The 69,696-nt window shown below is 57.8% G+C and overlaps 1 protein-coding gene across 1 annotated transcript; it reads left to right on the top strand.

Moving 5' to 3' along the window:
• The first annotated feature begins 14,421 nt into the window (after positions 1-14,421).
• On the top strand, positions 14,422-68,136 carry TMEM132E (transmembrane protein 132E). The gene is made up of 9 exons (XM_057317964.1): positions 14,422-15,324; positions 55,396-56,326; positions 57,781-57,927; positions 58,198-58,390; positions 59,291-59,434; positions 61,739-61,944; positions 63,737-64,025; positions 64,941-65,132; positions 66,010-68,136. The coding sequence occupies exons 1-9, from the start codon at positions 15,258-15,260 to the stop codon at positions 67,063-67,065; spliced, it is 3,225 nt and encodes a 1,074-aa protein (XP_057173947.1). The 5' UTR covers positions 14,422-15,257; the 3' UTR covers positions 67,066-68,136.
• The last annotated feature ends 1,560 nt before the right edge of the window (positions 68,137-69,696 follow it).

The following is a 69,696-nucleotide window of genomic DNA, read 5'->3' as shown; positions in this document are numbered from 1 at the left end:
TGCAGGCGAGGCAGGGGTTGGTCAGGAAAACTTCCCAGAGGAGGCAGTCTGAGGGCTGAGTGTCCTGGGCACAGCTGGGAGGGAGCATTCCAGGCAAAGGGCACAGCGGGTGCAAAACAGCTGAACAGCGTGATGTGTTCAGAGAACACAGTCCTCTGTGGCTAACACACACCATGGGAAACCAGAGGAGAGGAGTGAGTGGGGGAAACGAGGGTGCAAAGCAAGCAGGGAATATGTGTCTGTGTTGCTTGGCAGGGTCCTTCCCTCTGCCACTGGGGGTGATGCTGGTGGGACCCCTGAGAGCTGGAGACTGCCAGCGATCCCCTAGCAGAGCCCAGGTCCAACCAAGCCTCCGGCCTGGAGTGTGTGCTTCCTCCTAGCTTCATGCCCCCTCTCTGCTTGTGCTCGCCAGGATGCCTCCTTTTCCTCGACTCTCTTGTGCTGTAGGTCCCTGCAGCTTTGGGTTGCCTACCCTGGAGTGAGACCCACCCCAGGTCCAGCCAGCTGAAACCCAGAGGGGTCCTGCAGCTGCTCCCACAGTGAGGGATAAGCAGAGAGGAGACTGGCATGGGCAGGGGTGAGGTGGGAGCGGCCCCGCCACCTCCAGGTCTAGCACTGCAGCAGTTCCCAGGGGGCCTTGATGGAAACACTTAGACTCCGTTCTGAGCACAATGGGAAGTCATAGAAAGGTCCTGAAGGGAGGATGTGATAATGCTGGATTTGTGAATTAAACAGATGATGGGAAGATGCGAGCAAAGGCCCCGCCAAGTGCTTGGCCATGTAGGGCCTGCTGGAACGCTCAGCAGGGAGGCAGCCCTGGCCTGTCTTCCCATAAAGCAGGGGCTTTGGGGCATGGAGCACATTGGTGGGAGCTAGTTGCTAAAGAAGAGCATTCCCCACACTGGTGGGAGGTAGCGCTCATCCCTCCCCACCTCTCCAAGTACATAAGGAGCAAGAGTCTTGCTCAGGATCACTGCGTGAGCTGGTGCCCAGGCTGAGCCTGAGTTCAGCGTTGCCGAGGCTCTGTAGCTGTAAGCTGACGTGGGAGCCTCACAAGAGGGACGAAGCCATCCCCAACTCTGTGTAAGAGAGTGGGGAACTCCCTAGGCCCCCCCACCTCCCTTATGTACGCAGCCTACACCTGTAGCCTCACTTCAACCACATCCCATTTTGGGAGACTTCCTGTGACAATGCTGAATTAGCAACCTCACAGCCACGGGGGCCAGGCTACGAGGAGGTAGAAAGCTGTGAGAGGAGTCCCAACATCCTTCCTGGTGTCCGCATGGAAGAATCCCGAAGCCACAGCTCCACACGCAGAGAGGCGCATGCAGACACAGAAGCAGCAGGAGTTGCGGACACAGTCGCAGCCCTTCCGGAGCACCTCGAGCTGCACTGGCCCTTCTTCAGGCAGCTCTGGCTCTCAAATCGGGCAGGGGCCCAGCACAGAGAGCATCACACAGAGCAGTAGCTGCTTCCACGGGCTTTTCCTCCTGGGCTCTGGCTTCCTGAATCTCCTCTGATGGGTTCTCAGTCCCTGCCCTGCTTCCTGTCTCTGTCTCTATTCCCATATCTTCCTGCATCTTAATGAGTCTTCCAGCTACGTCTTCCTAGGTCTCTCTGGCTCTCTGTCTTGGTCTATGTGTGTTTCTGTCTCCATGTCACTGTCCTTTTCTATCTCTTTCTCTTTTTCTATGACTTTTTCTGTGGCACCATCACAGACTAACAGGTAGAGAGAGGGTTTTAGACTTCATTAGATCCCAAATGTACTTGTGGAAATGAGGGAATTGCTGCCCAACAAGGGTAAGGGGGCTGCCCCCTGCCTATACACCTAAGCTTGAACTACTGTGGCTAATGCTCTCTTGTTTTATCAAAGACAGAGTCTTCATCGCCAGTTCTTGCTAACGTGAAGTAGGAGGGGGATGTGCCAGAGAGACAGGGAATGGAGACCCCACAGCAGTGAGGTGGAGTAGGAAGAGTTTTGGGCCAGGGGACAAGAACTCAGTTCTGGTAATAGCTGGTCCATGAGCATGCTGTTTGACCTTGGTCATGTCACTTACAGTCACAGACTCAGTCTCCTCTGCTACCAAATGTAGATAATCAGAGCAACCCTGCCTGCTTCACAAGCCACTGATTAATTTCTCATTAGAGCAAGGATATGGAAGTGACTTGGAATAAATTGTAAGGCATCAGGCAGTCATGGAAGGCAGGACAAGGACAATGGTTGATGATTGGTGATAATGATAACCCTGGGGATGGTGGCGATGGTGGTGGTGATGATGATGATGCTGACGGCAGTGATCATGGTGATGGCGATGACGACAGTGGTCATGGTGGAGGTGGTGATAGTGATGGTGGTAGTGGTGGTAATGATGGTGATGGTGGTGATGGTAATGATGAAGGTGGTGGTGGTGATGGTGATGATAGTGGTGGTGAAGGTGATGATGCTGATGGCAGTGATCATGGTGACGGTGGTGGTAGAATGATGGTGACAATAGTGATGATGGTGATGGTGGTGGTTGTAAATGATGGTGGTGCTGGTGATAATGTTGATGGTGATGATGGTGATGGTGGTGATGGTGATGGTGGTGGTGGTGGCGATAGTGATGGTGGTGATGGTGGTGATGATGTTGATGGTGATGATGGCGATGGTAATGATGGTGATGGTGGTGGTGGTGATGATGTTGATGGTGTTGATGGTGATGATGTTGATGGTGATGATGGTGATGGTGGTGATAGTGGTGGTGGTAATGGTGATGATGTTGATGGTGATGATGGTGATGGTGATGATGGTGATGATGTTGATGGTGATGATGGCGATGGTGATGATGGTGATGGTGGTGGTGGTGATGATGCTGATGGTGGTGGTGGTGATGATGTTGATGGTGATGTTGATGGTGATGATGGCGATGGTGATGATGGTGATGGTGATGGTGGTGGTGGTGATGATGTTGATGGTGATGATGCGATGGTGATGATGGTGATGGTGCTAGTGGTGACAGTGGTGGTGGTAATGGTGATGATGTTGATGGTGATGACGGTGATGGTGATAGTGGTGGTGGTAATGGTGATGATGTTGATGGTGATGACGGTGATGGTGGTGATAGTGGTGGTGGTAATGGTGATGATGGTGATGTTGATGGTGATGACGGTGATGGTGGTGATGGTGATGACAGTGATGGTGGTGATAGTGATGGTGGTGGTGATAGTGGTGATAGTATTGGTAGAATGATGGTGACAGTGGTGATGATGGTGATGAGAGCTGTGATGAAGGTGGCTATCGTGATGGTGACTGTGGTGATCATGTTCACGGTAACACAATATAATGCCCCGGATCCAGCCTTCTGAGGCTGTGATGTAAAACAGCGGGTGTGCTTCGGAGATAGCAGCCCCCCTCCATCTCACACCCAGCGACTTCTCTCCACCCTCTGTGAGCCCAGGCCTCCAATCCCAACTTCCCCTTCAAATTACCCCAAACTGCAGATCCAGGCTCCAGACTTTCGCTTTCCCATTTCCTCCAGCACAACCCCCCCCTCCGCAGATGCCACTCTATGCTGAGCCTGAGTGCCCCCTGTCTCTGTAGCCTCAGGCCCCCTTCCCTGGCCACCTCTGCCGCCGGTTCTTTCCCTGGACTCACGGCTAAACCCAGGCAAGGAGATCGAGCACCCTCACCGTGGCTATTCATACCCAGGAACAACTCACGTTTCCCCTGCCTTGGCCTCCTTCCATCCAGCACTGCCCTGCAGCCGGCTTTCTAAGACGGGAGGCAGGATGACAGGGCTGCCTGCTCCCTACCCAAGGCTCTTCCTCGATTCCTGGGACAGGCCCACCATGGGATGTAAGAGGGCTGCTCATGGGGTGGCCCCAAGCCCAGCCGTCTGCTTCAGTTTCTGCCACATGGGAGTGACTACTTAGTCCCTGGAGATGACGAAAGAGTTTCCTGCCAGGGCAGATGAGGGTCGGTAGCTTCTAAACTCTGTTGCCACTCTGCCGATCCTCGGCAGGCTGGAGCCAGAGCCGTGAGGGGAGGCTATAGGATGGGCTGTGTCCCATCCATGTCCTGGGACAACCACGCCCTCTTCCAGGGTCTCCTCTTAGCACAGGGAGGGGTCAGGACCCATCAGCAACCCAGGAAGGACTGAGAGCAGAAGGGAGACAGAGCTGTCAGCCAGAATTGAAGGCTGAGGTTGGAGCTCCAGCATTCTCATCCAATAACGCTCCCCATTATGTCACCTCTCTCCTGGTGCCTCAGCTTCCCCTTTGCAGGAGGCACGGCCACTGACAGATGCAGAGGTGTGCTGGTTGCCCTCACTGCAGAGTGGACTGGGGCTCACAGGCTCCCACCACCCTGGCCTCCCCAGGGTCACTCGCACACTGCCCACACCTCCTCCCCCCTGCCGCGGCTGTGCCTCTGACATGCCCCGCCAGGGAATCAATCACCTCGGCAGAGCCAGGCCCCGGCCCCTGACATTCCAATTAAACACTTCACTCTGACCTTGGTTGCATCATCTCGGCTTGGAATAACGTCATCTATCTTCCCCAGACGGATGGAGCCTGCAGGCCAGGCAGAGGGGACCCGCAGCCCCCATGCCCAGAGCCGGCCTCATCACCACAGGGACACATTTCAATCAAGAGGACTGCAGCACTCTGAGGAAGAGGAGCCGTCAGCCTTCCCAGGGACGAGCATCCATCTCCCTGGGAGGAGAAAAACAGTCCTGGGCCCCACCAAGGGGAGCCCCAGGTTTATGCCTCTGCCTTCCCCATTCGTTGGGCTGTCACCAGCCAGCCAGGGACTCTGGAATCCCAAGGAAGTGGCAAGCAAGGGGAAAGGGAGAAGGTCTGAAGGGACTTGGTTTGAGGAGCATGGGGCCCCTGGGAGGGAAGCCATTGCCTGGTGGGGCGGCTTCAGCCCTGCCCTGAGGCAGCCCTCAATCTGAGATGTCCCTGCCCTGAGGCCTTTTCCAGGCTGACAAGAGATAGTCTTGTTTGGGGGAAGTGCCAGACTGAGTGGGGAGTCCTGCCCTTGGGAACCCTCTTCCTGGTAAGGGAGAGATAGCCTTACCTTGTAGAAAACCCTGCCTGAGAGACACAGGCCCTGCCTAGGGGATGCCCCAGGCCCAAAGGGGAACACAGCCCCTTCCTGGTCCCAGAGACAAAGCGCCTGACTTGGGAAACTCCATCTGAATGGCAGACATGGTCTCTGCCACATCTTGAACATCCCCCTGCACCCCATTCCATGTGGGCCCTGGAGAAGAAGAGCCCCTCAATTCAGGGCTTCCTAAAAGAATGTTTCTCATTTTTGGCATAGGCAGACCGGCCTGAGTTCAAATTCCAATTCTGCACTTTCCTTCCTGTGTATCCTTGAACCAGTGACTCAGCCTCTCTGAGCCTCTTTTCTTAACCTGGAAAATGGGACCTGCTTTGAGGAGCAAGCAGTGAGGCTATCTGGCTCAGGGAGACTCTCCGTGGTGGGCAGCAGCCTCTGGGTCAGGCCAACTCACAGGATGGGGCAGGGAGGCAGGCCAGCCAGCTCAGGGACCCTGGCCCTTGAGGGATAAGGGAAGCCAGGTCCCACAAGGTAGTAACCAGCCAGCAGTGGGACCAGAAGCAGGGCCCCAACATGCCACAGCCCTCCTTGGGTCACTCGAAGATGGCAGGAGGCCAGAGACCCAGGGGCCCAGACTGTGTAGGGGCAGGGAGACAGGCCCAGCCTCCCAAAGCAATTCCAGATTTAAGAATTCTACTCTATTACCCCAGAAGCAATACAACAGTTCCTTGGACAGCCCCCCACCCCCAAAGAACTGCTTCTGAGCTGGCACTGCTTCCTCCGGGGTTATTTTTAGCTTGTTTTCCTGGTAATGATTCTTTTGGGTGGATTTCAGGGTTGTAGCTGAGTGCTCTCTGGGAGACGGGAGCGGTATCCATAGAAGAAAAAAAAAAAGAGGGTTGTTATTCATAGTAATTCGACTGGATTTGTAAAGTTATTATTAAGCATTTGTCACCACAAAAGTCACTTTGATTTGGCTTTTCCTTGGAGCTGTTCTCCCTGCCTAATTTTGCTTCCTTATCTCACACAGGAGGCCTAGAGAGTTTAGAGGGCCCGTCAAGAACACACAGGGAAGAGTGGAAACCACTGTTCTCCGAAAGAGAAGGGAGAAGGCAAGCCCTTCGGGGCTTGCATCCCAGACGAGGAACAGGGTGTGGACAGTAAGGATAGCAAATACATGCACGATTTACCATGAGTCAGTCACGGCTCCAAAGTGCTTTGTAACCCTGCAAGGTAGGTGCCATCAACATCCTCATTTTAGAGATGGGGAACTGGGCACAGAGAGGTTCAGTAAGTTGCCCAAGGTCACACAGCTAGTAGACAGCAGAGCTGGGATTTGAACTCAGGCAATCAGGATTAGGTTCCGAACCACCCACTAGACAGCCCCCTGGTAGCTGGCCTCTGAAAGACCAGTGGTGAGCAGGAAACAAGGATGTCCTCACTAAGCCCAAGGATGGGGGGGGGCGGTCTCCAAGGGAAGAAGACACTGCAGTCACCCTAGACTCTCTCCGAGTGTCCCCCGCTGATGGATTTTGACATAAACACAAGAAGTCCTGGGGAGATCAGCCTCAGAGGACATTTATATTCCATGTGCTCCAAGCAGGTGAAAAGAGTACAAGTGTTAGAGGCAGATGGGCTTGGAATCGAACCCCAGCTCCTCGCCTTTCTAAGCTGTGCAACTAAGCAAGTTACTTTGCCTCTCTGGGCCTAGGCTTCCTCCTTACCCAACGGAGAGGATATTTACGTGCCACTCAGAATCATAGTGAAGTTTCAAAGAGGCGATGGATAGGAAGTACCTGAGCCATTGCCCCTCTGCCCTTTAATTCATTCATTTGTTCATTTGTAGCCATTCATTTGTAGCCATTCATTCGTTTGTTCACGAAACGTTGACTGAACATTCAGTGCATATATGGAACTGTGCTCGGTGTTGTGGGAAACTTAAAGATGAGTAAGATATCATCTTTGTCCTTAAGGATTTTATAAGTGAATAGGGGAAGCTACGAGATCAGGTGAATCCTAACTACAAGGCAGACAGTGATTGATTCCATTTGGAGTGAGGAATAAGGCTTTGCAGGAAAGGCTCCAGGAGGAGGTGGGGAAGGAGGAAAAAGTATCCCAAGCAGAGAGAAGAGCAGGCAAAGGGCCCCAAGGCAGAGACGCATACAGCTCACATTAGAGGGAGAGTGGCTGGAAGGTGAGGAACAGGTGTGTGTCGAGCGCTAAATGCAGCCCTGGGAAATTTGGGATTAATCCTGCAGGCAGTGGGGCATGGGGAGCTGGGCTTCTAGCAAGAATGAGACATGAGGAAGCTGAGAATCAGATTTGCGGGTGGGGTGGGAAACTAAACCAAGGGTTCGCCTCCCAAGGGAACAGGAAGGAGAACCTCAGTTTGGATCCGAACGCTGAATGAGCTCCCTATACGAAGTCAGGCGCGCTGCCCGCGGCTCCGGGTCTCCTATCCCCACTTGTAACACGCACAGACTTCCCAGGTGACCCGGAATGGCCGCACAGGCCTAAGGGGTCAGGGCTCCCTCGCCAGTCGCCAGCACACTTGGTTCCCCCTCTCAGCTTCCCCAGCAGCGCAGCCTGGCATTCGCCACCCGAAGCAGGAGTCCTGGGCACCGCCAACCCCAGCAGCCTGGCAGAGCTGGCGTGATACCTCTGTGGCACAGCGGATTGGGGGGGTCTGCGGAGAGGCTGGGTCCTCTTCCCCTGCGCCTGGCAGCCAAGTTGGCTAACAAGAGAAGTTGAGTGAGTTGTAGGAAAACCAAGAGTTTGCTTCCATTTAGCTGCTGGGCCGTGGCAAAGAGAGCGTGCTTGCTCACTCTGTATTTCTCTCTCTTTCTCTCTCTCTCTCTGGTTCTGGCTCTCTGTTTCTCTGCTTCACATTTGATCAGAGCTTTCCCCTGGAATTAAGTGAAGCCGTGTGGGGGTTGGGGAGGCAAAGATGGGAGAGCAGAGCCCAGCCCACATGGCCGGAGTCCAAATCCTCCCTTGGCCAGATGCCCAGGGGTGGTCCCAGCTTACTGTCAGTGCGCCAGAGGGGAGGAAGGGAAGGGGGACAGCTAGAGTTAAGGCTGGCTAGAGGGTGGGGGTTGGAGGAGTGTGCTGCCTGACGAGGAACCAGAGGTGGCGTGCTCTAGGGAAATGAAACTAGAAAGACTGTAAACAGATGGTTCAGGGGGCAACTCGTTTTGCAGAGAGTTGGGTGTGACTGCGTGTGCGTGCGCGCGGGGGGCTGTGCACACGCATGCACTGGTAAGATGCTTTAGAAGCGTCTCAGTGTTTTTGCCCGTGTGTGTGCGAAGTTGTGTGTAACTGAGTATAATAACGTGAGAGTGTGTGTCATCACAGGCACATACCTTTGTGTGTCCACTTGCCTCTCCAGTCTCCCTTCCAGCACCACTCTAGCTCTCCATGCCCCAGCCCTGTTGTTCCCAATCACACTCTATCTCTCCCCCACCACACCCCCAGCTCCAGGCCCTTAGGAAAGCTGCACCCTCTTCCTGCAGCAACCTCTCCTGTTTCTCACCTGCCACACACACTTTCTTGGCATAGCTTAGCTTGTCTTCCTTCAGAGCAGCTCAAAACTCACCTCCTCCAGGAAGCCCTCCCTTTTCCTGCAATGCCCAAGACCTAGGCTGAGCCAGATGCCCTTTGTTCCGGCCCCCACAGCACCTGTGCTTCCCTCTTTGGTAGCACTCCCAGCTACCCTGCCTCATAATCCCTATGTCTGCCCACTTACCTCCTCCAACAACGGTGAGCTTTCTGAAGGCAGCTAGCTTAGCTCCAGACACAGAGTAGGTGGTCCAGCAATTCGTTTATTCAGTAGCCACTGAGCACCCCACAGACGCCACTGCGGGGGCACATACTATGGGGACCACAGATATGTGGTGCCCGCCTTCCCGGGTCTCCCCCTTATAGGAGGACAGAAGACACACGGACACAAGGCCATGCATGCTCAGATGCAGGAAACAAGGCTCTCTAAGGGGCTCGGAATCAGGACAGGTATGGGCAGCATCAGGAAGGCTTCAGAGAGGAGCGGGTGCCGAAGGTGAGACGACTGAGTGAATGAATATGTAAATGTAGTTACAAAACGAATCCAAGGGGCGCCTGGGTGGCGCAGTCATTAAGCGTCTGCCTTCGGCTCAGGGCGTGATCCTGGCATTCCGGGATCGAATCCCACATCGGGCCCCTCCGCTGGGAGCCTGCCTCTCTGTCTCCCACTCCCCCTGCTTGTGTTCCCTCTCTCGCTGGCTGTCTCTCTCTGTCAAATAAATAAATAAATTCTTTAAAAAAAAAAGTTAAAAAAAAAACACACAAAACGAATCCAAGGTCTGAGCTGAACCGAATTAGGGCTGAACCCCCAAAATAATAAACTGGGAAGCTTCATTCCCTCCATCAAAGAGACGATTGGTTCCCAAGGCCACAGGGGGACTGAGACAGGTGGTAAAACTTTGGGGATGGCCACACTGTGGGGCAGGGAGCCAGGCCAATCCTTCCATGAGATTATCTTCCTATCTGTCAATAACTGGCTGTGTGACCTTGGGTCAGTCACTAGCCCTCTCTGGACCTTGGGTTTCTTATCTATAAAATAGGAAGGGAGTAGATTCTGATCATAATCCTCATTGAGAATATGACCCCATCCCTGGGGGAGGGGGATTAGCTGCGTAGTCATGACTGGTTGCTCAGGACAGAGACTGAGCAGGGAGTCATGCAGTCACGAATGGACCCTGGCTGGCTCCGTACCCTCTGTGTGCTCCGTTTTCTCCTGAGGCCGTGTAACCATATCACACTGAATCTGGAAAGACTTCGTATTGGAGGCCCCTGGGCGGACAGGTTAAGATGGGCAGGATTTTAACTGGTGAAGAAGAGTGGTAAGGAGGCAGGGGTTTAGCCCGGGCCAAGGTGTGGGGAGAGGAATGAGCCTGCAAGCAGAGGGACGGGCCTGGTGACAGTGCTGGCTGGCCTGGCCTGACTGGGGCAGAGGAGTCACACTGGGGAATCAGTCGTAGCATGGTGCTATAGAGAGAACACCACCCCTGCATTAGAGGCTCCTATGTCCCCAGAGTCCCTGAGCTGGCCTCCACAGCACTGCCCTCCCGGCACTGAAAGGCCTGTTTGTGCCTGGTGTCCCCACTGACCGTGAGCTTCTCCGACCAGAGGCAATAGCTTCATCACATGGAAGCATGGGAACTTACAACTCACAGTAAAAGTGGTTATGCTGGTTACCGATTGGGGCTCAGCTCCTTTCTAGCTGTGTGAGCCTAGGCGAGACATTTACCTTCTCTGAGCCTCACGTTCCTCCTCTGGAAAATAGCAATAAGAACAGTATCTACTGAACAGGGTTGTAGGGGACACCCAGATAGTGCGTGCAAAATGCCCAGCTCGATGCCCCGCCTACAAAAGCACTCATTACATGTTAGCCATGAATGTGACCAGGCACTCAATATGGGTTTGTAGAACTAAGCTCTTTAACTTCCCCATCTGGCTCTTGTCTGTCTTATCTAACCTGTGTTCCCGGACCTAGCACAATGCTTCCCACGGAATTAGAGCTCAACGAAAAAGGTCAAAGTATGTAATAAAGTGACTGAATTAATGAATTAATTTAAGAAAATGAATGAATTGAACGACCTCTGTTTTTGCAGCTGGAAAATGAGAGGCCTCGCTTAGGATCTCACCAAGCCCCTCACTGGCAGGGCCAGACTAGGATTCTAGGGGAGTCCCAGGAACTCCCCACGAATGCGGAGTTCCCCTTAGTGAGGTCCCACATTGGCCTGTCCATTCCTCCCCTGTAGGCGGGCATCCTGAAACACAGGCCCTCCATGGTGGCAAGTCCGGCAGCAGAGGAAGTGGGTGCCAGTTTCAGCCTGGATCCTCCAGAGACACCGTGCAGGGAACAGGGACCTGACACAGAGCCCCACTTGCTCTCTGGCTGCCTGGCCCGAGCTGGGGATCTAGGAAACCGCCGACCATTGCCAGTCCTCTGGCTGGAAAGATGCTTGGCCCCGAACAAAATGGGACTAGCAGAAAGGAGATGCTGCCGCCTGGGTGAACAAGGTTTGGGGCAGAAGAGGACACATATGCCAGGCCCTTCCTCTAGCCTGGGCTCCCCCTGGATTGGCTCCTCTGACCTCCTGCCCAGGTTCCAGTTGGGCTCCCTGAGTAGGCCACACAGGTAAGGTCAGGGCAGTCTGTGGGGGTGGTAGAAAAGGACCGCAGGAAGGTATGAGCCCCCTTTCCAGGTAAATGACACATAGGATTGGAATAGTTGAGGACAGCTGGCTGTGTCTACCTCACTGTCAGCCGCTTTCTCCCTGAGCCCCAGAACTGGCACTGCCAAGAGTAACAGGCCCAGGGGGCACTGGGTTGAAGTAATTTGGGCACTTTACTCCCCAGGTGGGCTGTCAGCAGCCCTTTGCTTCCCTAGGGCAGGGAGGGCACATTGCCATTGGGAGCCACAGAGGGTAATCAGACCTGCTGCCCAAGCAGGAGGCTCGTGGTCCATGAAGGGGAGATCCACGGAGGGGGTACCAGGAGAACCTGGCACTGAAATTACATAGCAGGCTGCCCCCCCCTTCCTGACCCTGGGCCTCAGTCCTCACCATAAGAGGAGCAAAAATGCATGCTGCCCTGTAACTTATCCCAGTGTCATCAATCGTCAGCTTAACGTCTGTCTTCCCCTCTAGAACCTAAGTTCCATGAGGACCCGCTAGGTCTGCCTTGCTCTCCATTTTGAGCAGCGCCTGTGAGACTGTGATGTTGGAGATATCCACCAAAGTGGTTGTGAAAGGAGGGCGCAGAAGGAGTGGGTGAAGAGAGCCTTATTTTCCCTTCACCTAAGAGCTGAGGGGCGGGGCTTGGGGGGGGAGCGGGTTGGTAGAGAGAAGAACCAGAACACTGAGCTCAGTTTCCAGAGAAGGCTGGAAGAATGGGCTGAAACTGGTGACCCACGTCAGCCGCAAACACCTGTGGAAGACAGCTTGGCCCACATCCCTGGGGGCAGTGGGTCCTCAGCTCAGAAAAGCAAACTGTGTCTCTCCCCTAGACTTACTCTTAACCGGCCCTGTGTCTCTTCCAGTTGGGGGGGTGGGAAGGGATGGAAGACCGTCCTGCTTCCTTCCTCCTCTTTCTGGAGCCTCAGAAGGTAGCTTCTTTCCCCCTTTCTCCCACACACCGAGCCTGATTGCTGGCTTGCCTCTCAGTGGGATGGTTAATAAGCCCTTGGGTGACATTAATTGCCATCAGGCATTAGGGGCATAATGAGAATCATCTTCCTTGACCACTCCAGCACCTTCCATCCCGAGGGCCTCCCAGAGTCCGGCCAGCCCTCCCTAGCTGCACCTCAGAGCTCCAGACAGATGTGCGGGGTGGGGGAGGGGCGCGAGCGGCTCTCGCAGGCCCCAGTTCTAAGCTGAGGCAGCAAGAGCCAGCAGCCAGGGAGAAGGGAGGTTTCCAGGAACAGTCCAAGGCTATTTTCTTTAAAAAAAAAAAAAAAAAAAAAAAAAAAAAAGTCACTTTCCTGGATAAAAAAGAAACTCACAGGGTCAAGAAGTCTAAGGTAGAGTCAGGTACATGGGGGGCACAGACTGAGCACCCCAGCTGGCCTTGCTCTGACCTCCCTCACCCCACACTCTCAGACGGATTGAGAGAAGCATGAGGGAGTGACCCTGAGGACCTCTAGCCACCCCCCCCCATAAGAGCTATGTGCACAAGATTGAAGACCCTGTCCGTCCTGAGTTGAGTGGGATTGAGATGCGGCCCCTGGGGGTTGGGACACGATACCCAAGGATGCTATAAAATCATTGCCATTGATCGAACGCCTGGCTGACGGTTGACGGTTGACTTGTCGGGTCTGATCTGGGTTGCGCTCTAATGGAACCGGCCTGACGGTGGGAAAGAACACCACCCCAGCCACCCCTCCCCCTCGTCATCAGGTGCCTGGGTGAGTGTGCAGGAGGGGCAGTTCCCCACCCCCACCCCATGTCCCTTTAAAGGCTTGCAAAACAACCTGTAGGAAGGCACGTCCCCTCCTCTCCGCCCCCCACCCCCAGCAGCGGACGGGTTTTTCCCCAGCTGCGCCCCGGATCCATCCCAAACGGAGCTGAGCCCGCGAGCTCCCGCGCGGCGGAGGGGCTGGGCGCGGCAGCTCGGTCGATTCCCACACAGTGCCCCCGAGAGCCCCGCACAGACTCTGGGGGTGGGAGTAGGGTGCCCCCTACCCGCGCCTCTGGTAGAGCGGCTGTAAAGCACCGCCGCCGCCTGGCGAGTAGAGCCTTTGAAAAGGGACATCGGTGGCTGCGGTGGCGTCTGCCCCGGGGGAAATGCAGCCACCGCAGCCGGCCGGCCCCACTCGGGCCCCAACGCGAGCCTACAATGGGGAGGAAAAATAAAACATAAAAGAGAGGCGAACGGAATCGCGAGGTCTGCCGCGGCTCGAGTCTCATTAAGGAGCCGCGCGCGCCCCCAGGCTGGGAATGCGGAATGGACACGTGGACCGGGGAAGGGGGAGCAGTGGGCTGCGGGGGGGTCTCCGAGGCGCGCGAGTCGTGGGCCGCGCGCTCCGGGCCCACGTGACCACGGGGAATCTGGGAGGGGAGGGGAAGGGAGAGAGCGCGCCAGGCTCGGCGCCCGCTACTGCCGGGGTGGGCGCTGAATCCCGGACGGGGGAGGAGGGCGGGCGGGCGCGAGTGTGTGTGTCTCTCTCGAGTCATTTACGGCGGAGCAGCCGGCGCGAGCGCCGAGGAGGCAACGGCGGCGGCGGTGGCGGCTTCGTGCAACTGTGGCTCCCCCCACCTCCTCTCTCTTTTTGCTCCTTGATTCTTCTTCCCCTACACACGTCCATGGGGAGCCGGCCCCCCTGCGGGCACCTCCTCTCGGCTCGGCCCCCTAGGCGCCAGCTGCCGCCTTCCTGGCCGCGGGCTGCACGGGCGCCCGGTGCCCCGGCCCCTGGCGTGGCGCCCGGTTCTCGCCGCCCGCAGCCCCGGCTGGCGCGGCGCTCCGCTCGCCCAAACTGACTCCGAGAGAGAGGGAGCCGATGCCCAGCTGCACCAAGACAGCGGGCGAGCGGGCGTCCGGGGGCAGGGCGGGGGCGGCGGGGAGACGGAGACGTCGGAGACTCTGAACCCCGGAAAAGTTCAAGGTTTGTGCAGGTCCCCCCGGGGAAGGCGAGGAGCGAGGCGGAGCTGCGCGCCCCTCTGCTGAGACAGCGAGACCTGGGAGGAGAGGGGGACGGCCCAGAGCCGCGGCGGGCTGGGCGAGCCCCTCTCCACCCTACCACGGGTGACGGCCGGAAGGCTGGAGTCGGCGCCTCGGGCAGGGAGGGCGGGTCGGGAGCATTAGTCGGCTGTCCCGCTCCCCCGCTTCTCCAAGCCGGGTCTCCGCGGGGCAGCGCGTTCCGGCCGCACCACCCTCGCCCCAGCCGCGGAGCCGCTGCCCGGGCAGGCGGCGCTGAGCCAGCTTGCGTGGAGCCCGGGCCCTGGTCGAGACTGGAGAGAGCGCGCTGGAGCCGAGCAGCGAGCTCTGCGAGGGGACGAGCCGCTGGCCGCCCGCCTCGGGCATTTTGTCCCGGCGTCGCCTAGGGTGGTGGCGACCCGCGTCGCCGGTCTCAGCACTGCACGGAAACTTTTCCTGCTCCAGATGGATTAAAGTTGCCTGGATTTTCTCTTTCTTTGCTAAAAAAATCATTCATCTGCACCTAAGCTGGGATTTTTATGCTGGGGCTGCTGCAGGGCGCTTGGAGGAAGGAAGCCGCGCTATCTATGTGGGGTTACTACCGAAACCGAAGAAACTGGGGCTTGCGTCGGAAATCTGCACCCTCGAGCGAGTTCGGATTCGAGCTGGGCCTCGGGGCTGGGGGATCCAGCACTTGGCTCTAGGCAGTCCCCGAGACGCCGGTGGCCACTGGGTTCCGGGACCGCACGTGCTGCTCCCCCCTCGCCGCACAGATCCTGCAGGGGGCACCAGCCCGGGGAGGTGGAGGCTCCTCCCGCCCGGAGCTGCGCCCCTACCAGCTCCAAGGGTGTAGCCGGCGGCGCCTGGGACGCCCCCTCCCCTCAAAGTGTCCCCGAATTGCACTCCCTGGCCCCCAGAGCTTCAGCAGAGACATTCGGGCGCCACAGCCACCCTGAGTTGGATGTGACCGAGCCCAGCCTGGGGCCAAGTCGTCGACGACTGTTGCCCCCCTCGGCCCCTTCCCGCTCCCGCCTCGGCCATGGCCCCAAGGATGTCGGGCCGCGGCGGCGCCGCCCTGCTCTGCCTCTCGGCGCTGCTCGCCCACGGTAAGTGTCGCGGCGCGGACTCGGGAGTGAAGATGCGGCGGGCGCCGCTGGAGGGGGCACGGAGGAGACTGGAGAAAGGCGAGCCCCCACCCCCCCGGACTCGCAGCCGCCGCTCCCAGCCTGGCATCTCGGCTGCAGCCCGAGTTACCTCCAGCTCCCCCGGCCCTTTGGCGGGAGAGGAGGCTGCGAGCCCCGCCCTGGGGACCGAGCCCGGCCCCGGAAAAGGGCGGGGGGGGGGGGGACACTCCAATCCTTTCCTGGTTAGGAAGAAGGGTCCAAACCCGAGAGTCTGGGGGCGTGTCCGCCCACGGAAATCTACGGGGATCCAGGGGATCCACTAGATCGTGTCCGGGCCGCCTCTCCTTCCACTCGCACCCCTGCAGCCGGCGGGGCTGGGGGCTGTTTGGGTCCGCGGGGATCGTGTCTTCTCCGCGCCTGGTGCGCAGGCCGGTGCGGGGCCGCGCCGCCCGCCGCCTCGCTTCCTGCAGCGGTGCTCGGAAGGGAAGTGGACTGACAGGGGTCCGGGCAGCAGCGGCGGCTGGCCACTCGCCGCCCGCCCTCCTGTGAGCTGCATCTAAATGGCCGGCTTAGCCGAGCCCGGAGGGCGGGGGTCTGGGCCACGGGCGCAGGCCGGGGCGGCGGGCGGCGCGCGGAGGGAGCGGGCTCCGCGCTCTCGCGTTCTGCAATCTGTTGCGTCTGCTCCCTAGGCTCGCCCGGGGCTCCGCGGTAAAGGGGGTGGGAGAGGGAGGGGCCGGGGTTGGCGCGCTCTGGCAGTGGGACAGCAAGGATACGGATAGGGGACATAGGGTCTCTGAACAGCCCCCAGGAGTGGGAACTCCGATCCGACGGGAGGAGACTGCAGCGGGCCTTCTGCAAGCTGGAGGCGCTCCAGGAGGCAAGGGGCGCTGACCGAGTGGGGAGGGAGAAAGCTGGGGCGGAGGAGGAGAAAGGAGGAGAGAGGCCCTCTTCCCCCTCCCAACATGAAGCCGGCCGACCTGGGACACATTTCTCCAACGAGGGGAGGTGGGGGGGGAGCTTTGTTGCCCCCTGCTGTGGGGTGAGCCCGGACCGGCTGGAGAGGGACTTAGATGGAGAGGGCAGTAAGCTTCCCGCGTTGATGGAAGACCCTCGATCTGTCGTGCTCAGCTTTTGCTCACATCCACCCAGTCCTGAGGAGCCTGCCCAGGCTCCCCTTGAGCGCGCCCACGGCCTCTAACCAGCTGCCTCTCTCCCTGACCAAGGCGCGTTCTCAAGGTTGGAAGAATAAGGAAAAGATATCGGCTCCCGGAATCTAGGGTCCTGGGGTTAGGAGGGGGTGGGGAACAGGCTGACCTCCCTTTAGGGTGGATTGGTTCTTCCCGGCTGGGGGTGACGCCGGGGTGGGAGCTGTTTTGGGTTCAGTTCACCAGACACAGCCAAGCTCAGTTCTTTATCAGAAGAATGGGCAGGGCAGCGGGAGGGGGTGGGGGCAGGGGAAATGCAGCTGGGAACCAGCAATCTCCGCTCCGTGTGCAAGACTGAGGGCTGGGAGGAGGTGGGGCGGTGGGCTCTGCCCTTCTGCGCACTGGCCCTGCAGGGGCTGTGCCTGGGACCAGGCCCTGGGGAGCAGGGGGTCTGGGCGCCTAGCAGGAGAAAACTGAGCTCAGGCCTGGGTCTAGGCGTGGTTCTGCCCCCCTCAGTGTCTTGTGTCTTGTTACCGGAGTTCCCTTTCTAAAACCCAACCATGGCCCCACCTGGGGGTAGCTAAGACGCTCTTATTAGGTTCCCACTGCCCAGCTTCCCGACCCCTCAAGTCTGGCATTAAAGATCCTTTCTCCTCCCTCACACGCCAGAATCCTGCCTGCTTCCTAAGATCCAGCCCCAATAGGGCCTTGCCGTCCTGGCCTCCTCCTCTGAAGAGTTAGCGATCTGCTTCATTTTCTCCTTAGATCTCCCTGTCTTCTCCGTGCCCTGTTAGTCCTGAGTGGTGCAGGCAGACCCCTGGGCTTATTCTCCACTGTCCCTCCACACAACCCACGCTTAGCACGGTGACAGTACACACAGGACCCAGGGCTGGCTGGGGAGCTGCAAGAAGCTATTTGCAGAGGTGGGGTTGGAGACCCCAATGAGCAGGCATTTTCCCTTCCTGATTAACTGGCTCCCTTTCCAAGCTCCTTCCCTGAGTCCCCATCCCATGCCTCAATCTCTCCTCCCTCAAGGAGGGTGCCAGCAGATGCTCAAGGCTTAGGGGACCACCCCCCAGAGATGGATAAGGCCAGAATCACAGAAGTTCCTCCCCCCAAAAAAACCCATCTTCCCTGGACCTTCCTCCTTCAAGGCCGCCTGACACTCACCAACCCAAACCATTCCTCTAGCAAGAAAAGAGTACGTGGATTTCATCTCACTTCAAGCTAGCTCTTGGTTGGGATCTCTGGGCTCTTCAAAGATGCTCGGGTTGGGGAGGGGAGAGTTGCAGGTTTTAGTGCCTGGAAGGCTACTGAGGCCACAGATTTCTGACCACACAGCCAGACTGGGAGCCAGATAGCCTGGGTTGCTGCCTGGCTCTGGCGCCATGGGGCAGAGTGACCTTGGGCTGTCTCCCTCATGTTCCCCATTTCCCACAAGCAATGTGGCCTCCCCTCCCTCCCCTTTCTCACTTTCTGCCAGGACCGCTGGGCAGATACCATGTGTGAACGGAGCCCCACTACCTTTCAGGGCCCAGCTCAGCCTGCGGGGTGGCAGCCCAGACTCCACTCTCAGTCTCCAGGCTTCTGCCAGAGAGCATCTGAGAAGGCCACGTTCCTATGTCTGGTCTTTGGGGAGGCTTTCAACTCCATTTTTAGTTTGAATGGGAGTTTAGGGGGGCAGGGTGCTGGTGAGATCTGCGGTAGAGCTGATAATGTCAGCCTCCTACTCGGTAACCTTCACTGGCTCTCGGCTGCCTATAGGATCAAGGATCCCCTCTTTGGCCCCCGGTATCAAAAGCCCTGTAAGATCTTGTATCCATCCACATCTTCACCTCGATGGCAGGCACTGCCTGCCCCACGTCCTCCATGTATCTTAGGTGGTATCACCCTACTCACCTTCCTGCCTCTCTGCTTTTGCGCCCACCAGCCCCTCCCTCGGAATACCAGCCTCCAGAAGTCCTTACCCAGACATCAGAACCCGATTCCAACCTCATCTCCTCCAGGGAATCTGCCTCTCTTCCTCCTCGGCTTCCCACCAGTGGCCCCCACCCTGTAACAGAAGCAAGCCCTCTTTCGAGTGCAGCCTTGGCTCTTCGTGCGGCCTTCCCAGCACTCCTCCCCGGCCACACTGTGTGTGTGTGTGTGTGTGTGTGTGTGTGTGTGTGTGTGTGTGCAGGTGTGCGTGGGCATATTTATGTGTGCACCCCTCTTGGTATCCACATCCTTGCAGATGCCACGCGTTCTTCATTTTTGCCCCATTCTCCAGTGCTTGACACATAGCAGGTGTTCTGAAGAAATGAATGGGAGGGGGGGAGGCAACTCCATATGGAGGGGCCCTCCCAGTGACAATTGAAAAGGGAACTCTGGGGTGTGGGGCAGAAGATGGGTCAGGGAGGGGCTAGGCAGAGACACCAGGGAGAGAGCAGAGGAATGGGGCAGAGCCATGCCACACCCTCTTGAGGGGCACGTACAGGACACACATATCTGGAGGGACGTGTGAGCACATCGCTCCCCAGGCTGTGAATGTACCGTCCCATGACATTCTGACTACATGTTCTCAAATGCGTGCGTCCTTACATGCAACCTGGCAACCTCAAGTTTCCCCGGTGGGTTGGGTCCACGCTCTCTCCACCCCACTGATGACCCAAGCTCTGGGCTCCTTTGGAGAGGCAGGAGGGACCGCAGCAGAATGAGGTCAGCACTGACCTTTGGGACAGTCCCTCACTGCCGGGAGTGAGGAGTGATGCTCCCCCCGTCCCCCTGCAAGCACACACACCCATCTTCATCCTGGCCACATGGAGCCCTACACCACAACACAGCCTTGTTATGTTTAAGACCAGTAGGTGGGGATGTGTTATAAACTTGGTGGCAGAAAATGAGCTTTATTAGAATCCTGAGGATAACTCAGAGCTTGGCTGTAGGAGGTAAGGCTACACTGGAACACGGGGGCGGGGGGGGGGGGGAGGACGTGGGCATCTCCTAGACCCTCGCTGGGGGCTGTCTGGAACTGATGGCCCCCAGGCCTGAGATTGGCAGTGAGTGTTCGTGAGACTGCAGAAATGGAGACCCTTAGGGGCACCAACTCCAACCACCAGGGTCTGCCCACCCACCTGGGGGGGGGGGGCGGGAGTGTGTGATCGGGGTGGAGGGAAGGGCTGGCTTTGCTGCTGCCCTACACATGGTGATGTCCTCCCACAACCTGAAACTGAAAGAACCACACAGAGCCACCACCCCAACCTTCACGCAGATGAGGACGTGGGCGCTCAGAGAGGGAAGGGGACTGGCCAAGAACACACCCTGCCAGTGTGTTCTGGAATCAGAACCAGCACCAGAGCCCAAAGGGGGTTCCTGGATTGGTGGTCCGCTCCGGGCCACTCTGCAGAGACCCTGCCCACCTCTGCCATCCCATCTCCCAAGGGCTTTGTCTAAAGATGCACTTCTGGCCTCAAGCCAGCCTTGAGTCCCAACCAGTCAGGCTAGCCAATCAGCAGGGGTGGTAATAGGGCTTGGCGAGCACTACAGGGGAGCATGGTGGGGTTCTGGACTTCTCTTCAGCTCTCTTTCATGAGCTCAAAGTCCAGTTGAGGAGACTAAAAAAAAAGGGCCAGATCCTGAAGTTCAAGCTAGTTTGATATCAGAGTCCCCAGGAGACGGGGGTTCAAACCCTGACTTCGTTGTCCACCTGCTGTGCAACCACAGCGACGCCATCTCCCTCTCTGAGTTTTTTCCTCCTCTGCCAAGGAGGGGATGGTGCCCAGCACGCCCCTCTTCCACGTCTCTTGTTGTGATGGACAAGCCTGCTGTTTCACCCCTAATGTTTCTCCGCCCTGTGGGGGGCCTCCCTCCTCCATGCCCCCACAAGATGCTTACAAGGGGATCTGTTTCTTTCTCCCCATTCCCCCCGCCCAGGGTCCTCCTTACTTCTTCCTTTCCAGTACTCAGCACAGAATTTTAATAAGAGATTAATAAACCAGTTGTGGTGCATTGTTGTGGGTTTTTTTTTTAAGAAAATGAATTTTTCTATTTTCCTTTTCTGTCTTTGGACATGAAAAGTGGGCCTCCTGACCATGAATTCAGCCACTCTGCCATAGCCCAGCTGTCCCCAAGGATAGGGCAGTGTACCAGGGAGCCCCAGCACTGGGCTAGCTACCACACTGGTCTCTGGGAGACAAACAGCCCGCCCCAGGGCCGGAGGCACGGAGCCAGGTGAGGCCAGTGCGATAACAGAGAGGGGACAAGCCCCTCTGGGGACACAGGTCATTTTCCCCTTTCTTCTGTCGTGTTTGCCCCTTTTGGCCCCTCCTCCCCTGGTCCCCTACCCCCCCCCCCTCGCGCACACACATCCACCCCTGTGGGCTGGCACATAACCCAGCAGGATGAAGTGGATGATGGAAGCGATTGCCTGGTACTCAAGGCTTGTTGCAAGAGGGAATGAATGCGAGAACGAATAACTCCGTGCAGGAGAAGGTAAAAAAGGTAATTGGAGAAAATCCCTTTTTGCTGAAATTATCTAGAGGATTATCTGCCTTTGGAAAGTTCTGCTTTTTATCACCCTTGAATCCCTCCTGCATTCCCTTCCTGCATTCTCGCCCAGGCCTTTCTGGCCCGTGAGGATGGACAACTGGTTGCTCTCTTCTCTTGAGGGACTCTTTCTGTTCTGTCCACACTGGATGCAGGGGGCAGGATGTGGGCTTGCTGGTGGGTTCTGCAGCTTGTCTCCATGTCCTAGGCCCGTACCTCGGGGCCCTCAGAGCTGGGAGAGTGATGTGCCCAGGGTCTCCTGGATAAACGGGACGGCACTCATGATAGTCGAGGTTTTCAGAGGCATCTCCGTCTAAGAATCCAGGTCTGGAGACCTCAGACCCTACAGGGCAGGCCCCTGGCAGCCAGGACACCCCAAACCCTGAACCCCAGCCCAGGGACACAGCCCCAGAGGTGGCCAGCCCTCACACAGGATGAGCCACAGCCACACTGAGTGACAACCTCCCTGTTTTTCTGAGGGAGAAGCGGAGAGAAAGGAAAATGGTTTCTGCCCCCCAGGAGTGCCCAGTACGACAAGGGGGACACAGTCTCATGCCAGAGAGGCCCCAGTCTGACGGAGGAGGCGGAGGTGGCCTCTGTCCCCTTGCATGGTGACGGTCTGACGGTGAGAGACGAGATGGCCACCCCTGCCCAGAAGTGTAGGGCCCCACCTTGCAGGCCTCCTCCTCCGCTCCCCATCCCCCCCGGGGCTGTTGGAGAGCATGGCTCTGGGCCAGAAGCGAGTGTATTTTTGGTGGCTTGGTACAGATGATACAGCAGACTTGTCACGGCAGGAGAACGGTGTCGCTGGGAGCTCGCGGCACAGGCGCTCGCTTGCACGCACGCCCACACAGCCATGGGCACACCCGGACACACTCGAGAGCTCGAACGGCTCCTTGGAGTTCAGATCCACTGTCTCATTGGATCTCCGCAGTAGCCGCCGGGGGCAGGCAGCGATCGTGATCCCCATTTTATAGGGAGCAAAGCTGAGGCCCCACAGAGCCCTCACCTCACCAGCTCCTGAGGCCGCATTTTCTGACCCTGAATGTGCAAGTCTGCTTGCCGTGTCCCCTTGTCTCACACGTACAGGGCATAAGCACAGACAGGGACCCATACACCCGAGTGAGTCCCCCTCATCTCGGGCCCCTCTCCCCCTTGCTTTCTAGGGTTCTTTCAGTCCCTTGAATGAAGGGTGCTCCTTTCCATGTCAGAGCCTCTGTACATGCTGTGGCCTCTGAACAGAACACCTCTCCATACCTGTCTCCTCCTCAGCCTTCAGCCCAGAGTGTAACCACACCTCCCCTTGGAAGCCCACCCTGATTGTCAGATAGACAAAGACCCACTGCCTTTGGCAACTCATTGCCGATTTGCCCTGTGTGTAACTGCTCTGCATGGCCTCCCCGCTGGCCGTAAGTCTGAGTGGACCTGGGCAGTGTGCGGCGTCTTCCCTGCCGCTGTATTCCCGGGCTCTACTGGGATGTCTGGAATAAAATAGACATTTAATGATTTGTCAGATGTCAGTGAATGTACCCTTGTGCACATACTTGCACACATAAACTCCTTCCCCGTCACTCAGTGAGTATTCAGTTGGTGCTTACTGTGGGCCAGGCACGGTTCTAGGCACTTGTCGTAAATCAGGGAGTATAACAGAAATCTCTGTATTCGTGGAGCCTGTATTCTTGTGGAAGGCGGGGAGAAGGACAGACAGCAAGTAATAAATAGATTAAATAAGTGAATTATATGTTAGAAGGCAAAGGGGCTAAGGAAAATTAAAAGGTAGGGTAAGGGGAATTGGGAGCGCACGTGTGTGTTGGGAGGGTTTGTAGAGTATAGAAGGAACACTCGTCCGATAAAGTATCCTTAAGCACACTTGCAGAGGGTGAGGAAGCACGCAGAGTGTGCGAATATTATAATCGGCAGCCCCAGGGCAGGAGTGGGCTTGACCGTTCAGATACAGCAAGGAGGCCCGAGAGGCGGAGGCCTGAGGGGCTGGACAGTGTGAGAAGAGGAGGGTTGGGGGAAATGGGTGGGGCAGAGGGAGGCTCTTGTAAGAACATTGACTTGTTGGCTCAGTGACAGGGGGAGCCACAGCAGGGTTTAGAGCGGGGGTGACCCGAGCTGATCCGCAGCCGCAGGCTTGCCAGAGCTCCAGAACCTGCAGGGTCAGGACCACCCCCCACCCAGTGCTGCAGGGAGGGCACCTCTGTCTACTCCCTTTAGCTCATTGGCCCTCACAATCCCGGCCTTGTCCGCCTTTCCTGCTGGCCCACAGCCACCCCATCGGGCAAGAGCAAGGTGTGCAGGGGGCAGGCTGCAGTAGAGACCATTCAGGAAGTGGCCAAGGTGATGTCCAGCCCTGCCCGGCCACAGGAGCCGTGTGGCTGTCCAGGCCTCTTCCGATGGGCTTGGACCGCTTGTCTGTGAAATGGGGCTGCAGGAGTGGGTGCTCCCTGGCCTCTTCTTGCTCAAACCTCCAGCATCGCCGCCGTGGCGGAAGCCAAACGCCGGTGCCTTCATCTCAGCTGGGACATTTGGGGTACTAAGGCAGCCTCTGTTTATTGCACAGATTCTGGTTTTTTAACTAAGTATCTCCTTTTGCAAAAAATTCACTCCAGGGGCAAGGGGGATTATAGGCACTTGTTTTGACGGCGATCTTTCACTACTCTGATTTGGGAAGTATGACAGCCAGGACGTGGACAGGCTCTGTGTGCAGGGAGAGTAAAACCCCATTTCCCTGGATCCCTGAGCGCCCCACAGTGACTCCAGATTCCCTGTTGCTTTGACCTCTCTGCCTGTCCCTGTTTTATGTCTGCAAGTGTTCGGGTGGGGGGCCATCCTTTCATCACCAGCCTCCTGCCAGTGCAGGACCACTGCAGCCCACGCCTCTCAGGTAGGTATGTGACCTGCTCTGGGCAGGGGGGCGGGGTGTGTGTGAACCACACCCTCCTGGGGAGAGTGAGGTGGTATGGGGCCTTTGTCCAATAGGAAGGAACTCTTGGATTGAAAATAGGAAAAATTACCATTTTCTCAGCTGCCAACACAGCAGAGAAATGATCTCAATTTTCTGTGGCTGTTCTCGGCAGGAGAAAAACTGCCAGCCGCCTGCCCCATGCATGAGAGGTCTGAAACACTCGCTGGAGAGGGGAGGCTGGAGCTGGGGGAGGTGACGGGGTGAGCAGTGGGGGGACTGGCACCGTGCAGAGGCTGGGCTCCCCACTCAGGCTCTGCCGCCCTCCTCCAGCCCAGCCCCCACCAACCACAAGCCTGTGTCAGATCATCTATGAAATTATCTGATTTCCCAATAATCATTTCTGTTAACTGAGCACCTACTATGTGCCACGCCCTGTACCGGGTGCCAGGGATCTTTCCCATGGAGCCAGGAGTAGACTTTCTTCCACTTTGTTTTAGTCCCGATACTCAGAGCTCTCCTCCTCTACTCTCACTTTTTCCCTGCTCTGGATTCTAAAACCAACCTGCTGGCCTCATCACTTCCTGTGTGACTTTGTGCCTCAGTTTACTCATCTGCAAATGATTATGAAAGTACCCAACTTCTGAGGTTGTTTCGATTACGTAAATGAGTCCGTGTTTCATGTCAGATACTGAGAATAGTGCCCCGCACATAGCAAGTGCCCCAGAATGATGGCCGTCAATGTCATGGTTATTAAGATTCCTAGTACATGCCAGGTACTGTGTTAAATGTAAAAATGAAGAAACTATGGTGCCTGTCCCAGGAGGGGCTTCTAAGGGGGTGCCCTGGGCACATGAGCCGTGTCTGCACAGATTGCGATACAATGCAGTCATAGGTGTGTCGGGAGGGATAAAGAGGGTTGTGGAGGGAGAAATTTCATAACTATTGGAGAGATCAGGGGAGGCTTCACGGAGGAGGTACCACTTCAGGAGGCCTTAATAAGGTTGGAGAGTTCTGCCTCTGAAGACTAATCAGTCAGCATCTACTGTGTGTCTGATACCCTGGGGAAGACAGAAACACAGAGCAAAAATGGCTCTTGGCCTATAAATTCAGTCCAGCGAGGGAGAGCCACGACTGCCTGGGAAGGAGTAGCAGGACAGAGGGCTAAACACGGGGTATATGGTTGGTAATTCTTTACCTGGATGCTCTTCTGAGACCCCTCATAACTTCGACCCTATGTTCCATGGAGCACTGGGGAGCCACTGAGTGTTCTGGAGTGAGGGAGTGACCTGATCAAAGCTGGGTTCCCCAGAATGACCTGATTGGAGGCAATTTGCAGATTGGAGTAGTGTTGGAGGTCGCTGTTAAGTGAGGACTCTGGGGATGGGAAGTGACCACTAGCCGTCATGAGAGGTACCACCATGTGGCAAAGACCCCACCCTTAGAACCAAAGAGACAAATCTGAGTGCTGGCTCAGCCCCTCGCCTGTGGCCTGACTTCTTTCTACTCCTTGGTTCCCGCCTCTGTTGAAATGTGATGGAAGATGTGAGGTCCAGAGCCTGCAGCCTAAGGCTCAGTGTTTGGAGCTGTCTTGATTATCCCAGCAGCTAAGGCCCAGAGAGCCAAAGGGACTTGTCTAAGGCCCACAGCCATTTCTGACCCCCGGGGGGTCCACACATGTCAGGAGTCCTGGGGAACGTGGCCTGGTAGGAGAAGTGATCTCCCTCAGTATTTTCATCAAACGCCCAGCCTCCCTCTCGTTCCCCAGCCCAACCGGCAGCCAGAGGCCCAGGAGTCAGATCCGAGGGGTCACTGGCATTGCTTGGGCTCCAGGAAAGCCTCAGCAGAAGCCACATCAGCTCAGAGTACGGTGGGAGGTTTTTCGAGACGCACAAAAGTAGGTTTGAACCCCAGCCCTTGTGCAGTGCAGCTGTGACCCAGAAGCATTTGCCTGCCTGTCTCCCTGAGCCTCAGTTGCCCAATCTGCAGAATGGGAGTGATAGCGTCACCTCTCCGGGGCTGGGCTGTTGCAAGGGTGAAAGGGTGGAAGTACGCGGAACCAAAGCCGTGGGCCTGCTGGAGGGCTCTGTAAGTGTGGTAGGCTTGGTTTGTGTCCTTCCTTCTTGCCTGGAGCCAGGCCTCGCTGCTGGGAAAGCACAGTTAACACACTGCCAAAGACTTCCCGGAGATCTGTTTTCTGGTGGTTGGGTTTTTTGTTTTGTTTTGTTTTGTTTGGGGTCTTATTTTTCTTACCCTTGATGCCTCCTAGCAACATGCTGCCTGTTTTAAACACAGCAGTGGCCAGCAGCCAGCCCCTCTCCCTCCCGCCATTCCTCTTCCTGTCCCCAACCAGGAAAGCAGCCACAGGCATCGGCTGGCCCCCATTCCCGGTGCCTCCCCCCACCCAGGCAAGGAAGGCATTCCTGGCTCCCGCAGCTGGCCCCACCGCAATGCCCGGGTCATACTGGGCCGGTGAGGCCGTGGCTTGTGGATATTTGCGTTGCTTGCACGGTAGTTCTGTGCCATTGCCAAAAATCAGGTGTGGGGGTTATGGGTGCGGAGTCCGGGGTGTTCCTGAAACACTTGCTCCGATGCGTCCTGCGGCCCAAACCACGTGCAGACCCTGGTCCCAGAGCTGCCTCGTCTTCCTCTTGGGTCTCAGATTCTTCATCTGCAGACAGGAGGAAGAAAAAGCAAGCCCGTCCTGCAGGGGAGTTGAGGGCAGCGTAACTGAGGTCATGCACCCTACCGTCAGAGTCAGAACTCAGTACAGGTCACTGTAACCATTTCTTATTCATCATGAGCCCCTAGGAGTCATCTCAAATGACCCAACCCACCCACAACGCCCCTGTCTCCCCGGCCTCCCACCGTGTCCTTCCTCTGCCTCTGGGCCCTCTCACCCAGCTACCTGCCTGGGACAGAGCCTTCCTCCTGCTGGAGGGCCCTCTCTGGGTCTCTGAAATCCAATGGAAATAAACCCGAGCTACCTATGTAAGTTACATTTCCTAGTTACCACAGCAGAAGTAAAAAGAAACAGGTGAAATGAATTTTAATATATTTTAACCAATATATACAAAAGGTTATCATTTCAACATGTAATCAGCATAAAAATTAGTAAGGAGCTATTTTACATTGTTTCTTTTTAATTCTGTATTAAATCTCGAAATCCCTTGTGGTTAACTCTAACATCGCAATTCCAGCTAGCCCCGTTTCGGTTGCTCAGTAGTGAAGCCTAGAGAGTGGCTGCCATCCTGGACAGGGCAGGACTAGGTGCTCCCCAAGGACACTACCAAATTCTCCCCTGGGAGCTTCCTTCTGGGGCCCTGGGACTGGTGAGCTGGACCACTGGCCTTCCAAATGTAGTCCTTGGAGATTCCCTGCCCATGAGGAGCCTGCTCAGCTCCTCCCCAGCCCTGGCATGATTCATGCTGGCCGCGGTGACCCATCCATGCAGGGGCTCCCAGCCGCCTCCCAGAGGCCGCTTTCTTCCCTGCTCTGCCCCGAGATCCTGTAAACCATGTGTCAGATCCGGTCACTCTCCTGCTCAGAGCCGTCCACCTCACTGAGTGGGAAAGCCAGAGTCCTTACGGTGGGTGACAAGGCTGGCATGATCTGTCCCTTTTCCTGTCTTCCGCTGTCCTCACACATGCCAGGCACCGAGCCTCAGAGACTCGGCCCTTGCTGCCCCTCACCTGGCTTCTTTCCCCAAATAAGCGTGACCCATGCCCTCCCCAGCAGGCCTCCACTCAAACGCATGTCCCAGAGTGGCCCTCCCCGGCATCCCCTATCCACACTAGCCCTGCCCACACCTCACTCTGCCCCCCACCGCTTCCCGTCACCTGACATGGTGTGTAGTTATGTGCCTGCTGGATCAGGGACTGACACCCCCTTGGGATGGAAGCTCTAGAGAGCTGGGGCCCCGGCTGTCTTGTTCACTGCTGTGTTCATTCCCCGCACCTGGATCCGTGCCCGGCACACAGGAGATGCTCAGGACGCATGTGTGGAATGAGAGAATGAGAAGGTCGCTCCTTCCCCTCCTCTCACCTTTCTCCCCAGGGAGCTGCTGGGATGAGAGATCTGGGAGTTAAACGGGTGACAGACACCAGAGAGAAATAATTTCTTCCTCCCTCCCTCTCTCCCTCCCTTCCTTCTCCCTCCCTCCCTCCCTCTTGCCCTCCCTTCCTGTCCATGTGTCCTTCTTTCCTTCCTTCCTTCCTTCCTTCCTTCCTTCCTTCCTTCCTTCCTTCCCACACTCATCTGCCATATCCTAACTTCGTGGTCTCAGGAAAATTACATCACTGCTCTGTGGCTCAGTTTCCACATCTATACAACGGGAGAACAAGAGTACCTGTTTCATAGGGTTGTTGTAATGAATAAACTAATGCACATAATGTGCTTGGAGCAGCGCCCGGCCGGTTGTCAAGCGCTCAGGAACCTGTAAACGATAGTTTTGTTCAGTGCATGGCTTTGAATACCCACTCCGCACCGAGTGCTGTGACAATCAGTGGTCATGCAGCAGTGACGACGCGGTCACTGGCAGGTGTGGGACAGGGATGCAAACACTTTCCGTGCAGCAGCATCCGTGCCAGGGTGGCTGAGTGCAGGAGAGCGGGGTGGCAGAGGGGCAGGCGACAGGCCTTCCCTGGACTCTGGAGAGGGGCGGCTGCGGCGTCCTGTCATTTTGCAACGATCTCTGCCCAAATCTCTGTGGACCGGTGAGTTGAGCCCCAGTAGTAACAGGGGTGGCCATTCTGTCCCGAGCCACTCAGCACAGTGAGATACTGACAGTCAGAACGCCTTGGGTCAGGGGAGCTAGATGGGAGCCTCAGACCCCTCATCCCTGAACCATCTCTATTTGAAAGATTGGAACACAAAGGTCCAGAAGGGGACAGATCATGCAGCGATCGTCTCAGACCCAGGTTCCTGACACCCAGCCCAGTGGGCTTGTCATTTTATCTTCAGAGGTCTTGCATGAAGGTGTTGGAGGTGGGGGAGGGGGCAGCAAGGCCAACAATCGCTGGAGGAAGCCAGTTGGTCACAGATCAGGGTACCCCCGCCACGTCCGGCTTCCCCAGCGGCTGTATCTGGGGGATCTGTCAGCAGGCACGGTGTTTACACGGAGTAACCAGATTCCTTGTCCAATAATCACATCACAAACAGCGTGAAATGTGAACTGTGGGGAAGGCTTTGCTAAATGTGCGACCCGTTTTCTTATTTTCCCTCCGCCCACCCCCTCCCCTTCTCTCGTGGCCACACAACACGCCTGCAAATGGTCTCACACGCACGTGGCCTGCATTCCCCAGGCATCGGGTTCGGGCCTCTGGTCCCAGCCCAGCGAAGGTCACTTAGGTCCCCGTTCAGCCCCCGAAGAGCAATTTCTTCTGTCTGGGGTGGGGGTGGGCAGGAGAGGGGCTATTCGAAGGTCAGTCTCTCACCCCTGAACTTCACCATATGTCCCCACCACGACCAAGGAGCGTGGTGCCCTGGCCAGTTCACAAAGGGCTCGCACAGGCCCTATCACCGTTGCACTGGAAGCCCAACCTGTGAAATTGGCAGATCCTGATCCCCGTCATACGGATGAGGAGGGGACCAGAGAGGAGTGAGTGACCCGGGTCACAGATGGGGAAGTCTGCCCCTGCCTCTGGACACCATGCCTTCCACTCCCTTTGGGCTGTCTCTCCTGAGTCTGTGGCTCCAGGTCCAAAGGCCCCTCCTCTCGCCCCCATATCATAGAGGAAGAGTCACCCCCATTCAGCTTGGTCGCAGGGCCGTCAACTCACCCATGCAGATGCCCCGGTTAGCAAAGGGGAAACCGAGGCACAGAGTGACTGGCTCATCCACCGTTGCTGGCTTCCCTCCTCGTGTGTCTCAGCCCTCTGCCCAACAGATGATCCCCCCAACCCTTTCGTCGGTCCCTGGCTGCGGCCTCGCGACCCCAGCAGGAGATTTGTCAGAGCAGAAACCCTGCAGGCCCCCTCCCCTGCCCCACACCCCTCGGAACCCAGATTCTCCTTGGCAGCCCTGTGAAGCTGATCTGCATAAAACCATCCCCGGGCCCTGCCTTTAAAAGTCTTCATCTTTTCTCTTCTCCCTAAACGGCCCCTAAATGATTTCTGTAAATTGCTCTAAGTGGCTCAAAAAAAAGAAATAATAATAACTCAGCGAGTGGCTGCCTAACCAGAATGCGGATGGCTCTCCTCCTGCTTGGTCCCCTGCTCCCAGCTCCTTCCTGCCTGGCCCCCAGACACAGCGCCCTCTGCTCCTTAACGCAGGAAGGGGAGCATGGCCTCACAGACCCAGCCTTGCCTCCTCCTTCAGGCAGGAGGCCGCCCCAGTCAGGTGCATCCTCCATCAGACCGGGAGCTCCCCAGGACAGGGGCAGTCTTCCTTTCCCTTCCCCACTCCCACACCCACCAGGCTGGGAACTCTCCCAGGGTGGAGCTGTGCCTCCCCCATCGGTCTGGGGCTCCTCCAGAGAAGACAGTGCCTCTCTCATCAGATGAGAGGCGTTCTCAGGAGAGACTGTGCCTGCTGCATCAAGCAGGGGCTTCTCTCTAGGCAGGGCTAACTTCCCTCTTCTGCAACCAATTTTTGTAGAGCCTTATTTCCTTCACCCCACATTAGAAGCCTGGGCCCTGATTCCTAGACTGAGCTCCATTTCCATGACCCAGTCAAGCATTCATTCATTCATTCGTTGTACAAAGCTTTCCTAAATACCTCCTGTGCGCCCAACACTGACCAGGTAGGTATCTTTCCACAGATTTGGCCCCTTTGAGGTATTCTTGTGACCAGGGCCCCCAGGCACAAGCCTGGTTCTCCTGGGTGTAGGGTACCCAGCCAGAGGGCCAGCCGGACCAGCATCCCCCGGGGAATGAGCCCAGCCTCAGTCCCGGGTCACTATCATGACCTCCTGACCTCTTTGCAGTGTGGACCAGAGCGGGGACCCTCTTGGGGAGCAGAGGCCAGAGTCAGGAGGGAGGTGCTTCCACGGAGACCCTGGCCTGGCCCATTCTTTCCTCCATAACCTCTCCCCAAGGCACGCTCCCCCCCCCCCCCCCCGCCGCCGGCCTCGACCATCTCCTGGCCCCAGGGGGCTGAGATCAGTCCCAGAAGACCTTGATCCTAACAGACCAGGCCCTAAAATGGTGGCATGGACTTGAACAAGTCCCTTTCCCCTTCTGGGCCTCAGTTACCCTTTCTAAGATGTGACAGAATTGGACTCAATCAATAATTCTTTCTTCTGGCCAGGGAGATACATAATATATAATACATAGTACGTAGAGTACGGAACTGATATCTAATACAGTTGGTATACGACGCAGGTCAAAGCAGAGCTATGGGTAAATGGAGAGTAGGGGTGTCTTCCTGAGGGCTCATGTGCCCCACCTTCCCTTTTCACCCTGGGCCGGCCCTAGAGATACCCCAATGAGCCCAGCTGGCAAGCCTGGGGTCTACTTAATCCATCCCTTGAGGCCCCATCCACTCTGCCTAGATAGTGCTGCTCCCCTGGGGGCAGTCCCTCCCCCTCTCTGCCCCCGATCCCCTGGGTCTACGCTCAGGCCCCCGGTGGGGGTGAAGCCCACGAGAAGACTTGGCTCTCGCCTGGGCACCCAGCACCCCCTAGGACCCTTGAATGAGTCCAGGCCCTGATTCGAAATGCAGGCGTGAGAGCCGCTCAGAAGGCGGCAGGTGGGGCCAGCCCCAGGACAGCCCTGCCCGCCCCTCACAGGAGGCGGATTGTTCCAGATGGGATAAAGCCCGTTTGTCACCCTCCCTGCAGTCTCTTTGATGCGCAGAAGGAGGAAGGAGGAGAATAAACACAGACACAGCCCTCCGCTTCCTCTCCAATTTAATTGGAACCCAATTAAGTGAGTAATTGTTACAAATGTGAAATCACCTTCCACCAACTTGGGGATGTGAGCCTGCGCTCGGCATGAGCCTGTGGGACCCAGGCTGGGGCCCCGGCCCTGGCCCAGCAGTGCAGGGTTCCCGGGGGCTGGGGAAGTGGTGATCCACAGGACCCCGGACCCCCCAGTTGGGAGAGATGCAGGGCGATCCCATCCAGCCCCCTCTGCCCGAGCACAGCCTCTGGCCTCCAGCCTCCGGTATCCCATTCAGTCAAACTTGATTGACCCAAGATGTGGAGTCCTCGTCCCAGGTCCCTCAGACACTCGCTTGGTCTGACTCCAGGTGTATGGAAGTACGTGTCACTGTCGAGGCAGGGACGTGGGTCCCCAGAAGACATCTGAGTGAGAAGAGGGGAGGGGGCAGGTGTGAGTTACGGTGTCTGTGGGTTCAGGTGTAGGGAAAGGAGAGACAAGAGAAATAGAACAACTCAGGCAGCACTTCTGAATCTTGGCCACACGTTCAGGAGATTTAAAAACAACGGCTTGTGCCTTAGGTCCCAGCCCTGGTGTTTCTGAAGCCACGGGCTGGGGTGCAGCATGGGCTCCCAGGTGATCCTTGAGACTCATTCCCAGAGCAAGAGGCGGGCGCTGGCAGTACGACAGGCATCCCCTTGTAGGACCCGCCCGGACCTGCTGACCTGTGTGACTGGGGAGGGACCCGGGAACCTGCACCTTATAAAGCTTCTAGAACTGGGATGACCCCAGGGGGGCTGCCGCCGTGCTGGGGTCCTGTGCAGAGGGGCTTGGAGGCCCTGGGGTCCAGAAGGTGGGGGCCCTGGGAAGGAGGAAGAGGGTAGAGAGGGTGTTCACCACGGGCCTGTCCTATTTTTAAGTGATTTGAAGAGGCACTTGGTTTTGTTTTTTGTCTTCTCATTCTCTCACGTTGTCCTCTGTGTCAGGGCCCAGAACTCAAGGGGACACTCTTAGAACCACTGTTCAGTTTCATGAGACACATATCTATGGTGCCCCATAGATATTTATTGGACACATTATAGGCAAAATCTGTTTGGTGGGCTAGCCTGGGACCATAACTGCTCTCTGTAACGCTGGCTCTATGGAGGAAAGCATTGAAATGCGTTTCCATGTTCTAATACCCAATTTCCGGGGAACTTTTGATAAGCAGCCTGTGTATAAGTTGGAGTGTGTGTGTGTGAGAGAGAGAGAGAGAGAGAGAGAAAATGTTCTGCACCCAGTGAGCCTAGCATGGACCCCACCCTTGGGGCCTGCACTGAGATGGTATATGAGGGCCTGGATCTCCATATATGGAGATAGCAGAGAGGAGTCAGAGGGAGGAGGGCCTGAGGGGCGGTTGAGGAGAGAAGCCAGAGAAGGGCTGAGGTGTCCGGGGCAGGCAGAGGGGCGGGGATGAGAGTGGCCAAGGCAGAGCTGGGGCCTGGGATGCAGCTGTGAAGGACACAGACGTCAGGGTCCTTTGCACACACGGCCTCCACAGGGCGCACAAGGACAGCTGTGGCAGATCAGAGAGTCCAAGCAGAAAAAATGGCACAACTGGAGATGGGGAGCTGTGAGAGGGAGGCCATGAGGTCACGGGACGCCCTGACCTGGAGCTCCAGCCCAGGTCCAGCTCACAGTGGGATTCTAACAGTGTTTGCTGTGGGAAGAGAGAAGAGATGGTCCCCACCAGGGAGCAGGCAGAAACCAGAAGGGAGCTGGGGTGGGGAAAGGGGTGTCCTTCCTGCCAGGTAGGCCCTTCCTGCCTCCTCCTGCTACACAGGAGACCAGAGTAACAGCTGTAACAGCTGACCAGAGTCCTGGGAAGAGTGTCACCAGACACCAAGGAGGGCTCTGGCTCACAACCTTCTAGAAGTCTGCAGGAGACCCCAACTTGACCATCATCCCAGCATCATCAGGGGATTCAGTGGAAAGCTGATGGAGAAGCAGAGGTTGGTCCAGAGGCCTGGCCAGCGCCCTCCCTCCCCTGAGCCTCTAAAGTGCACGAGTGGGATGGCATCTCCGGGGAGGAGGGACGGTCCGTCTGCTGGCCAGTCAGCCCCGGGGCATCCCTCTATCACCAAAGGGCGCCATAGAACTCAGAATGAGGGGTTTGAGAGAGCTCCCCAGCTCATGAGGCTGCCCCATCCCAGACCAGGCTGTCTCTCCTGAAGCCAGGCTCAGCTCCACAGGATGCTGTGACCTCTGGCCGAAGGCTGTCTTTGTCCCCAAAGTCCCAGCCCTACTTCCTGCTGACAGAGAACTCCAGAGAGGCGGCCATTCACAGGGGAGGTGACCCTGATGGCCTTGGGGGAGGGGGTCTGTCCCTGACCACACAGGGTGACAGTGATTAAATGTACCAGCAGCTGGGCCATCAGGGCCCTCCCTGCTGCTAATTTGGGTCAATTAAGCCAATTTGTCTTTGTCGACTTGAAGTCCCTTCTCTGTAATGGCTGCAGCCCCTCTGGGGCTTCCAAGGGAGGAAGCAGGGTGGAGGGAAGGAGGGGGCAGTGTCCTAGCCTCTGTGGCTTTTCTCTCACCCCCATCCCAAAGCCCCAGGCTCAGGGACATTCCTGAACTTTGTGACCCCTCCCAGTGCACTTCCTGAGGGCCTCCACAGCTGTCACCCCTGCAATTGCCCCATAAGGTAGGTCAGGCAGGGTTAATCCCTGTTCCACAGATGAGCAATTAGGGGTCCTCCAGGGAGGAGATGGCTCCAAGTTAGCAGAATAGAAGGATCTGTCCCTGGCATTTGGAGCCTGGTCCTGCGCTCCTCTCCTCACACCATTTAGACTCTACGGTAGTTTCCTGAAGGTTCTCGGTCTGTGCCTAAGGCCCAGGGGAGTCCAGCTGCCATGGCCCCTGAGAGGTTCCAAGGGACACAGTTTGGAAACCACTCCCCCGCTCTATCAGGCTCCACCTTCCACCAGAAAAGGGAGGTGGGGACAAAAATCGGTGTCTCCAGAGAAGAGCCAGCTGCCTCTGCTTGGCCGCCCAGCCAAGGAGAGAACAGCCATCTTCTGGAAGGGACAATAGTGCTGCCTGGAAGCTGGGCCCTGTGAGTATCTGGGCCTGGCCTCACCCCCAAGAGGGGTGGGAGCAGCAGCATTTGAGGCGACCGCAGGGTCAGAGGCCGGGTCCCCAGACCGATATGCAGCTCCATCTACCCTGAGTTGTGGGAGCTGAGACAGGCCCCTTCACTCCTCTGGGCCTTAGTTTACCCAACTCCAGCATTGCCGGGCCTGAAGAGGAAGTTGGGCTAGGGCCCTAGAGCTCTCACATTTGACAAGTCATCCTAGAAGGGGTAGGGGGTGGAAGGGAAGGGGCCCTTCTCTTTTCCATGCCTGGAGAGTAGAGTGCTGCCTCGCTGCATCCATTCTGTGGAGGGGAGAGCCCGCGGGACACTTTGCCACACTGGTGGACTGGCTGGGGTGAGGAAGGGAACTTCACAGTGTCCCCTGAAAGCCACTACAGCTCAGATTTCCTCCCCATGGACTCAATCTGGGCCTAACACTCAGAGCAGAGGGAAGGCATCACCCAGGGCAGTGGTTTCTGGGGGAGGTGGGCAGAAGAGAATCTGGAAGCAGGCCACACACAGGGTCGGCATCCACCGTGGAATGAGTTGAGCCTCCCCTGGAGACCCTACCAGATGGCTTTCTTCACCCACCTTGTGACCAGAATCACTTACACCAAGGGCAGAAGATGGGGAAGCAGGTCCAAATGGGCTGAAGTAAGTGAACCATCTGTGGTGAGAAGAGAGTCACCTCCTGGGAGACCTCCCCGGAAGTGCTGGTGCAGAACGCCAGAGCCAGCTGCACAAGGCCACGTGGGGACATGGCCTCCTGAGGAGGTCTTCCTGTGAGACCTGTCCCACAGGATGGAGGTCGACCAGCTGGCCCGTGCGGGGTCCAGAGGCAGTTTCTTGGTGCTAAGCTCTTCTGTGAAGTCTTCTTTGGGGCTGCGTCTTGGCTGACAGGAAGTAGGATGGGTGGGGGTCAGGGTGCAGGGTAGTGACAAATTCAGGAGACCCTCACCCCCCAGGCACTCTCTCCTGGGTCATCCCCTCCAAGGATAAGCTAGTGTTGCATCTCAGATGTGAGGACTTCAGATTCCCCTGTCTGTGGGTCTTGGGGGGCCCCCAGGGCAGGAGGCTGAGGGACCGACTCCCAGACCACCCAGAGCCTTGGGGCAGAGGCTGTCAGGGCTGGAAGGGGCCTGGCGAGGGGCCAGCTTATCCCCTAGCTATCGTTCCTGGCAGAGAGACTGAGGCCCAGAGAGGTCACAGGGGAAGAATCGGCTCAGCGGCCAGCACGCTGTGCAGCCGGACTCCATGGAAGCCAGCTGACGACTCCTAGGCTTAGCCAAGTGTTGCCTTCCTTGTCATCTAGAATAAACCTCCACACTGCGTAGGGACCGTGGGCAGGGAGAGTGTGTGCCGTGCCCGCTCCTGCACAAACAGCCATTTGACGGGGGACACACAGGGAGAGCTGGGTGGTGGTGCTGAGCGGACTTTGGCCTGGACCTTGGAGGGAGCCCACAGGGGCCATTCCTTCCCTGGGTGTGATCTGTGGCCCTGTCCTCTTCTAGTCAGCTCTCTCCCCTGGGCGTCCTCACGCCCCCGCCACCAACCCAGCCTTCTCAGCCTCCTTGCGGCTCCTCTCCTTCCCCCCACTCTCAGCCATGTGCCCCTGGGGGGCAGTGCTCCCCCCTCGGCCGTCTCCGCCATGCTTGGAGCCCTGGGTACCAGACCCAGCCACCCAGCCACGTCTTCTCTGGATATCGAATGTCTTCTTCACTGCAGTGGCCCGCCAGGCCCGGTCACCCACCTGAGCCCTGCCTCCCTCGGTGGAGCTGCCCTCCCTCCACCCAGAGGCCAAAGTGGGCAAAGTGCCCACCATCTAGACCTCTCCGTCTCCTGCCTCCTCCCTCCCTCACCCGGCCTGGGTTCTGGTTGGCAGTGCTGCTCTAAAGTGACAGCAGAAGTCCTTGTCACCTGCTGGTGCTTACCCATGACCTGGCACTTTTCTAAGGGCTTTGCACGTATTAACTCACTGACTCCTCCCAACAATCCCAGTGGGTACCAGTATGTCTCCACTTTGCAGACAAGGAAGCAGGCCCAGAGAGGGTGATAATTTGCCCAAGGCCACACAGCAGCTAGGGCGTGGAGCCGGGACGAGGCTCAGACAGACAGCGCCTTGAGTCTGGGCTTCACAGTGGCTTCTCAGGAAGGGTCCTCTGCTTCCTTGCTGTCACTACCCTGCCCAGGCCCCGCGTCTCTCTCCCAGACCACCGCAACTGGATCCTGTATCCAGGGGGACTGTTTCCAACATGGAAATCTGACTGTGTCACCACCGCGCTCCCGCCTTTTCTAGCTTCCGTCTCCTGTTGCCGGTGTATAGGATGGAATCCTCCAAGCTCCTCACGGTGGCATCCGAGGTCCTGATCTGGCCTCGCTCGGTCTCCTGTGGCTTCACTCACCTCTCTACTCTCTCCCCCTGAACACATGCTCTCAGGGTGCTCCCCCACCCAGATGGCTCTTCGTGCCTGAATTCACCACGCCCCGAATGCCCCATGTTGCCATGCTGACCCACCCAGCCCTGGCTCTTCCTGGCAAAATCCTACTCACGCTCCCCAGCTGAGGGCCCCGCTGAGCCTCCCGGGCGGACCTCAAGATTCCCTGCCCTGTACAGCCCCCGCAGACGAGTTAGCTACCTGTGGGTCTGTCCCCCTCCAAGTCCAAGGGTGACCTCTCTCTGCCCCATGTGGCGTGCGGGAAGCCTTTGAAGGACTGAATAAAGGAACAAATGCATTTTCAGGAAGATAAAGTCCTAAGTCTAATGAGAGTGATTTATTATTAATAGCAATTGCTAGCATTTATTACCGAGCACGTATCTGCCGGGCACCACGCGCAGAGCCTGCGTCGTATCCTATCCTCACGACATCCCTGTGAAGCATCCATTACTGTCGTCAGCTCTTTAACGGACAGGTGGGTAGCTGAGGCTCAGCAAGGTTGAGCGGCTCGCTCAAGGTCACACAGCTGGAGAGAAGCGAGGCTGGGATTCAAAGCCAGGTTTCTCTGAGTCCAAACTTGAGCCACAGACACCCACTGCTGGCAGCCCCGCTGCCCAGAACTGTCCAGAAAAATGGGGTGAGCCTGGAGGGGCTGTGCGTGGGTGGGCAGCGCTGAGAGGGACGTGCCTGTCCTCGGCTGCCTGACGAGCTGCCTGCATTTCCGTATGTAATCAGCCATGAAGTCCTAAGTGAGCAGACTCAGGTCCCTTGTCCCTGACTGTCACACGGGCAATTGGGGCCCTCCGACCATGCACCATATGATGAGTGAGGCTGAGCCCAGCGCCAGAACCACATGGCTCTTCACAGCTGGGCCCAGCGAAGGTATCTCTTTTTAGAATGAGGGTGTCAGGTGAGCTCGGCACCCCCGTCTCAGTGGGACATGGGACAGGAGGGGCTGCCCCTTCCCGACAAGCTCCTATGGAGGCCCTTCCCTTGTCATCCAGAGCCAGCCTGGAGGAGGGGCCAGCCTCCCCCAAACACACCCCTAGCCTCAGGGCAGCCTGACCCTGTCCTGCTGTCCCACCTGGGCCGCAGACAGACAGGGAACTGCCCTGTGCCTCCAGGAAGCTGTGGGCTTGTCAGCTGGCAGAAGAAGGGCTGAGATGACCTTTCAAAGCCGCTGGTCAGCACCAGGATTCCATGCATCTAGGAACGATTATCAGTCAGCTCCTGCCACGGTAATGCCGCATAACAGACCACCCCCATCTGTGTCAAGGTGTGTCTCTTTCTCGTGCGTCTGCTGGGTCTCTGGGGTTTGGCTATTCTGCCCTGGGCTTGCCTGGCTGGACTCCAAGCTGCTGTTTGGGCCCTGGTTGCTCCCTGTTTCTCCGTCCTCTTTGGACCAGGTGCTACTAGAGGCGTATTCTTCTCATGGTGAAAAGGCCCAACTGTGCAAGCACATTTCAAACCTCTGTGTGTGTTTCGTGCGCTGGAATCTCGTTAGCTAAAGCAAGTGCCGTGGCCAAGCTCCGAGTCAGGAGGTGGGGAAGTATACTCCACCCACACAAGGCCATGGCGGGGTGCAGGGCAATGAAGAACCCAGACCAACAATTCCGTCTGCCACCCAGGGAGAAAGTGAGCCGGATTCAGAGCCAGAAAGGGCCCGGGGATCACAGGCATAGAAACTGGGGCCCAGGGACAGGACAGGACGTGCCCAGGGAGGCATGGGACCCAAGCTCATACTCTTCGTTTGTGCTTGTGTTCCCTGGAGAGAGGGAGGGACTGGACCACCTGGGGTTGGGGGAAGTGTGCCACCCCAATCTCATGACCTCCCCTAATGAGCAGAGATACAACTGCAAGAGTTTCTCCAGCTGCAATCCCAGGTGCCCTCCCCTCCCTGGCTGCACCTGCCCTGCCCGAAGGACAGCTCCCCACTCTGCACCTCCCATTCACCCCTTCGCTCTCCTCCTTTCCCTTACCCCCTCCTTTCTTCCTCCAGCTTTACAGAGCAGATGCCGTTCCTAAGAACAGGGAGCCTCACAGAATCTCATGGTTGGAAGGTCCTCCGGGCCAAACCTCTGCCTGCACAGAAGCCCCTGTGCAGTATCACAGAGGGCGATCCCCAGCCTCAGGTGGCTGGGATCCTTCCAGGGATGGGGAGCTCACTAGCCCCACAAGGCCATCCCTCCCATTCCTGGGCAGCTTGGACCCCAAGAAGTTACCACCTCATTTTTAGTTCCAAGTCCGCCTTCCCCAAAATTCCATTCACTGATCTTAGTCCAATATTTAGGAAATTTTACATGTCCGCTGGGGCCTGGGGATCCAGAGATGAGATGAGAGTGTGTCCGCATGCCCAAGGGGCCACAGACCACAGCGGAGGCAGACAAGGGTACGAGGTGACAGGGGTTCGGGTGGGGGAATCATGATTGTCCTTGGGAGGTGTCCTAACCTTCCTGCTTCCTGGAGCAACATCTCTTCCCCAGGACCTCTAGAGATGCTCTGGTGCTAGTCAGACCTGGGTTTGAATTCCGGCGTCATCCCCTATTAGCTCTGACCTTGGGCATGGCTAGACCATAGTGTCCTTCTGTATAACCCCAGGATAATGGATTCGTGCTTTGTGGGAGAATGGAAGGAAGAGAGCGTAAAGCTCTTGGCACACAGAAGGGCCCCATGAATGGCACTGTCGTCATCATTGTTAATCGCGCCCCAAGTTGCAGTCAGCAGTTAGCACATCTGCACTCAGCAAGTTCAAACTCTGACCGTCAGAGCAGTACTTCACAGTCGCCCCCAAGTTGGAGGGAGCAAAGCACTGTGGAGAATGGAGTCTGTTATCTGCCTTCTTGTCTCTTCCTCTCGGAAATGAGGACCGGAGTGGCTGCGCCCCGAGAACCATCTGGGGGTATTAGGACCACAGAAGCGTTAGAGCGTATCTCTTCAGCAGGGATCCGGGAGCAGGTGGCCTCCATGTAGAAGAGATGTCATCTGCTCTTGTGGCCTCTTCTGGAATCTGAGGGCTGTAGGGAAGCTCAAAAATGTCTCATTGAATATCCCACGTTGGTGCTTGGAGTCAGGAGGGTCAGGACACTAAAGAAGGACGCAGGAGCTATTGTGTCCCCATCCGGCCCCCACGCAGACATTGTCCAGCATTTCCGGCTCTCTTCTTCCACTGAGTGTGGACTCAGACTCACAATTGCCCTCAACTCGGGCTCCTCCACATAAGCAAGAGGGATTCCTCAACCAGTCTCGCCTTACAGCAACCCACACAGGCTTCCTAAAGGAGGCGAGGGGAGAGCACGTTCCTGGTATGGAGTTTGGGGGCTGTCTGGGGAGGGCCCTGTGCTCAGTCCTCCTGCCCTCCCAGGAGGTGCTTGTGAGACGGAGCGGGAGGGCTGGCTGGCATCGAGTGGCTCCAGGTACAGGGACCGGGTGGGAGAGGAGGAAGAAGGTGGCCGTTGTGAGCAGAGGGGGCTGTCGGGTGAGCTGGGGGCCGGGACAGGTGCCTGCCAGGGCTCTGGCCCCTTCGCCTGAGGATGCCTGGAGGCTGGGCTGAACTGACAGGTTGTTGCAATAACATAAGCTCAGGAAATTCTTTGCAATTATAGAGCTTGCTTCTCGTGCCGCGTATCAGCCCCCAGCGGCAGCTTCCTCCAGGTCCCCTCCCCTGCCTTTGCCCTGCTGTCTTGAGTGTATGCTGGGGGCAGGGTGTATGTGAGGGGGCTGGGAGATAAGTCCAGCACCACTTCATGGCATCACTGCCCTGCTCCAGAACCCTAGTGGCTCCCCACCACCCCGGGGCATGATGGGCGAAATTGTAAGGCTATTATGCATGTGAAAACCTCTCTGAAAATCCCTGACAACAGAAGCCGCTGAGGACCCCTGCGGCACCGCCCCCCCACCCTTGTGCCACCCTGGGCCTTGTAGGGCCAAGGACCCATCTGCAGAGAGCCCCAGGGCTCCAGGGAATACAGCTAGAAAACCCCTGGAATAAAATCCCCAGATTCCTCCATCTGGCCCTTTGCCCCCCCACCACCACCACTGTCCCCCTGCCATCCACCCCAGCTCCCTGTCTCATGCCACCCAGCCCAGAGCTGCCTTAATCCCTGGCCCCATTTGCCACTCTGCTCGCTCCCCCTGGAAGCCCCCCCACGCCGCCGGGTCCCATCACAGTCCTTAGTTGATGCATTTCTCCCATCCTTCAAGGCCCTGCCACTCGGTACCCTCCTCCTCCCCGCCCCCCCCCCCCCCCGGGCATCTGGCTCCCCCTGAGCCTTGCAGCATTTCTACCTTTTAGCAGTTATTTATGTACCTGTCTGGTCTCCCTGTTAGCCGGCAAATTCCTTATGGGCAGAAACTATCTTCTTTATCTCTGCCTCCCTGGCAGTTCCTAGCAGAGTCTTGAGCAGAGAAGGGGCTGAGTAAATATTTGTGTTGAATATCTTTATTGAGTACTAATGCACTGGGCAGTCGGGCTGCAAGGTGAAAGGCCCAGTCCCTGCCCTCAGCAAGGTTTCCATCTAAGAGAAAGCAAAACCTGGAAAACAACAATCGCTGTACAGAGAAAAATGCAGAATGTTGGATGCAAGGAGCTCAGATGTGCCTAACCCAGCGATGGGGGAGGCCAAGGAGGGCATCACAGAGGAGGTGGCACTTGGGAGAAATCAAAGGACAAGGGACACCTACCAGGCAGAGTGTGTGTGGAACAGCACCGCAGGCAGGGGGAACAGCATTGCAAAGGCACAGAGGCAGAGAGCATGGCTGGAGTGGCCCAGACCCAAGTGTGTGAGGTGGGGAGTGGGAGTGACTTGAGAGCAGGTAGGGACACACAACGCAGGGCACTGTGGGAAAGAAACACTCCTGGGGATGTTGGTCCGGGGAGCAGAATAGACAGCAAACCACAAGGAGGAGGAATGGGCTCCAGTGAGCCCGCGTGGTACATGGGGGAGGCGGGAGCTGTGAGATCTTGGGCAGGGTTTTTGTCTTCTCTGAACCTCAGTCTTCTTACCTGTAAAGTGGGTGGTTCCAATCAGAGAGTCTTGAAGACCCTCGTCCAGCCCTGGATTAGAAATGCCCATGGGACATCAGCTGGAAGACTGCCCATCAGTCAGTCAGTGTGGTGCCAAGAGAAACCAGGGACAAGGGCACCTGGGCTTCGAGGGGCAGTCAGGGCGGGGCACGGAATATCAGGAGGGCCCCACGGGGGTGACGGGGGCACCCGTGAGCTGGGGTCCGCGAGCACTCAGTATGGATTCCTGTATCTACTCTTCACAACACCCATATATAGGTGGGTTTTGTGGCCCCATTTCATGGATGAGGGAGTTGAGGCCCAACAATTAAGTGGCTTGATCTCTTCCCCAGCTGGCAGGCAGATTCCACCATCCAAGGCTCCCACCCTCCACCCCACCCCGCCCCCAGGAAACTGGCCCAGGCCCCACAGTCAGCCTACACACTTTGTCATTCATCTTTCTAGGCCCTGTCACAACCCCATGGGGCAGAGAGGGAAGGGATGTTTAGCCTCCTTCTTAAGGTGACCAGCTGCATCAGTTTGCCCAGGCCTGAGGGACCGTCCGCATGAAACCCGTGACAGTCCCAAGCCAACCAAGACAGATGGGTCACACTACTGTGGTGTGGTGAGCTGAGGCCCAAGTCACTTCTTGCAGGTGGCAAATGCCCTGGTCCCCAAATGTGCCCCACCTCCAGTACATACCTGTATTTCAGCCCAGGGGCCAGCTCAAGAAGGGGCCTCCCTCCCCAACCTCCCAGTTCCCTAGGCCCCAAGCTGGGGGCCACAGAAGACTCCCTAGGGAAGGTTCTAGACAGCTTGTAACTGAGTCAGGGAAACCCAGCCACAGCCCAAAGCCTTAGGATCATCTTGGGCTCCGGATGCCCAGGCTGGCTTGAAATGTGCTCTGCCCCTCTGTGGGTGACTCTCTCCTCCCCAGCTGGAAACTCCCGAAATGGACCTTTGGCTCCCAGGGCCCAGCTGTGCAGTCCCAGCAGACCCCCCCACTCCCACCCCGCTGAGCCATCCCAGGGATCCCGAGTCTGACTTCTGAACCCTGCTCCGCCAGGAAACCTTTGGGACCGTGAACAAATACCTCGTCTCACTAGACCTTGGTGAAAACAGGATTGGAGGAACAGCCACCCCTCGGGACTGTTGTCAGAACGTCCTAGATGTTTCACATACACGGGCACTGAGGACAAGCTGCAGGTCCTGTGTTCACAAGAGCGCCCACCCTCCGAGCGGCTCTGGATCACAGCTCAGTCGCTCAATTCACCAGGTCCTCAACTTCCAGGTCCCAGAGATCCCAGGAAGTGAGGTCAGGGCCAGGGAAATCAGGAGGCCTGACGGGGCCTAACCCCAGCTCTGGGGCCTGGGGCAAGCCTCTTAGCTTCTCTGAGCTGTGGTTCCTTCATTGGCAGAAATAGGGCTGTTATTTCCTGGTTTTATTGTGGGGACAGGAGTGACACACTTAGCCCAGTGCCTGCGCTCCATAAGCAGCCTCTGAATAGGAGCCGGCCCCCCAGGAGCTTGCCTTGCCCTTTGTGGCCCTTCTGGGCGCTGCAGCCCTGACCCCCAGACTGGGATGGAGTGCGCTGCAGGGGTGATGGAGTTCCCCCACTGTCCCGGAGCCTCCCCCTCCCAAGGCCCAGCTCCAAACTCACCCCCACCCACCGCAGGCAGACGCAGGCTGGAGCCACTCACACACACACACACACACACACACACACACACACACACACACACACACTCTTTCTTTTTCTGTTGTTTGCGGCTAATTGTTTATTAGGAGATGCAGGCGGCCGCGCCAGTGGGAAGGCTCAGCTTGCTCCGCTATAATTAGGATAATGCACATTAGTCATTTAGTGTAACTCGGAGAGCAGCCCCTCCCCCGCGGCTCCTGCGGCAGATCCCACGCCCTGGGGGGGAGGGGTGCGCCGGCACTGTGTACCCCACCCCTGCCCTCTGCCCACCTCCCTGCCCCGCTTCTCCAGCCCCCCCCACCCGCCAGTCTTGAGGTGTTCCTCCCTCGCCCCCGCCCCTCCCTCTCCTGGTTTCTTTCTCTACCTCCCCTCTTCCCTCCTGACTCCAGCTTTCTCTCTCCTTTTCCCAGCCACCGTCACCCGCCCAGCTTCCTCATCCTTGCCTCATTTCCGCTCTCACCTCTCCCCAGCCCTCCTGGGAGCGCGAACCAGAGGCCAGGGCAGGTAGGCCAGCAGAGGAGGTCAAGCCTGGGTTTCCGGGCCCTGGGCAGGGGCAGTTCTAGTGTATGGTGTGACCTCGTGGGAGGCCTGCCTCCCTTGGGCCTGCTTCCCCGGAGGGTGCCCTGCTTGTAGCTGCCCTCCCCTCCACCCTGCTCGAGGCCCCAGGACCAGATTGGCAGAGCAGGGCCCTGTCTGCAAAAGTCCCCCCCCCCCCACCCCCGCCGGCAATGAGCACAGCAGTGGGACTCCATTGCCCTATTCCCCCATGTACCTGTGGTCTTCCTGAAATCCCAGAAACAGTGGTGTTTGGAGAGATGTGGGCTTGGGGTTCTGGGGGTATATGTGGGGAGCCCTCCATCTCACGATGGCCCGAGGTGGGCAGGGGCAGCTGGGAACCAGGGGCTGTCCCAGCAGTTTCCTTTTTTTCTGAGCCCCACCGCCACTGGCAGTCTCCAGACCTGGCCACATAGGACACCCCCAACCCCTCTTCCTCCACCCTGGAGCCCCCCCTCCCAGTCGTTTCTACCACAAAGGGGACCTCACATCAAGCCCATTACAGCTGGGCAGACTGAGGTTTGCCCTCGCCCTGACAGTTGTGGCAGGGGGCAGAGGTGAGGATGGGGTCCCCTCCGGATTTTCAGAAATCAATAAAAGAGCTGTTCCCCAGGGGTGAGGGACGCTTGCCTGGAAATACAAGGCCTCCTTGTCCTCACCAGCCTGTCTGAGCCTCTGGTCCCCATCCTGAGTTCACAGATGCAGACAGACTAACAGACACACACTCACAGCTCCTAAGGGCAGGCTCCCAGAGCAGGCATTGGGAGGGGGCCAGAGCCACTGCGCGTTCTGGAAGGGACTGGGCTTTTGTCTCTGAAGCTGATAACCCCTCCTCTCCTGGACTCACCCAGCCCAGGAACCCTGCCTCTGTGCTCGGGTTCCTCCAGCCCCAGGGTCACCACGCTGACTCCCCCAAGAGGTCGGTCACACCCCCTCCAGGGCTATCCCTTCTCACCTTCCCTCCCTTCATGGGCCCTGAGTCTCTGTACCCTTGGTTCAGGTGGAGTGTACAGCATCCCACAGAGAGAGAGCAGAGGCTGGAGGGGAAGGGAGTGAGTGGTCCTAGCCAGGCTCTCAGGACCAGGAAACCATCCCTGGAGTCGCTTCCCTCTGGCCCCGAGGCTCCGGGGCTAGCAGGAAGGTGCCCCTGGAGCCAGCAGGGAGCTAGGACACAAGAGCCCTGGCTCCAGGGGTCTCCGATCTGCCAAGCTGCGTGCTGAGTGGACTTCAGGTGCCCAGGAATAGGACCAGATGGCCAGGGCCAGCAAGCAGGGCCCTCCCAGCAGCAGCTTCTTGGGGGTCGTGGCTGCCTGAACCCCTGGGGCCCTGGGGCCCTGGCCCCCCTTTGGGCCCCTGGGAAGCCCCCGACTTAGCTGAGTTTGGTTCTTTCTCTCATCCACCAGCGGTTCCTCCTCCCCTCCATTCTTCCACCTGCGTCTCTCTGATTTCCTTCCTTACTCTTGAAGATGATGGGTCACAACTGGTGGAGGGAAGGATTTTAGGCTAGGGAGCAAAACGAGTGGTGTGGTCAGGATAGCTGTCCCAGGATAGGAGTGGGGGGGGGGCCTGCAAGGGGAAGACGGGTACGGACCACATGCGCACACGTGTGTGTGTGTGTGTGTGTGTGTGTGTGTGTGTGTGCACGTGCGCGCGTATCAGCAGGCACGAGCTCTCAGGACCCCCAGTCATTCATTTGGTCATGGCACCATGCTGGGTGCCGGGGACAAAGGAAGCAGCCATGCAGTAGGCAGGCACCCCCAGTCAGAGCAGCAGAAGGCTCGGACACGGCGAGGAGGGTCCTGGAGTTCGGAGGATCCCTGGGCCTGACTCAGGAGGCTGTGTGGGTTCCCTTCCGTGATGAGGACAGTAACTCCCAAACAAAAGCTGACATTTAAAGAGGCTGCCTGTGTGCCTGGCATGGCAGGAGGGCTTCATAGGTCATCCTGCAGCCCAGCATTCCCTTTCTGGAGCAACGCGGTGGAAGAGGGGCTGCTATCACCCCCCCCAACAGTTGAGGAAACTACAGTAGAGGTATGCTCAGCGGCTCCCCCAAGCTCCCACAGCTGATGAATGGCAGAGCCCATCTGAGGGGAGTCTTTCTGACCCTCGGTTTTGGTAGGGACCCTGCCATCCCTGCAGCTAAGAGACGGAGCTCCCGGGTAGACGGGGGAAGTGACCTGGTGGCCTATCACCTGTGCTCCTGGGAGTGAGCAGGCAGCGGGGAAGTGAGGCAGAGTGGGGGTGTTCCAGAGGGCCATGTTCCAGCCAGGTGTACCGGAAAGCTGCCTTTCCAGGGTTTACAGCCTCCAAGGAGGAGAGCAAGAGCCACCTGGGGGTTGTGGGCTTCTAGAAGGTTTGATTGCCTCTCACCTGCCCTCCACGGCCCACGAAGGGCGGGGTTAGTGCTTATACAAACACTGGCTACTCCCAGCCCAGCCAGGGCTCTGGGCGCACAGGGGCCTCCGTGTGGGGGCGCAGGAGCCAGGTTGAGAGGGAGACAGCCCCACCCTGTCGAAGCTGCCTTGGGAAGGGGTACAGCAAAGTGGGGGAGGGAGAGAGAGTGGGGCTCAGGGGGAGGGCAGACAGCTCAGGCCCCACACCCCAGGGAGGCACCCACTCCTCTGCTGGGCTCCTCTAAGAGGTGGTTTAGGGCAGCCCCAGCCTTGGGTGGGGACGCACCTCTATGGACCAGCCTGTACGGCATCTTTGTCAACTCGGAGAAAGACAGAAGCATTTCTGCCCTGGGCCCTGGGCTTGATGAACAGAGCCTGGGGCTGGGTTTAATTCCCTGCCAGCTCCCTTCGCCCAGCGTCTTTGGGCAAGACCCAAACTGTTTCCGAGGATGTGGAGGCCCTGTCCTCGCAGATAGGGGAGGGCGGTGTTCGGGGCCCACTGGGCCTAGCTGTCACCTCCCCTTTATCCAGCTGACCCCTGCCTGGTCCGGAACCCACCAGACTCCCTGCACACATGGCATCTGCCCACGCCTAGGTCACCCATGCAGCAGGCAGGGCAGGGACCGTCCGCTTCTCCCCAGTGAGGCCCAGAGAAGGGAAGACACTGCCCAAGGTCACACAGCAGGCCACTGGCAGATCTGCGTGAGCTGGATTCCAGGGTCCCCCAAAACTAGTACTCCTTCCAGCCTTGTGCTGCTTTTGGGCTCCCTGGGAGGCTCGGCTCCACACACCTATCATCTCTGTACTTGTCCTTTTCAACTTAACAGACACTGACAGAGGACGTGCTGTGAGCTAAACAATGCGTCAAGTGCTGGAGAAAAGCAGGTCAGCACTTCTCAGAATGAAATAACCAATAAGTGTTGAATGAATGAATGAATGAACACTGAGCACTGACTCTGTACCGGCGATTTGCTTATTTAGTCATGACAGCATTATGAAATAGGTTCTAGGATCCTCATTTTACAGGTGTGGAAATTGAGGCCCAGAGAGGTTAAGTAACTTACCTAAGGTCACACAGTGAGGAAGTGTCAAAGCTGGGATCTGAGCTGGAGTTTGTGTGGCTCCCCAGCCACACAGGTCTTTCTTTTCTTTCTTTTTTTCCCCAATTTCCTTTAAAAAATATCTTGGAATAGCTTCAAACCCTTTCCTTCATTTTTAATGACATTTATTGTTTCCTTTCTAATTTTACAAGCAATCCATGTTCATGGCAGACAACTGGAAAATACGTCAAAGCCTAAAGTAAAAAATAACAATCACCCATAATCCCCACCCCCAGATATAACCACCATTAGCATTTTGATGTCTTTCCTCCCAGTGTCTACATCTTTTTACGTAAAATGGGTATCCCACCGTATAGCCGGTTTTACACCCGTCTTTGTTTAGTTCAAACTGTTTTGTGAGCATTTTCCCATCTGAGTAATTTTTATTTTTTTGAGAACTTGATCTGTAAAGGCTGCCCTCATCCGTTCCTGAGCATTTGCTTTTACTTAACCATACCCTGCTTTGGGACATTTAGGAGTTTCTAATTTTTGCTAGTAAACACAACATCGCAGTGAGTGTCTTTTTACGTAAATCTTTGAGCTGATGTCTACGCACAGGATTCCCCAAGGGGAGTCCCTGGGGCAAGGAGTATGCACAGTGTCGAGGCCTTTAAAGCATATTTTGAAAGTGCTTTCTAGAAAACCGTCTAGTGTACCCTCTGACAGTAGGGTGTGTGGATGCCCCGTTTCTTAAAACCCTTGCCGATACCGGTATCACTAATTTAAAACACAAAAACAAAACACCTTCCTCAAGACAGGTGTTTCCCACTCTGGCCCCCGCTCCATGGCCCCTGGTATATTGGTGGATGATTCCCCGTTTTGCTGCTGGACATGGGGCCTCAGAAACAGCATGCTTGCTCCGGTGAGATCAAACCCCTTAGCCAGGGAAGAGCAGGACTGGAACGTGGGCGCCCCTCCTCTCGACCAGAGCCCCCTTCCAGGCACCCTCGGAGGGGAGCTGCCTCCCTTGAAGCTTTCCTGGACCAGAGATATTTTCCCCAAAGTCCCACCCTTGCTGGGGGCCTAGAGGCTTGAGCTGGGGGGTGAGGGGTGGGGGGGATCACTACGCAAAGCCCATCCCTGACCTCTTGATAGTGAACACAGGGACCCTAGGATCCTTGCCACCTGCAGCAACCATGTCTCTTGCTGCCTCTCGTTCATTCCTTCATCCGTTCATAGATTCGGCACTTGTGTGTGCCAGGTACTGTTCTAGACTCTGGGTCCTTCCTCATCCACGGCCAGCTGCACCAAATTACGCCATACAAGTAACAACCTTCAGCGTCTCCCAACCCTTCCTGCTTAGCACTGTGTTTTCCAAACCCTGTGATAAGAAGGCCTGGGACGCTGGATGAACATACAGACGGTCAGGTCTCTCCCCTGGCGATTCGGATTGTGTTAAGCCCGGGTCCAGCCCTAGAGTCGGTTTGCTCCTGCTGACTCTTACATTCAGACAAGTTCAGGAGCAAGTGCCGAAGGATCCCCCGACACTGACATCTGGGGTGGCCCTTGCACACACACACACACGCACACACACACACGCACACACACAGGTGAGTAACCAAGCCCACTCCCAGCCCAGCCCAGCGCCCTTGGGCCCTGTGGGCATACCCTGCTGTGTCCCTCAGCCTCAAACTCACCAAAGCTAATGACAATCTTTTTTTTTTTTTTTCCTGATTTGCCAGCGATTAGTTTTAATTTTGGGGCAATTAGAGGTAGAAGCAGGAGGCATCTGATCTTGATTAGAAGCAGGGAGATGGCCAGAGGCACCCCCATCCCCAGCCTGCCTGGCTTAGCCTCCATGTAGATGAATTTATATTTTCTATCGGTTTTGGGGGGAGGGACGGGGGCTGGCCTGTATGCCTGGAGAGAAAGTGGAAAGGTTTTGGGGGGGTGGCCAGAGCCCCCCACTGTGCTCCCAGACACCAACAGCCAGCCTGAGATGAGAAGGGAGGGCCTCTGTCCAGCCACCGGCCCTGCTCAGGTGCCCCAGGCCTTACAAGAGGGTAGAATTGAGATTCGAGAACCCAGTGTCCGCCCGCATCCCAGTCCAGCTGGAAAGGCAACAACCTAAACAAGTAGGTGCCTTCTGGTGTTGGGGGCCCGAGAGACCTCTGCACAGGTGAAGGGGCGCGTGGGCCAGCGTCCTGCCTGCGGGGGGCAATCAACAGCAGGGACGGCTGAAACAGTTCCATGGTAATTCGCATGTCACACTCATACCAGGGCCAAGCTCCAGGTCAGTCAGAGCCAGAGCTGGACAGAGCAGAGCAGTGGTGAAGCACCGTCCAGGTGGCTGTGGTGAGAGGCAGTGCCAGGACCAGGCATGCAAGAGGGAGGGGACCCCACATCCCATCTCCTGCCTTCTTCTCTTGGGTGCTGGTGGGTCCAGTCCAACGCCCTTGTACACAGGGCCAGTGAAGACTCTATTCACACCATCATCTCTTTCTGGAACTAGAAAGGAAGAATGAAGGCCGCCGCCTCTCAGTCGAGCATAACCCTGAAGTGGCCGTGGGTCTGTGCTCCCCAAGGGGCTGGGCAGATTAAGTGCCCAGGGAGGTTGTGCGGAGGGGAGGAGATTCCAGGAGGATGGGAGTGCAGGCTGCGGCACCCACAGCCAACCCACTCTTAGTTACCGCGCTGCAAAGAGCTGGGTGTGCCTTCCGGGGTTGAGGGAAGGAGCTGGCTGGGTTCAGCTGGGAAGGGTCACATGCAAGGTGTTGCATCAGGAAAGGGCTGGGAGGGCCTTGGCCACCATCATTATCCCTGTGCACAAAACCCACGCAATCCCAGCCCATCTTCTTCCCCTGGTACGGCGTCTCCATTCCTTACTGGGGAAACGGAGGCTGTGAGGGGCACACATAGCCAATCCCCTGTGTGAGTCTGCTTGGGCGGCCCTGCCACAGGCTGGAGGGCTAAATCGACAGACACTTGCTTCTCAGTGCTGGAGGCTGGAAGTCCGGGCGAGACGGTCAGCGGGGCAGTTTCTCCTGCGGCCTCTCTCCTCACCCCGCAGATGGCCGCCTTCTCCCTGCATCATCCCCTGGCCTTCCCTCTCGGCGTCCGTGTCTTGATCCCCTCTGCTTGTGTCTTGATCCCCTCTGCTTGTAAGGCCACGAGACGTATTGGATTGGGGCCCACCCTATTGACCTCATTGTACTCTAATCTCCTCTTTGCAGGCCCTGTCTCCAAACACAGCCACGTTCTGAGGTCCTGGGGGGCCAGGACTTCCATGTATGAGTTGGGGTGGGGGTCACAATTCAACTCATAACACCCGTCATGCACCTGAGAGGATGTGGAAAAGCCCTTTCTAGGAGGACGAGGGGATCCCAGGGCTGGGCCCAAATGCCTCAGGAGGCCCAAGGCTGTGCACAGAGAGGGGAGCCCGGCTGCCGCTCTGGGGGAGTCGAGACCGCTGACAGGAAGGCAGTGCAAGGCCTGGTCTGCAGCGTGAGCTGGGCCCAGAACAAGAGAGCAGGAAGTGGGGGCCTGCAGAGCAAGAGCTCTGGGGGGCAAGTGGAGCAGGGCGAGGGGCCAAGCGTGGCGGGGGTTCAGAGCCAAGCCTGAAGACCATGTGGGCTGCCTGGTGTGGGGCCTGAGGGGCAGGTGCATGCCAGGGGAGCAGCTCCCCCTCTGTTGGGGGTCCAGGCTGTCACGTCCACCTGTCACACCCCTACAGCACCCCTCCCCCACGCCTGGACCCGCCCAACCTCAGATCTGTGTAGATGCGCCCCTCCCCCATCTGCGGTCCTTCAGGAAACCTTCCAGCAGCTCTTCCTTCCCCAGGCCGGGCCCTGCTTCGTGCTGAGCGGCAGGCCAACGTGCACACCAGCACACACACAAGTGTGCGCGCAGCTGCCCACGGAGCGTCCCTGAAAACCTGACCTGTCTGCCGACAGCTCCGCAGGTCTCGCCTTCCTCCTCTTCCGCCCCCGCCGCCCCAGAACATTTCCAGAGCTTCTCCCACGTCCCGGGGGAAACTGAGGCCCAGGGAGATCAAGCAACTTCCCTTAGACTCCCGAGTAAGTGAGCACAGGAGAGCAGAGGTTAGCGCCGGAATCTCAACACTGGCCTCCACCGAGCCAGCGGGTAGAATGACTCACGGTGGTGACTGGAGGGGGTGTCGTGTGTCACGACGAGATAGATACAAAAATTGTCGCGCCCTAATACTGTCTCTTCTGGCTCCCCTCTCTGAAAGCAAGCTGTTTTCTTAACACAAGTCGCTCCCCCTTTCAGACGCTCAGACTCCCTGTCTGCAAGGCTGCTGCCCAGCACCGGGCCCCCTCCCGCTCAGTGGCTGCCCAGGCGCTTCCCGGATGCTGCAGGAAGACGCCCTCTACCCTGCATTGCACCCCAGTCAGTGGTGGGCACTCATTTCGAGAACTCCACTCATTCAATACGAATCTACTGAGGGCCCAGGGGTGCGTGCAAACGTGGCCCCCAGTCCCTTCCTCCGTGCCCCCATCTGCTGCCCATCTGGGGGCTCCTGCCCCCACAGCGCCTCCCAGGGGTTCAGAGGGCCCACTGCGGGCTTGGGACAGTGAGAGGGCCAAAGGGGACTAAGTGCCACTTAGCAGCCTCTGGGCTCCCCTGGGGACGGTAAGCAGGGCCGGGCCAGTGGCTATGATTTCTGCAGCCCCGCCCTGTGCACCCCGGTCCCGATGGTGAGCGCTTACAGCTGCGGCAGGTGCCCTTCTCCAACCCCAGCGGGACAAGCAGGGTGGCCCCTACCCATCTCGGCCCTGGCTATCCCGCCACACAGAGCAGTGCCCCCCTCCTCCACGTTGGCCTCTTAGCTACTCTCAGTATCCCAGTGAAGGGGCCGAAGTCACCATCTCAACTTTTGATGTGGGAACCAAAGCCCAACATGGGGAGTAACTTGCCAACAAGTGTCACAGGGAGAACCTTGAACGTGAGTCTTGAAATCTTTGTTTGCGTGCTTCCTGCTGCTTCCAAAGCAGTTGGTTGGCTCCTTGAGCCCTGGCTCAGATGGTTGCCCTGGACCCCAACATGTGTGACTTGGGCCAACCTCCCCCCGTTGGCAAGGGTACCTCAGAGACTCCTGGGGTAACTGTGGGGCAGGGATTCCAGCCAGGAAGGCTCTCCCCATCTCTTCAGACATCTTCCTGTCCTCATCTGGGCTTGGCTGCCTGCCTCCACACCCCCCCCCCCCCACTGGCAGCCAGCGAAACTTGCAGGGTACAGAGCATCCAGGGGGGACGGTGGTCCAGGAACAGAGTTCTCCTGGGAATGGAAGAAGCAGTCTGGTGGTGAAAGCATGGGCTGCACCCCCACAGGCAGTCTCCCCAGCTGGTCCTAAGGGCCGCTCAGAGAGAGCCCTAAGAAGGTGCATGAGACCAGGTGCCTCTCCTCTTAGAACACCTGACCCCAAGGGCCTATGCCCTGCCCCAAGCCAAATATACACCTCTTTTTTTTAATGAGGAAATTAAACCACAGATTTTTTTAAAAGACACCAGAGCCATCAGAGTCTCCAGAGCTGGGAATTTTTAGTCCATTGCCTTTATGAGGAATTGGCTGTGAAGGTCTGTAGAACTGTCAAGGTTTCGTTGATGGTGAGAAAATGATGAATGTGCATAAACTGCAAGTAACCACTGTAGCGTTGATTAGGAGTCTCCTCCTTGGGACACGGGTCTCCACAAATCACTCAGTGTAAATCAACCATGATTTGTTGAAGGTTTGCTCAATGCAAAGCCTCATAGATAAGCAACTTCCATACAAGGCAGGATGAGAGGTTCCCTCAGAGAAGAAAAATCCCAGGACTTGAGGTCATATCTTGGAGGGCTTCACGGAGGAGGTGGCATTGGCGCTGAACCTCAGAGGAAGAGTCCTATCTGGACATGTGCGGTTAGGAAAGGAGAGAATTTGAATCCGAGGGCACAGCATGAACAAAGGAGGGGAGATAAGGTGGCATCGGTGAGTGCTAAAGCCAGAAGTTGTCTAGTCATGCTGGCAGCAGGGACTTGCAGGGAGAAGTCCTGGGGAAAGGGAAGCCTGAAACCCCATTGTAGAGGACCCTGAGGGCCACACTCAGGGTCAAGCTGAGTTTGGATTTTGTTCTGTAAGCAGAAGGGAGGCAGTCTTGCATAATACTTATAGACATTGGCATTGCGTTGCACAATTTATAGAGTGCTTTCTTATATGATTCTCGAAAACAGAACAACGACAGCACCACATCCTTCAAGATCAGCATTATTATTATTACCCTGATTTTTAAAGGTGAGGAAAGTGATTCAGGCGTCCATGGCAAGATCTAGAACTGCTTCTCAAACCTTGAACCCCCACATCTTGGTCCTTCCTATTCCTTGACAGTGTCCAACAGGAGTTGAGCTGGCGGCGAGGGGCCAACAAAGTCCCATTTGTGTCCAAGACAAACACATCACTCTGCTGCTATGGAGGGGAGGGGATGCCAGGGAGGCGGTTAGGGGGAGAGGGGAGACCCAGTCATGCCATGTTACGTTGTCACAGCAACAGGATCCAGGCCAGAACTGGGGCAGGATTCGGGGGATGGAGGACGGGGGCAGCTTGGGACACACCACAGAGTCAACAGGTGGGGTTGCTAGAATTTGACAGGGTCCTGCACAGGTGTCAGAGGGGACCAGAGATGGCAGACCCAAGGCCCACATTGGGTTTGGGAGACGTGGGATCAAATTCCCTGCGTGTATAGTGTGGCGGGGGGAAGTAAGGGGAAATAAGGGATCTCTGGGGGCCCTGCACCATCTGAAGCAGCTGGAGCAGAAACGGGCTTGGCTTTCAGAGTCAGGTAGCCCCGGGTTCGAATCTCAGTTCTTGCCCTTGTCGCTCAGGTGACTTGGGTAAGTTACTTAAGCACTCTTCATCTTGACCCGTAAGATAAAAGACTAGGCTCTCAACAAAGAGAAATTACTGATAGAAAGCGGATTGAACCCATGGAGAGGGTAGAATACCTAGCTGGGAGGGTCCATCTGAGGACGGAACATGCTGATGCCTGCAGAGTGCTGAGCGGGTTGTCACGGCGAGGGTCCCGGCTTTCCCAGCGCCACACTCTGCTCTCAGCCCTTTCTGCACACTACTTGGTAAATCTTCACAACCGCACTTCGAGGCAGAAACCCATTTTACCCTCATTTTACAGATGAGGATGCGGGGGAATAAAACCTCTCTAAAGCCTCACAGTGCTTTGCGCTGGTATTAGGTCTACCCCCAGGCTGGGGCAAAAGAGGCAATGATGAGAGGGCAGTTGACCCCCAGCACAGGCTGGGCGGGCTTGGAGCAGATGTCCTCTGCAAGGTGGGAGGCTGGGGTGCCCTGCGGTCCCAGCACAGCCTCTGCTGACCCCTCCGGGCTCTTGCCTCTGTCTGTCCCCAGCGTCCGGCCGCTCCCACCCGGCCAGCCCCAGCCCCCCGGGGCCGCAAGCCAGCCCAGTGCTGCCGGTCAGCTACCGCCTGTCGCGGACGCGCCTGGCCTTCTTCCTGCGGGACGCACGGCCCCTGCCGCCGGCGGTCGCCAATGGCTCCCTGCAGCGCTCCGAGCCCTTCGTGGTGTTCCAGACCAAGGAGCTGCCCGTCCTCAACGTCTCCCTGGGGCCCTTCAGCACGAGCCAGGTGGTGGCCCGGGAGCTGCTGCAGCCGTCCAGCACCCTGGACATCCCCGAGCGCCTGACGGTCAACTGGAAGGTGCGGGCCTTCATCGTCCGCGCTCGCGTGCCTGCCTCGCAGCCCGTGGCCCAGGTGCTGTTCTACGTGGCCGGCCGCGACTGGGACGACTTCGGCGTCACCGAGCGGCTGCCCTGCGTCCGCCTGCATGCCTTCCGGGACGCCAGGGAGGTCAAGAGCTCCTGCCGCCTCAGCGGGGGCCTGGCCACCTGCCTGGTGCGGGCCGAGCTGCCCCTGGCCTGGTTCGGGCCCCCCGCCCCCGCCGCGCCGCCCGCCGCCCGCCGCAAGTCTCCGGACGGGCTGGACCCCGAGGCCGCGGGGGAGAGCCAGCAGGCCGAGCTCTACTACACCCTCCACGCCCCCGACGCCTCGGGGGGCTGTGGGGGCCCCCGCCGCGGGGCCGGGCCCGGGCCGGGCGCCCGCGCCGAGAGCCCCACCCAGCACCCCCTGCTTCGCATCGGCAGCATCAGCCTGTTCCGCCCGCCCCCCAAGAGGACCCTGCAGGAGCATCGGCTGGACAGCAACCTGATGATCCGCCTGCCGGATCGGCCCCTCAAGCCTGGGGAGGTGCTCAGCATCCTCCTCTACCTGGCCCCCAACTCCTCCTCTCCCTCCAGCCCCAGCGTGGAGCATTTCACACTCAGGTAGGGGGCTTGTGGTCGAGGGGTCTGCCTTCCCTTCCGAGGTCAAGTGCATAGCTCGCCCCCCTGTAGGGCTGTGCCCATGCCTGCCTGCCAGCATCCTAGTCCTGCTCTTCCGTTATCACTCGAGCAACCTCAGGAAGACGCCCGGTCTGCTTGAGCCTCACTGTTCTCATCAGCTTGAGGACAACAAAATTCCTGCCCGACCTCTGTAGCTCACAGAAATGGTTAAGGAGACACGTCAGCTTTCACAAGCATAGGTATCAAGAATGATAGAATGGGGTTGGAAGGGCCCTTAGACGTTGGCTGGTGCAACTCTCCCATTTTACAGATGAGGAGACCGAGGCCAAAGAGAAGAAATGGAGATCAGAGAGCAGCACGTTGGCTGGGAGCCAAAAGAGGAGCAGGAGACTGTCCATGTGTCAGGACATTTGCCCAATCCTGGAGTTGGGAGAAAAGATTTCGGGAGTCCCAGCCTTTTCTACACCCTGAACAGGATACAGTTCACAAAGTCAAAAATACCTTAAGTCGTATGAAAGGCCCCACCAAAATATTCCCCCCACCCCAGGCACTATGCATAGGACCCAAAACATTGCCATTAACCTTCAACTTCTTTGAGTTAAGTATTGCTCTCTCTCCTGAGTCTACCACCTGAAAGTTCAGATATTCCTGGTATTCCTGGAAGAGATAGACCTGATTCAATGATTGATACCTGAATGTGAATATGATTTCTATTAGTCATCACAGATTTGGGGCTGCATTAATAGGAGTAGAACATGGAGGATTAAGGAGGTGGTCACCATTCTGCTTTAGTCAGTATTAATCAGAGCCCAGCTGAAGTGTTGTATTTAGTATAGACCACAACACCTGTGTGTTCAGTGTCCAGAGAAGGGTGACTAGTCCTAGTTGCAAGGGTTGAACCCTAGTTGCAAGGGTTGGCTTGAAACTATAGCAAAAAGTAACAGTTGGAGGAACTAGAAATTTTAGGCCTGGAGAAAAGAAGACTCAGGGAACACCTGCCCCCCTCCCGCTGTCTGAAGAACTGTTACAATTGGGATGAAAGAGAGTTGTTCTCTCTTGCCCCAGCAGAACCCATGACAGTTACACTTCAGCTAAATATAGGAAAGGGGTTTCTAGTCCTTAGGGGCTTTCTGAGAATGGAATGGGATGTGTGCAGTAGTGAGTCCCCTATCACTGAGGTATGCAAGTAGAGGCTGATAAAACTTGGCAGAGAGATATGGTAGAGCGATCGTAGCCTCCACTGAGGGTCGGAGGTCTCAGCTACATGACACCAGCTTCCCCAGCTTCACCTCTGGTGTTGAGTCTAGGGCTTGGGGTCATTTACTCACTTGCTCCCCCTACTCCCAGCCCCAGCCTGGGCAGAGAGGGGGGTGGCCGGGTGGGCAGCCCCTGGGCCGTAGGCTCACCATCTCCCTCTTCTTCCCACTTTGTCCCAGGGTGAAGGCCAAGAAGGGTGTGACCCTTCTGGGCACCAAGTCACGGAGTGGCCAGTGGCACGTGACCTCGGAGCTGCTGACTGGGGCAAAGCACTCAACAGCCACCGTGGATGTGGCCTGGGCCCAGGGCACCCCCCTGCCCCCCTGGTAAGCCGAGGTGGCACCCCTGCCCCCCTCTTTGCAGGACAGCGCCCAGAAGGGGCAGGGGAATTCTTGATGGAGGAAACCAGGCTGGCAGAAGGGCCGGGACCCAGATGCTGGGGACTCTAGGGTCCAGGCTGGGGCACCTCGGGGAGCTCTGAAGGCCCCAGCAGGCAGGCTGCCGAGGAGGGCTGGGGGCCCCACCAGGGATTTCAGAGCCCCTGAGCTGCTCCCGGCCCTTTCTCTGGAGCTCTGCTTCCTGCCCCGACCCTGCAGGGAAGGCCAGGGGCCCCTGGAGATCCTACAGCTGGACTTTGAGATGGAGAACTTCACCAGCCAGTCGGTCAAGCGGAGGATCATGTGGCACATCGACTACCGTGGCCACAGCGCCCTGCCTGACCTGGAGCGGGCGGTCACTGAGCTGACGGTCATCCAGCGGGATGTACAAGCCATCCTGCCCCTAGCCATGGTGAGCGGGGCGGTGACAGGGTCAGTGCATACGTGTGTCTGTCGTGGTGCGTGTGTGGGACTAGCATGTGCCCAGCTGCACGTGCGTATGGATCAATGCGTGTGGACGTGTGGGCCCGCGCCCGAGTGTGTGACTGCCTCCTGCACCCAGGTGTGCCTTTGAGCATAGGTGTGTGTGTGTGTGTGTGTGTGCACGTGCATGCATGCACGCACGCACTTCCTGGAGGCAGGCGGTGCTCTGCGCCTGGTGCAGGAACAGGACAGCAGATGCTCAGGGGGACAGAGGTGGGAGAAGTCACCCATGGAGAGGCCACTCAGGGGAGGCTTCCTGGAGGAGGTGGCCATGCAGTTGAGCCTTGAAGGACATGTGGAAGGAAGGGCTCATACAATCAGAGAAGTTGAGAAGGGTGCTCTGGGGGGATCACGTGGACAAAGGTGTGGTGATGGGAATGTGAATGTTGTTCTAAGGCACGGTGGACGTGGGAAGGGTGCCATGGGGTGGTAAGGTTAGAGTGACCATCTGTGAACAGCCCAGGGCCCCTGGAATAGCCAGAGGGACATTGCGCCAGCCCAGGGGCATCTGGAATGGCCGGGCAGATGTGCTGGCTATGACTCCGTGTGTGCTGAGGGCATGTAAGGTGTCGAGGGAAGCTGGTTGTTTCCTGGCAGTGGAGCGAGGTAGACCCAGAAGGCTACTGCGGGAGGCCAAGTGAGCAGAGCGTGCGAGAAGATGAGTGAGACTGGCAGCTGCACCTGTCTGCACATGTGTGCAGGTGTCCGCAGGGGAAGGTCGTGCATCTGAGGGGTAGGGCAGCCAGGCGCCTGGGCCTTGGCTGGCGTGTCCTGGGAGAGCAGAGGACCACAAGCGCCCCCGCTCAGCAGGGCCCCACCCTCCCTGCAGGACACCGAGATCATCAACACGGCTATCCTGACTGGCAGGACGGTGGCCATCCCTGTCAAGGTCATCGCCATCGAGGTGACTGGCCTCGTCCTAGATGTCTCCGCCCTGGTGGAATGCGAATCTGACAATGAGGACATCATCAAGGTGGGATTCCTGGAGATGGGGCCCCTGGGAAGAAGGCCTCAGACCTCCAGGGGGAGCAGAACCCCAAGTCAGAGGGGAATTGGCATCCCAGGCAGCTCCCTATGGTAGGCAAAAGAAGAAACTGGGGGGGGGGGCAAGAATAGCTTCAGGCATCCGTGGCTAGCCTGAGTGGGATGAGGAAAAGCCCTGGGTACTGCTGGTCTTGGAGGGCTTCCTGTAGGAATATGAAAGAGACCGTTTGGCAGGCAGAGGAGAGAAGTCAGTGTTGACAGCCTGAGCTCAGTCCGATGCAGCAAATGACTGAGCCCCTGTCCAGACAGATATGGGGCAAGAGCAGCCGGGCGGGGGCAGGGGTGGGGAAGGCTCAAGGACCCGCCCTGAACCCAGGTGCTGGTGCCCGAATGGAGGAGATTCAGCTCAGAGAAGAAGCCCCAGAAGCATGTGAGTTAGGCCAGGAGTGAAGGTTGTGTAAGGAAGGACCCGCTCGGGGCACACACCCCAAATTCTCCAACTCCTGCAGGCCCCTCCCACAGCTCCCTCCCCAGAGACCCACTCCAGGCCCTAGGTCTTCACGGCCCAACAAACAGGACAGCCGTCTCACTCTGATGACCCAGTTTGCCACCTCCCCAGGAAAGCCTCCAGATTTGCCCCCTTTGGACAGCAGTCACAGACAGCGGGACAGGCAGTGACGCAGGAGAGTGGCAGCCCTGGTGTCGGTGTGGTGGGTGAGCTGTTTATCAGGCCAGCCTCCAGCAGGTGCCAAAATCAGATGATCAGACAAGGGAATGTGTTCCCTGAATCTGTAAATAGCTCAGCCTGAAGGAGAGCGGGAGGAGTGGGCCGTGGGTGTCCTCCTGCCTCTGGCTAACTGGGGCTAGCCTGGGGTGTGTGCGTGCTCTCGTTCCCTCTCTCCACACTCTGTCCCAGATCCCTCCAGGTCTGGGGAGCTGGAGCCCCACCTCATCCCTCCCCTGTCCAGGAAGAATGCCCCCCAAGTGAGCCAGAGCAGATGGCTTGGTGCCCCCCTCCATCCCCTGCAGAGTAGAAGCCTTGTCCAGGCCCATGGGGCTTTCCAGGGCTGGCAGCCTGGGACAAGAAAAAATAAAAGGACCTGCTCTCAAAGGCCCTCATCCAGCACCTGCCTCTGCCCTCCACACTCCCCCACTCTGGCCACAGAGTGGACCAGAATAAAGTCTTGACTACTTAGATACCAAAGGGAATTCACAAAGATTCTACATGGAATTTGTTTCCATTCTCAGTGAAATACACTCAGGTTCTTTATGGAGTTTGCCAACACTCGGAATGGAATTTGCCAGCCTTCAGATGGAATTCTCTGCCTTCTGAAGTGGGAAATGGGCATTTCTGGTGGGGCTGCTGTCCCACGTCCTACCACCCCCATCTGAGATAATTAAGGGAGATCGCAGGAGTTTGGGAACAGCCAGGAGCGTGTCAGAGATGAGCCACAGTCCCGGCAGCCTCCCTGCCCCCGACCAGAGCCTTCAGAGTGTCATGAGCCCATAAGCCACATGATTAGACCCTCCCCACATGCGAGGGTGTGCACCCATGGGCGTGTATCAGCAGGTACACCTCAATGCATTGCACACGAGATTCACTCCAGAGTGTGTGCCAGGTACATACTGGGCACATTTAACGTATACACCCACCTACATCTGTCCCGAGTGCTGGCACAGGTGTCCACTGAGATGTGTTCGGCAGGCACGTGCCCATCCAAGGAACCTCTAAGAATATAAGTTGGGGTCCTGGTCAGCATGCATTTGTAAAAGCTGCACCCACTGGTGGCAAGCATCCACCTGTCTGTCCTCATTTTCCCTCTCCCCATCCCCCACCTCCATCCCTGGCTAGAACAGTCCCCGCACCTGAAATTAGCCAACTGCTTATTTTCCTGCGGCCACAGGGCCAGATGGGCCATGGAGGGATCATGGGTTCAGGACATGCCCCTCTGTACCGTGAGGACACTACCAAAAAACACCCATGCCGGAGCACATGGGAAGGGGAGCCAGCCCAGGGGCCCTCAGCCTGAAGGCTCCTCTGAGGTGTGGTCTGCCCCATCAGAAGCAGCCTCCTGTAAAGTCAGGTGCATGTTGGCCCCTTGCCAGGGAACACAAATCTCCCATAGTAGCCACTGAGATGATCTGTGGAGAAACAATGGGAACAGGGACACCTGAAGCTGACATCTCCCAGGGGAAATAAATGTGGTGCCCCCCGCCCCCCGCTCCTCCCCTTCAGCACGCAGGATGCCCCGTAGGGCAAGACAGGCCAACCAACCTCCTTCCTCCTCCCCAGGTATCCAGCAGCTGCGACTACGTGTTTGTGAGTGGAAAGGAGTCTCGCGGGTCCATGAACGCCAGGGTCACCTTCCGCTATGACATCCTCAATGCCCCCCTGGAAATGACAGTCTGGGTCCCCAAGCTGCCCCTGCACATCGAACTCTCGGATGCACGTCTCAGCCAAGTGAAGGGCTGGAGGGTACCTATCCTCCCCGACCGGAGGTACAGCCCTTCTGCACACAGTGGATACTCGGGATGCTCATAGGTGGACACAGCCCTGGCACATGGTCTGATCCACGTATGTGTATAGGGCTCTAGGTGTATACAGTCTGCAGGTCGGTTGTGCGATCAACAAACTTTTATTGAGCAGCTACTGTGTGCTAGGCACTGATGGGTGCTTGAGACATGGGGTGAGTGTGGCCAGTGCCTGACCCAGCCAAGCTGAGTCCAGCAGGGAGGCTGTCCTGTACATGCCGCAGGACATGGTGGACACAGGAAGCCCCCTGTGTGGGGAGTCAAGTGGCACGAAGGAGAGAACCACCTCCTCCTCTAGGATAAGTCAAGACAGGCTTCCTGGAAGAGGTGACTCTTGGCTAAGTCTTAAAGAATGAGTGGAAAGGAGTTGGCTAGGGAGACAGGGTGAAAGAGCAGCCAGGCCACAGACAAAACCTATATATGTGCACCTCAGCCTGTGCACACCAGGGCACACTCGTGAGTGTGTCAGCCCCGGCATACAGTGACTCACACCAGGCTCCCTTGCTGGGCAGGCCCTCGCGCACCTGCGTGGGCATCTCTGGGGCATGTACTCCACTCGCCCCTCACTGCTGCTGGAGAGAAGGAGGGCAGAGCAAGGAAGAGGGGCGGGCAGCTAAGAGGGGAGGGGCTGGGCTGGGGGAAGAGCCAGCAGCCAAGGGAGAGCTGGGCTCAGTTCAAGTCTGCAGAGATGAGGAAGAGCCAGGCCATGTAGATCAGAGCCTCTCGAACTTGAACATGCACACGGTCGCCCGAGGAGCCTGTTACAGTGCGGATTCTGATCCAGTGGGTCTGGGAGGGGGCCAGGGATTCTGCCCGGGGACCTGCTTCCGGGCCAGCTTCAAGTCCGGGAGGGTAGAGTGAGCTCTGAAGCGAGACCGGCTGGGTTTAAATCCTGACTGCTGTTTCCTAGCTGGGGAACCTTGGACTACTTACACAACCTCTCTGGGCCCCCACCCGTTCTTCATCTGCAGAATGGGCGCATTAACACTTTCCTCAGCATGCATTAACAGGTCAAAGAGCCCTCTGTGAATGAATATTTGGGTTGCTCGGTCCTTCCAGAGCAGACCCTTCCACTAGCCATGTCCTTGGCTCGCTCTCTCCAGAGCATGCTCTCCTGACCACGAATCTCCCGGTTTTAGCATCTCCGGCAACCTGGATAGACTGAATTTCCTGAATCATCCAGTCCTGGCTCCCTTTTGCTTACTGTGCTTCCCTCAGTTTACCTCTCTCCTCTTGGGTCTTCCTGTAAGCAGCAAGAGGAACCAGGCCACACGTTCCACACACATGCGGCTTGGAAGTCTCCTCAGCCAAATATCCAGGTTCAGCACTTGCAAGTTCTGCTCGCACGCAGTGGCTAGGGCACTCCAGCCAAGCGCTCTGGCACTCTGAACGAGGAATGCCTTCACTCCAGTGTAGAGCGGAGAGCAGGGCCAGGCGCATACTCAGTGCTGAAAAAGAGACAGAATCTGACACCACTATTCCCAGGCGTGGGTGAAGCCCCGCAGAGGCCGAGAGGGCCAGGGAGGGGCAAGAAGGTACCTTTCTAGGAGAGAAAAGTCTGGGGACTCCTGGCTCCAAGCTGCTCAGAGACAGAAGGAATGCGGTCAGGGGTTGGGGGGCGGGGGGCTTGCCATGTGCCCAGCGCCCACCCATGGGAGCCGGGGAGGAGCCCGCAACCCACACGGGGGAGGCAGTGACTTGTGCGGTTGGAGGCAGGCGAGGAGCCCTGACCCCCTGCCTCCCCGCCTCCCCACCGCAGGTCGGCCCGGGAGAGCGAGGATGAGGACGAGGACGAGGAGGAGCGGCGGCAGAGCGCCAGCCGCGGCTGCGCCCTCCAGTACCAGCACGCCACCCTGCAGGTGTTCACCCAGTTCCACACGACGTCGTCCGAGGGCGCCGACCAGGTGGTCCCCATGCTGGGCCCAGACTGGCTGGTGGAGGTCACCGACCTGGTCAGCGACTTTATGCGGGTGGGGGACCCCCGAGTGGCACGCATGGTGGACAGCAGCACGCTGGCGGGCCTGGAGCCGGGCACGACCCCGTTCAAGGTAGGCACGGGGGCACTGCGTGGGCAGTGAATGTAGACGCTCCTGGGAGAGGATTTCTAGGGCCTCGGCCTCTGGGATCAACCCTGGCAGGCCCCAAACACACTCTCTGCCCCTCACCCCACCCCCACGCCCCTGCCAGAAACCCCACCATCAGAGGTAAGCGCCTTTCACTTCCTCTTGGCGAAGGATCTCCCTGCAAGCCCTGTCGACCTTTACCAACCCCGTGTGGCTTGCTGTGGTCCCGGAGAGCAGGTGTGGATGAGGAGAGGGGCAGAGGAGGGGGCTCAGGAAAGGGAATTCTGGGACCTAGGAACTCAATTCTGACCCTCTTCCTCTACAACTGGGGGCCTGGGTAGAAATGATCCCTCTAAGAGATGGTGGATAGTGTGACCCATTGGCTAGAATCTGCCTGCAGATGTATTTATCTGTAAAGCAACGGATCCAACATTGAAACATTGGGAGCTCTCTTGCTTTTAAAAATCTAGATTTCTAATTTTACAAAATATGAATCTGGCAACACTGGGCTTACATTGCCACCTGGCAGTAACTGGCTACAGTCAGTACTGCATGCCACAGTCCCCACCACTCCCTTTCGTCTCCCTGACACTGAGGCCAAACATCAGTTCCTGTTTATCACCGTGTGAGGCTCTTGTTTACCTCAGAATCTGCCCACCCCACTCATCCGTGTTCCTGCCTGGCTCCTGCGAGCCCCTGAACCTCACTTGGCCTCTGGACCCTGGTTTCCAGCTGCGGCCCTAAAGCAGAGCCCAAGAGTCCGGCCTCCCAGGCTGCCCCACCACCCCTGCCCCGCACGCCCATCCTCTCTTCCAGCAGCGCTGGGATTCCTCCGTGCCTGGGAATCCTGGGGGTGCTGCTTTCCTGGCCTTTGCCCACCCCTGCCTCACTCTGCATCAGGTGGTGTCCCCACTGACGGAGTCTGTGCTTGGGGAGACGCTGCTAACGGTGACGGAGGAGAAGGTCAGCATCACACAGCTGCAGGCCCAGGTGGTGGCCAGCCTCTCCCTCTCCCTGCGGCCCAGCCCAGGGAGCAGCCACACCATCCTGGCCACCACGGCTGCCCAGCAGACCCTCAGCTTCCTCAAGCAGGTAACAGGATGCCCAGCCTGCCAACCTGGGGGCTTCGGGTGTGGAAGGAAGAAGGAAACTCCAGTTTTTCCTTGTGCCATGAGTCCCCTAAATTCGGGCTTTAATGGAAGAGCTGTCTACCGTGGGTGCCCAACACACCTGGCCCACCCCATTCCCCTGCCCTCTGCACAGGGAGTCTGGCCAAGGTCTCGCCTTCGGCATCTGCCACCCTGAGATGTTCCCACTGAGGGTTCCCCCTCCTGGATTCTCAGAGAGCCCATCACCTCTGCCTCCACCCTTAGGAATTACCCCCATCTCTGGAGCCCCAGCTGCAGCCCCCCACAGAACCGGGGCACAGGACAGGTGGAAAGGTGACAGGCGGGAGCACAGGGAGCAAGAAGGCATTGATGACCACAGGCCAATCCCTTCTCTCGGGGCCCTGCTCCCTCATCTGCAGGGAAGGCAATTCTCAGAATGTTTTAAGAGAGGAGAAAGTTGGGGTGGGGTGTGTTCTCAATCTCCACATTCTAATGGGGATGATACCAAGGTCAGGCATGGAGATATGGGGTTACTCTGGCAGCATAAGGGACTTGAGGTAGACCCAAAGCAAAACATATGTTCAGCTCATCAAAGGGAGAAGGATGAGTGGACTAGGAAATTCTTAGGGCAGTAACGTGCCCCTTACCTGACCACAACCTCCAGGGGAGGACTTCCTACTCCCACAATTGTTTCTAAGCACCTGCCACCTGCCAGGCATGGTTCCAGTGCTGGGAATACAGCCAGGAGCCAGAGTACCTCAGTCCCTGTCCCCACAGAGCTCGGCATCTGCTCAGCACCCAGCAGTGAAGTCAGCCATGACTAGCTCTCTGACTCCTGTCTGCTTCTCCTCCTCCTCCAGGAAGCCCTCCTGAGCCTCTGGCTCTCCTACAGTGATGGCACCACAGCCCCCCTCTCCCTCTACAGCCCCCGGGACTACGGGCTGCTTGTGAGCAGCCTGGACGAGCGGGTGGCCACAGTGACCCAGGACCGGGCCTTCCCGCTGGTGGTGGCGGAGGCCGAGGGGGCAGGGGAACTGCTGCGTGCAGAGCTCACCATCGCCGAGAGCTGCCAGAAAACCAAGCGCAAGAGTGTGCTGGCCACGACCCCCGTGGGCCTGCGGGTGCACTTTGGGCGGGACGAGGAGGACCCCACTTACGACTACCCGGGGCCCAGCCAGCCGGGCCCCGGTGGGGGCGAGGACGAGGCCCGGGGAGCCGGCCCACCCGGCACAGCGGTGCCCGCAGCTGAGGCCCCGGGCCCGGGCACCGCCAGCCCCGCCGTGCCACCCACGGAAGACTTCCTGCCACTGCCCACCGGCTTCCTGCAGATGCCGCGCGGGCTCACGGACCTGGAGATCGGCATGTACGCGCTGCTGGGCGTCTTCTGCCTCGCCATCCTCGTCTTCCTCATCAACTGCATCGTCTTCGTGCTGCGCTACCGGCACAAGCGCATCCCGCCCGAGGGCCAGACCAGCATGGACCACTCTCACCACTGGGTGTTCCTGGGCAACGGGCAGCCGCTGCGGGTGCAGGGGGAGCTGTCCCCGCCTGCGGGCAACCCGCTGGAGACCGTGCCCGCCTGCTGCCACGGCGATCACCACAGCAGCGGCAGCTCGCAGACCAGCGTGCAGAGCCAGGTGCACGGGCGGGGCGACGGCTCCTCGGGCGGCTCGGCCCGGGACCAGGCCGAGGACCCTGCCAGCTCGCCCACCTCCAAGCGCAAGCGGGTCAAGTTTACCACCTTCACCACGCTGCCCACGGAGGAGCTGGCCTATGACTCGGTGCCCGCCGGCGAAGAGGACGAGGAGGACGAAGAGGACCTGGGTTGGGGCTGCCCTGATGTGGCGGGCACCACGCGGCCCGCTGCGCCCCCAGACCTGCACAATTACATGTGCAGAATCAAAGAGATCGCATAGAGGCGCCGTCCCCCCCGGGGGTGGGCTCTGTGTAGGACACGGCTGGGACCCCTGCTCACACTGATGCAGGCCGGCTGAAGTGGATTTTGTACTCCCTGCCCCTGCAGCTTTGCTCTGTGCTGGGCGGCCGCCTACCCCACGTGGTCCTTCCCGCCACCTCACCCCCTACCCGATTCTGCCACCGAAGGTGGAGGGCTCCTTCATCAGGAGCTTGCTAGGAGGAAAACATTCCCAGCCCTTGTTCTACCCTTTCCAGACCTCCTCCCATCTTAGACAACCCCCTGCCCCGAAAGTGAGGCACGGAGGCCAAGCTTGGGGTGAGGTGGGCCCACACTGTGCCCCTGCCCCCCATGTCCCCTGTCTTCCCCTTGTGTTGGGGGGCTTTGGGGGGGGTCTTGTGTCAGAAGCTGCACAAAGACTTTTCTCAAACCATTATTCAGGGATTTCCGTCCTGCAGGGTGGGGAGGTGGCGGCTGCCTGCCCTGCCAAGGATCTTGCTGTGGACAAAATATTGGGGGATGGGGGGACACTTGTAGCATCTGCTGGCTTCCAAGTGCCCCCAGTCCCTTCCCAGGACCTGGGAGCTGACCCTACAGAGGGGTCTTGGGCCAAGCCAGGCACCTTCCTGAGATCTCAGGACTCCCTCCTCTGTCCCCACCTGCTGTGGGCAGGGGCCTAAATGGGGAGGAGCCCTGGGCCTGCCCCTAGCAAGCCACACCCCAGCACTGTGGTCTGGGCAGCCCAGGGGGGCCGGGTCCCCCTACTGAGCCCACAGCGAGGTCAACACTGCGCCTTAGCCCTGCCCCTCCTGCTCTGCTGACACTCCTTCCTCTCTGCAGGGGCAGCCACCCATCCCCCCAGGAAGTGGAATCTGGTGGGAGGGGGAGAGCGTACCAGGGGATGCTGTGGAGGACCTTGGGGACGGGCAAAGGCAGCAGGGAGCCCGGGGTCTCCCCTACCCCTCCCAGCCCACAGCCACCTCTCTCTTGGGTTCTACCCACCACTGTGTCGGATTTTCTTAAATAAATGGGGGCGACCAGACTGGACCGGAGCAACAGCTCCCGGAGAACAGAAAGTGCATAGTGCCTGGCTCTGTGTCTCGTCCTTGTGCGTGCGTGCACACGCGTGTGCACACGCACGGGCACACGCACAGTGAGGACACACTAAATGACATGAGATCAAAACACGGCTGACCCAGGCCTCAGTCGCGCTGCTGCTCCAGCATGCACATACCTCTGGACCCTCTGGTGCTGAGAGCTGCCCGCGTCAGGACATGACGGATTCGCTGACCCAGAACTGTGCCCTTAAAAGAGGAACCTCTTCTAGGAGTTGCCGTGATTGGCTGGAAGGGTGGAGCAAGCTTCAGGGCCTCCAGAGAAAAGGCGGGGGGGGGGGGGCACAGAAGAGTAAGGAGAGGGGCGAAAAAGGATTGATATGCCCACCTGAGCTCAGTCTAGGTTCCTTCTCCACCTGTAGTCCACCCCACCGAGAAGCTCCCTCCCTGTCACTGTCACTGTCACCGTCACCCCTCAGGGAGGCCTCCCTTCTCCGTAGAGGAAAGCCTGGGGGTCTCTACAGCAGAGAGCCAAGCAGAAGAGAGCAAAGGCTGCTGGGTGGGCCTCTCCCTCTCAGCAGACCAAGGGCTAGCCCACAGCCCCTCAGGGCTCATCCGGCCTGTGTGTGTGCACCTGGCCTTCCATGGCCCTGGGTGGCCACTCCCCAGAATGGGTAGCAGGCTTGGGGAGGGGGCGGGTGTGGCGACAGGGGGATGGAGACAGGAGGCCTGGCCAGAGGCAAGAGCCCAGCCAAGGCTGCCTAGCCAGCCTCCAGGGCCCCAGACAGGTGGCTACAGCAACCAACATCTGTCTCTCAAGGGACCAGGGACAGGACTAGGGCTGCATTGGCACCCACCCCAACATGCTGCTGTCCACCACGGAAGGAAGCCTGCCTTCCACAGTCATCTGCTCAATGGATCAGGGCAGCCCTGGGGTAGCTGTGAGGACCGAAGCTCCCAGCACAGACCCTGCTCGTAGAGGTTCTCAGCAAATGGAGATTCTCAAGCCTTAAGGTTCAGGATCCATTGGTTTACTCAACACATTAAGCTCCTACTCTGCACCGGGCCCTCCCAGGGAGCATGGAGGCAAAACCAGGGGCCTGTCCCCTAGGAGCCCCAGCCCTGCTGGGAAGATGGGCATGTCAGCTGTCCACGGTTATCTGGAATGATTGATGCCATGTATGATAGCTTTACCGTGGGTTGGTGGGACACAAAGGAGGAGGGAAGAGACATTCTCAAACTGAGCTTGCTGAGGACAGAGCCAAGGGCATTCCAGTAGGCATAAAGGTCCAGAGGCCAAGTACCGCATACCCAGTGTTTTCTTTCTCCGCCATAGCTCTGCGCATGTTTTCTCTTTCTCTATGCACATATTTTTGGAATATGAGTCCCCAGTGGTAGGAAGAACCATGAAACACACATGCAAAGCTGCAGAGGCCAGAGGCACCTGGTGGGTTCACCATGGACTGGGGGGTCAGGCTCCGACTTGAGGTTCCAACTCTTTCCCTCTGACCGGGTGACAGAAGGAAGATTTGGGGGGACAGGGGAACCAGTTAGCAGGATGATGAAGCAGAAGCGAC

This window comes from Ursus arctos, unplaced genomic scaffold, assembly GCF_023065955.2.
Source record: "Ursus arctos isolate Adak ecotype North America unplaced genomic scaffold, UrsArc2.0 scaffold_24, whole genome shotgun sequence".
NCBI lineage: Eukaryota > Metazoa > Chordata > Mammalia > Carnivora > Ursidae > Ursus > Ursus arctos.
Note: the sequence above shows the minus strand (reverse complement) of the source record. Positions and strands in the feature narration are given on the sequence as shown.

Coding starts and splice junctions, on each gene's coding strand:
- TMEM132E (XM_057317964.1), top strand. CDS start 15,258: ATGGCCCCAAGGATGTCGGGCCGCGGCGGCGCCGCCCTGCTCTGCCTC. Junction 57,928..58,197: donor GGCACCCCCCTGCCCCCCTG/GTAAGCCGAGGT, acceptor CCGACCCTGCAG/GGAAGGCCAGGGGCCCCTGG. Junction 65,133..66,009: donor CCCTCAGCTTCCTCAAGCAG/GTAACAGGATGC, acceptor CTCCTCCTCCAG/GAAGCCCTCCTGAGCCTCTG.